The sequence below is a fragment of the Bombina bombina genome, unplaced genomic scaffold, assembly GCF_027579735.1.
Source record: "Bombina bombina isolate aBomBom1 unplaced genomic scaffold, aBomBom1.pri scaffold_953, whole genome shotgun sequence".
Lineage (NCBI taxonomy): Eukaryota > Metazoa > Chordata > Amphibia > Anura > Bombinatoridae > Bombina > Bombina bombina.
The window spans coordinates 25,037-97,125 of NW_026511773.1; the positions used below are offsets into that span (position 1 = coordinate 25,037).

General features: G+C 38.9%; 1 long non-coding RNA gene across 1 annotated transcript; it reads left to right on the forward strand.

Moving 5' to 3' along the window:
- The first annotated feature begins 16,337 nt into the window (after positions 1–16,337).
- LOC128643941 (uncharacterized) lies at positions 16,338–54,312 on the forward strand. Its single transcript, XR_008399894.1, has 2 exons — positions 16,338–16,511; positions 49,661–54,312. It is a non-coding gene; the product is annotated as an uncharacterized LOC128643941 (long non-coding RNA).
- Positions 54,313–72,089: the final 17,777 nt, after the last annotated feature.

The following is a 72,089-nucleotide window of genomic DNA, read 5'->3' on the forward strand; positions in this document are numbered from 1 at the left end:
ATATTATAATATATATATTATATATTATACACACACACACATATAGACACACACATAGAGAGAGAGAGATTATTTACCAAAATACCATCAGATATATTTTTATGTATAAATAGAACATATTCTGCTATGTGAAGAACATTGGAATGTGAAATAGTCATATTTTCATGTCAGGTTAGCACACTTGAGAATATGCAATCAATTTTACTTGAAAGTGAGGTGTTAGGGTTTCCCCCCCCCCCCCCTTTTTTTTCTCCTTTGACTTCTATGGTGGAATATGTTAACGTGCATGTGATGTAAGTTTGACTTTTTGCGCTCGTCGGTTTAGCATGCAAGTGAAAACGGTTTACTTTCAACTCCTAATACGAGTGCAACCTGACGATGCAAAAAGCTTACTTCTAGCGCAATTAAAGGGACACTGAACCCACATTTTTTATTTTGTGATTCAGATAGAGCATGCCATTTTAAGCAACTTTCTAATTGAATCCTATTATCAAATTGTCTTCATTCTCTTCGTATCTTTATTTGAAATGCAAGAATGTAAGTTTAGATGCCGGCCCATTTTTGGTGAACAAACTGTGTTCTTGCTGATTGGTGGATAAATTCACACACCAATAAACAAGTACTTTCCATGGTTCTGAACCCAAAAATAGCTTATATGCCTTGATTTTCAAATAAAGAAAGCAAGAGAACGAAGAAAAAATGATAATAGGTGTAAATTAGAAAGTTGCTTAAAATTGCATGCTCTATCTGAATCATGAAAGAAAAAATGTGGGTTCAGTGTCCCTTTAACATTCGAGCAGGTTAATTAGGTTTCCACATGGCCCTGTATATGTATGATCGATGTAGTTTGCACAGTACTATTTCTATTTACAAACTGGTTTTCTTTTTTATTTCTGTTTTATAACATGATAGCAGAAGATTTTCACAAGAGATTACATGTAGTTTACTATATAAAACTCTTGGAAATATTGTCCACTTAGTGCAATGTACAGTTATAAAAGTGGTGCAAAATTCAGAGAGACTCCGTATTGATGTTCCTTTTTAATTGTCTGGTGAAGGATATGCAGTTTTTCCTTTTACCAGTAATTATTGCAGTGCAGTTTCATTTTTTTTATTTTTTATTCCATTGTCTTATGATAAACGCTATTAAAAGTGACCTAGTTACTGCCTTCCTTGCTCATTACCTGTTTAAATGAATGACACTACTTAGAGATTAAGGGCGCGATCAAATATATGGCGGAAGTTTCGGTGCAAGCGTGGGAACCTGCGCCGCCCGTAATTTCACCTCGCACATCGGGGTATTACATAAAACCCGCCGGCAGTTCCTAAAGTGCCGTAAGTTGGATAAACTAGCGATGTCCAGAAATGAGTGTAAATACACATTTCTGGAGTCGCTAGTGACTTACGGCACTTAAGAAACTGCCGGCGCCTAAGAAAAGTACAGAAAATAACAAATCTCACGTAAAAGTCTTACACGCCTCCCAAAAATAAGCCTGACGCGTAAAACCCCTATATCCGCAACCCCCCCTCTCATTACTAATATTAAATGTATTAACCCCTAGACCGACAACCCCCGACAACGCAATATGCCTATTAAAACTATTAACCCCTATATCCGCCATCAAACTCACACCGCAAGTAATAACTAAATTATTAACCCCTAAATCTGCCAACCACAACTTCGCAAACTACCTGTTAAAACTATTAACCCTTAATCCGCCATTAACCCACAACGCAATAAACCTATTCAAGTATTAACCCCTAAACCGCCATAGCCCACATAGCCTATTACATGTATTAACCCCTAATCTGCCGCCGCCACTATAATAAAGTTATTAACCCCTAAACCTAAGTCTAACCCTAACACCCCCTAACTTAAATATTATTTAAATAAATCTAAATAAAATTACTATTATTAACTAAATTATTCCTATTTAAAACTAAATACTTACCTATAAAATAAACTCTAAGATAGCTACAATATAACTAATAATTACATTGTAGCTATTTTAGGATTTATTTTTATTTTACAGGCAACTTTGTATTTATTTTAACTAGGTACAATAGTTATTAAATAGTTTAACTATTTAATAGCTACCTAGCTAAAATAAATACAAAATTACCTGTAAAATAAATCCTAACCTAAGTTACAATTACACCTAACACTACACTATCATTAAATAAATTAAATTAAATAACTACAATTACCTAAAATTAAATACAATTAAATAAAATAAAGTACAAAAAACCCCCACTAAATTTCAGAAAATAAAAAAAATTACAAGAAATTTAAACTAATTACACCTGATCTAAGCCCCCTAATAAAAAAAGCCCCCCAAAATAATAAAATTCCCTACCCTATACTAAATTACAAATAGCCCTTAAAAGGGCTTTTTGCGGGGCATTGCCCCAAAGTAATCAGCTCTTTTACCTGTAAAAAAAGAAATACAACCCCCCCAACATTAAAACCCACCACCCATACACCCAACCTTACTCTAAAACCCACCCAATCCCCCCTTAAAAAACCTTACACTACCCCCTTGAAGATCACCCTACCTTGAGCCGTCTTCACCCAGCCGGGCAGAAGTCTTCATCCGATCCGGCCAGAAGTCTTCATCGTATCCGGGCAGAATAGGTCCACCAGACGGGCAGAAGTCTTCATCCAAGCAGCATCTTCTATCTTCCAAGATGACGTCCCTTCAATTCCGATTAGCTGATAGAATTCAGGAATCGGAATTAAGGTAGGAGAAATCAACCAATAGGATTAAGCTTGCATTCTTTTGGCTGATTGGAACAGCCAATAGAATGCGAGGTCAATCCTATTGGCTGATTGCATCAGCCAATAGGATTTCTCCTACCTTAATTCCGATTGGCTGATAGAATTCTATCAGCCAATCGGAATTGATGGGACGCCATCTTGGATGAGGTCATTTAAAGGAACCTTCATTCTTCAGTTGGACGTGGAACGAAGAGGATGCTCCGCGGGGGGATTGGGTGGGTTTTAGAGTAAGGTTGGGTGTGTGGGTGGTGGGTTTTAATGTTGGGGGGGTTGTATTTCTTTTTTCTTCTGTTAAGTGTGATCAGTCCACGGGTCATCATTACTTCTGGGATATTACTCCTCCCCAACAGGAAGTGCAAGAGGATTCACCCAGCAGAGCTGCATATAGCTCCTCCCCTCTACGTCACTCCCAGTCATTCTCTTGCACCCAACGACTAGATAGGATGTGTGAGAGGACTATGGTGATTTTATTTAGTTTTATTTCTTCAATCAAAAGTTTGTTATTTTTAATAGCACCGGAGTGTGTTATTCCTTCTCTGGTAGAGTTTGAAGAAGAATCTACCAGAGTTTTTTCTATGATTTTAGCCGGAGTAGTTAAGATCATATTGCTGTTTCTCGGCCATCTGAGGAGAGGTAAACTTCAGATCAGGGGACAGCGGGCAGATTAATATGCAAAGAGGTATGTAGCAGCTTTTATTTTCTGACAATGGAATTGATGAGAAAATCCTGCCATACCAATATAATATCATGTATGTATATTTTACATTTGAGTATTCTGGGGAATGGTACTTCACTGGAATTACACTGTGTATATAAGACTTTAGCCTATTTGCAAGCAACAGGCTTTTTAATAACTCTTAATTTATGTTAAACGTTTTTGCTGGAATGTAAAATCTTTTTCATTTTCTGAGGTACTGGGTGAATAAAATGTTTGGGCACTATTTTTCCACTTGGCAGTTGCTTGATCTAATTCTGACAGTTTACTGATCTCTCTCACTGTTGTGTGTGAGGGGGAGGGGCCTTTTTTTGGCGCTTCTGCTACGCATCAAAAATTTCAGTCAGAAGCTCATTGTTTTTTCCTGCATGTTCCGGTTCATCTTACAGAACTCAGGGGTCTTCAAAGCTTGTTTGAGGGAAGTAATCTTCACAACAGAGCTGTGAGATTGTAGTTGACTGTGATAAAAAAAACGTTTATTCTTTAACTTTTTTATGCCATCAGGGTTAGTTATTCTTTGCTAATGGGAACAAGCCTTTGCTAAAATTGTGTTTTGTTTTTTACAAAGTTTGATGCTGTAACCTTTTCAGTTTATTGATTTCAACTGTCATATATCTTTCTGTGCTTCTTAGGCACAGTACGTTTTTCATTGTATTTTACTTGAATAATATTTCCAAGTTGCAAGTTTAGTTGCTAGTGTGTTAAACATGTCTGATTCAGAGGATGAGACCTGTACTATTTGTGCTAACGCCAAAGTGGAGCCCAATAGAAATTTATGTACTAACTGTATTGATGCTACTTTAAATAAAAGTCAATCTGTACAAATTGAACAAATTTCACCAAACAACGAGGGGAGAGTTATGCCGACTAACTCGCCTCACGTGACAGTACCTGCATCTCCCGCTCGGGAGGTGCGCGATATTGTGGCGCCCAGTACATCTGGGCGGCCATTACAAATAACATTACAAGATATGGCTACTGTTATGACTGAGGTTTTGGCTAAATTACCAGAGCTAAGAGGCAAGCGTGATCACTCTGGGGTGAGAACAGAGTGCGCTGATAATGCTAGGGCCATGTCAGATACTGCGTCACAACTTGCAGAACATGAGGACGGAGAGCTTCATTCTGCGGCTGACGGTTCTGATCCAAACAGATTGGATTCAGATATTTCAAATTTTAAATTTAAGCTGGAAAACCTCCGTGTATTACTAGGGGAGGTGTTAGCGGCTCTGAATGATTGTAACACAGTTGCAATACCAGAGAAAATGTGTAGGTTGGATAAATATTTTGCTGTACCAACAAGTACTGACGTTTTTCCTATACCTAAGAGACTAACTGAAATTATTACTAAGGAGTGGGATAGACCCGGTGTGCCGTTCTCACCCCCTCCGATATTTAGAAAGATGTTTCCAATAGACACCACCACACGGGACTTATGGCAAACGGTCCCTAAGGTGGAGGGAGCAGTTTCTACTTTAGCTAAGCGTACCACTATCCCGGTGGAGGATAGCTGTGCCTTTTCAGATCCAATGGATAAAAAGTTAGAGGGTTACCTTAAGAAAATGTTTGTTCAACAAGGTTTTATATTGCAACCCCTTGCATGCATTGCGCCGGTCACGGCTGCAGCGGCATTCTGGATTGAGTCTCTGGAAGACAACCTTAGTTCAGCTACTCTGGACGACATTACGGACAGGCTTAGAATCCTTAAGCTAGCTAATTCATTCATTTCGGAAGCCGTAGTACATTTAACTAAACTTACGGCTAAGAATTCCGGATTCGCCATTCAGGCGCGCAGAGCACTGTGGCTAAAATCCTGGTCAGCTGATGTAACTTCTAAGTCCAAATTACTTAATATACCTTTCAAAGGGCAGACCTTATTTGGGCCCGGTTTGAAAGAAATTATCGCTAACATTACAGGAGGTAAGGGCCACGCCCTGCCTCAAGACAGAGCCAAACCTAAGGCTAGACAGTCTAATTTTCGTTCCTTTCGGAATTTCAAAGCAGGAGCAGCATCAACTTCCACTGCTCCAAAACAAGAAGGATCTGTTGCTCGCTACAGACAAAGCTGGAGACCTAACCAGTCTTGGAACAAGGGCAAGCAGGCCAGGAAACCTGCTGCTGCCCCTAAAACAGCATGAATTGAGGGCCCCCGATCCGGGATCGGATCTAGTGGGGGGCAGACTTTCTCTCTTCGACCAGGCTTGGGCAAGAGATGTCCAGGACCCCTGGGCGCTAGAGATAATATCTCAGGGATACCTTCTGGACTTCAAATTCTCTCCTCCAAGAGAGAGATTTCATCTGTCAAGGTTGTCAACAAACCAAACAAAGAAAGAGGCGTTTCTACGCTGCGTACAAGAACTTTTGTTAATGGGAGTAATCCATCCAGTTCCACGGTCGGAACAGGGACAAGGGTTTTACTCAAATCTGTTTGTGGTTCCCAAAAAAGAGGGAACTTTCAGACCAATCCTGGATTTAAAGATCCTAAACAAATTCCTAAGAGTTCCATCGTTCAAAATGGAGACTATTCGGACAATTTTACCCATGATCCAAAAGGGTCAGTACATGACCACAGTGGATTTAAAGGATGCTTACCTTCACATACCGATTCACAAAGATCATTACCGGTATCTAAGGTTTGCCTTCCTAGACAGGCATTACCAGTTTGTAGCTCTTCCATTCGGATTGGCTACAGCTCCAAGAATCTTCACAAAGGTTCTGGGTGCTCTTCTGGCGGTACTAAGACCGCGGGGAATCTCGGTAGCTCCGTACCTAGACGACATTCTGATACAAGCTTCATGCTTTCAAACTGCCAAGTCTCATACAGAGTTAGTACTGGCTTTTCTAAGGTCACATGGATGGAAGGTGAACGAAAAGAAAAGTTCACTCGTTCCACTCACAAGAGTTCCCTTCCTGGGGACTCTTATAGATTCTGTAGAAATGAAGATTTACCTGACAGAGGACAGGTTAACAAGACTTCAAAGTGCTTGCCGCACCCTTCATTCCATTCAACACCCGTCAGTGGCTCAATGCATGGAGGTAATCGGCTTAATGGTAGCGGCAATGGACATAGTTCCCTTTGCTCGCTTACACCTCAGACCACTGCAACTGTGCATGCTAAGTCAGTGGAATGGGGATTACTCAGATTTGTCCCCTTCTCTGAATCTGGATCAAGAGACCAGAAATTCTCTTCTATGGTGGCTTTCTCGGCCACATCTGTCCAGGGGGATGCCATTCAGCAGACCAGACTGGACAATTGTAACAACAGACGCCAGCCTTCTAGGTTGGGGTGCTGTCTGGAATTCTCTGAAAGCTCAGGGACAATGGAGTCAGGAGGAGAGTCTCCTGCCAATAAACATTCTGGAATTGAGAGCAGTTCTCAATGCCCTCCTGGCTTGGCCCCAGTTGACAACTCGGGGGTTCATCAGGTTTCAGTCGGACAACATCACGACGGTAGCTTACATCAACCATCAGGGAGGGACAAGAAGCTCCCTAGCAATGATGGAAGTATCAAAGATAATTCGCTGGGCAGAGTCTCACTCTTGCCACCTGTCAGCAATCCACATTCCGGGAGTGGAGAACTGGGAGGCGGATTTCTTAAGTCGTCAGACTTTTCATCCGGGGGAGTGGGAGCTTCATCCGGAGGTCTTTGCCCAAATACTTCGACGTTGGGGCAAACCAGAGATAGATCTCATGGCGTCTCGACAGAACGCCAAGCTTCCTCGTTACGGGTCCAGATCCAGGGATCCAGGAGCAGTCCTGATAGATGCCCTGACAGCACCTTGGGACTTCAGGATGGCTTACGTGTTTCCACCCTTCCCGATGCTTCCTCGATTGATTGCCAGAATCAAACAGGAGAGAGCATCAGTGATTCTAATAGCACCTGCATGGCCACGCAGGACTTGGTATGCAGACCTGGTGGACATGTCATCCTGTCCACCTTGGTCTCTACCTCTGAAACAGGATCTCCTGATACAGGGTCCTTTCAAACATCAAAATCTAACTTCTCTGAAGCTGACTGCTTGGAAATTGAACGCTTGATTTTATCAAGACGTGGGTTTTCTGAGTCAGTTATTGATACCTTAATACAGGCTAGGAAGCCTGTTACCAGAAGGATTTACCATAAGATATGGCGTAAATACCTATATTGGTGTGAATCCAAAGGTTACTCTTGGAGTAAGGTTAGGATTCCTAGGATATTGTCTTTTCTACAAGAAGGTTTAGAAAAGGGTTTATCTGCTAGTTCATTAAAGGGACAGATCTCAGCTCTGTCCATTCTGTTACACAAACGTCTGTCAGAAGTTCCAGACGTTCAGGCTTTTTTTCAGGCTTTGGCCAGGATTAAGCCTGTGTTTAAAACTGTTGCTCCGCCATGGAGCTTAAACCTTGTTCTTAACGTTTTACAGGGTGTTCCGTTTGAACCCCTTCATTCCATTGATATAAAGTTGTTATCTTGGAAAGTTCTATTTTTAATGGATATTTCCTCGGCTCGAAGAGTCTCTGAGTTATCAGCCTTACATTGTGATTCTCCTTATTTGATTTTTCATTCGGATAAGGTAGTTCTGCGTACTAAACCTGGGTTCTTACCTAAGGTAGTCACTAACAGGAATATCAATCAAGAGATTGTTGTTCCTTCTTTGTGTCCAAATCCTTCTTCAAAGATGGAACGTCTACTGCACAATCTGGACGTAGTTCGTGCCCTAAAATTTTACTTACAGGCAACTAAGGAATTTCGACAAACGTCTTCTCTGTTTGTCGTTTACTCTGGTCAGAGGAGAGGTCAAAAGGCTTCTGCTACCTCTCTTTCCTTTTGGCTTCGTAGCATAATACGTTTAGCTTATGAGACTGCTGGACAGCAGCCTCCTGAAAGAATTACAGCTCATTCTACTAGAGCTGTGGCTTCCACTTGGGCCTTCAAGAATGAGGCCTCTGTTGAACAGATTTGCAAGGCTGCAACTTGGTCTTCGCTTCATACTTTTTCCAAATTTTACAAATTTGACACTTTTGCTTCCTCGGAGGCTATTTTTGGGAGAAAGGTTCTTCAGGCAGTGGTTCCTTCTGTATAAAGAGCCTGCCTATCCCTCCCGTCATCCGTGTACTTTTGCTTTGGTATTGGTATCCCAGAAGTAATGATGACCCGTGGACTGATCACACTTAACAGAAGAAAACATAATTTATGCTTACCTGATAAATTCCTTTCTTCTGTAGTGTGATCAGTCCACGGCCCGCCCTGTTTTTTTTTTAAGGCAGGTAAATATTTTTTAAATTATACTCCAGTCACCACTACACCCTTGGCTTCTCCTTTCTCGTTGGTCCTTGGTCGAATGACTGGGAGTGACGTAGAGGGGAGGAGCTATATGCAGCTCTGCTGGGTGAATCCTCTTGCACTTCCTGTTGGGGAGGAGTAATATCCCAGAAGTAATGATGACCCGTGGACTGATCACACTACAGAAGAAAGGAATTTATCAGGTAAGCATAAATTATGTTTTTACAGGTAAAAGAGCTGATTACTTTGGGGCAATGCCCCGCAAAAAGCCCTTTTAAGGGCTATTTGTAATTTAGTATAGGGTAGGGAATTGTATTATTTTGGGGGGCTTTTTTTATTAGGGGGCTTAGATTAGGTGTAATTAGTTTAAACTTCTTGTAATTTTTTTTTATTTTCTGAAATGTAGTGTTTGCTTTTTTTTATACTTTATTTTATTTTATTTAATTGTATTTAGTTTTAGGTAATTGTAGTTAATTAATTTAATTTATTTAATGATAGGGTAGTGTTAGGTGTAATTGTAACTTAGGTTAGGATTTATTTTACAGGTAATTTTTGTATTTATTTTAGCTAGGTAGCTATTAAATAGTTAAACTACAGTATTTAGTAACTATTCTACCTAGTTAAAATAAATACAAAGTTGCCTATAAAATAAAAATAAATCCTAAAATAGCTACAATGTAATTATTAGTTATATTGTAGCTATCTTAGGGTTTATTTTATAGGTAAGTATTTAGTTTTAAATAGGAATAATTTAGTTAATAATAGTAATTTTATTTAAATAATATTTAAGTTAGGGGGTGTTAGGGTTAGGGTTAGACTTAGGTTTAGGGGTTAATAACTTTATTATAGTGGCGGCGGCAGATTAGGGGTTAATACATTTAATAGGTTATGTGGGCTATGGCGGTTTAGGGGTTAATAGACTATTAGTTATTGTGTTTGACAGGTAGATAGATATTGCGCATGCGTTAGGTGTTAGTTTATTTTTGCAGGCATTTTCGGGAGTTACGGTGCTCCCATACTCAGTGCAAGGCCTGCTACGGCTGCCTTTTTATGGCAAGGTTTTATCATTTTTTTTCTTCCTTCTCTTGCTATCTTTATTTGAAAAGCAAGTATGTAAGTTTAAAATTGCATGCTCTATCTGTATCATAAAATAAACTATTTGGGTTCAGTGTCCCTTTAATGATACCACACACTTTCACAAACCCTATTTCTTCTGTTAAGTGTGATCAGTCCACGGGTCATCATTACTTCTGGGATATTAACTGCTCCCCTACAGGAAGTGCAAGAGGATTTACCCAGCAGAGCTGCATATAGCTCCTCCCCTCTACGTCACTCCCAGTCATTCTCTTGCACCCAGCAACTAGATAGGTCGTGTGAGAGGACTATGGTGATTATACTTAGTTTTATATCTTCAATCAAAAGTTTGTTATTTTAAAATAGCACCGGAGTGTGTTATTACCTCTCTGGCAGAGTTTGAGGAAGAATCTACCAGAGTTTTGCTATGATTTTAGCCGGAGTAGTTAAGATCATATTGCTGTTCTCGGCCATCTGAGGAGTGAGGTAAACTTCAGATCAGGGGACAGCGGGCAGATGAATCTGCATAGAGGTATGTAGCAGTTTTTATTTTCTGACAATGGAATTGATGAGAAAATCCTGCCATACCGATATAATGTCATGTATGTATACTTTACACTTCAGTATTCTGGGAGAATGGTACTTCACTAGAATTACACTGTAAGAAAGACATAAAGCTGTTTAATAACTAGAGATTATGTTTAACGTTTTTGCTGGAATGTAAAATCGTTTTCATTTGCTGAGGTACTGAGTGAATAAATGTTTGGGCACCATTTTTCCACTTGGCAGTTGCTTAAATCTGTTTTTTTCTGTCAGTTTCTGTTCTCCCTCACTGCTGTGTGTGTGGGGGAGGGGCGCTTTTACTATGCATCAAATATTTCAGTCAGCAACTCATTGTATTCCCTGCATGATCTGGTTCATCTCTACAGAGCTCAGGGGTCTTCAAAACTTATTTTGAGGGAGGTAATTTCTCTCAGCAGAGCTGTGTGAATTATAGTTTGACTGAAATAAAAACTTTTATTCTGTAATTTGTTTCCTGCTTTCAGAAATTGTTATCTTTGCTAATGGGATTAAACCTTTGCTAAAGTTGTGTTGTTTACAAGGATTGAGGCTATAACTGTTTCAATTTATTAATTTTTAACTGTCATAGATCTTCTGTGCTTCTTAAAGGCACAGTACGTTTTAATATTATTCTATTTGAATTGTATTTCCAAGTTGCAAGTTTATTTGCTAGTGTGTTAAACATGTCTGATTCAGAAGATGATACCTGTGTCATTTGTTGCAATGCCAAAGTGGAGCCCAATAGAAATTTATGTACTAACTGTATTGATGCTACTTTAAATAAAAATCAATCTGTACAAATTGAACAAATTTCACCAAACAACGAGGGGAGAGTTATGCCGACTAACTCGCCTCACGTGTCAGTACCTACATCTCCCGCTCAGAGGGAGGTGCGTGATATTGTGGCGCCGAGTACAGCTGGGCGGCCATTACAAATCACATTACAGGATATGGCTACTGTTATGACTGAAGTTTTGGCTAAATTACCAGAACTAAAAGGTAAGCGTGATCACTCTGGGGTGAGAACAGAGTGCGCTGATAATATTAGGGCCATGTCAGACACTGAGTCACAGGTGGCAGAACATGAGGACGGAGAACTTCATTCTGTGGGTGACGGTTCTGATCCAAACAGACTGGATTCAGATATTTCAAATTTTAAATTTAAACTGGAAAACCTCCGTGTATTACTAGGGGAGGTGTTAGCGGCTCTGAATGATTGTAACACAGTTGCAATACCAGAGAAAATGTGTAGGTTGGATAAATATTTTGCGGTACCAACGAGTACTGAGGTTTTTCCTATACCTAAGAGACTTACTGAAATTGTTACTAAGGAGTGGGATAGACCCGGTGTGCCGTTCTCACCCCCTCCGATATTTAGAAAAATGTTTCCAATAGACGCCACCACAAGGGACTTATGGCAAACGGTCCCTAAGGTGGAGGGAGCAGTTTCTACTTTAGCTAAGCGTACCACTATCCCGGTGGAGGATAGCTGTGCTTTTTCAGATCCAATGGATAAAAAGTTAGAGGGTTACCTTAAGAAAATGTTTGTTCAACAAGGTTTTATATTGCAACCCCTTGCATGCATTGCGCCGATCACGGCTGCAGCGGCATTCTGGATTGAGTCTCTGGAAGAGAACATTGGTTCAGCTACTCTGGACGACATTACGGACAGGCTTAGAGTCCTTAAACTAGCTAATTCATTCATTTCGGAGGCCGTAGTACATCTTACTAAACTTACGGCGAAGAATTCAGGATTCGCCATTCAGGCACGCAGGGCGCTGTGGCTAAAATCCTGGTCAGCTGATGTTACTTCTAAGTCTAAATTGCTTAATATACCTTTCAAAGGGCAGACCTTATTCGGGCCCGGGTTGAAAGAGATTATCGCTGACATTACAGGAGGTAAAGGCCATGCCCTGCCTCAGGACAAAGCCAAAGCCAAGACTAGACAGTCTAGTTTTCATTCCTTTCGTAATTTCAAAGCAGGAGCAGCATCAACTTCCTCTGCACCAAAACAGGAAGGAGCTGTTGCTCGCTACAGACAAGGCTGGAAACCTAACCAGTCCTGGAACAAGGGCAAGCAGACTAGGAAACCTGCTGCTGCCCCCAAAACAGCATGAATTGAGGGCCCCCGATCCGGGATCGGATCTAGTGGGGGGCAGACTTTCTCTCTTCGCCCAGGCTTGGGCAAGAGATGTTCAGGATCCCTGGGCGCTAGAGATAATATCTCAGGGATACCTTCTGGACTTCAAATACTCTCCTCCAAGAGAGAGATTTCATCTGTCAAGATTGTCAACAATCCAGACAAAGAAAGAGGCTTTTCTACGCTGCGTACAAGAGCTCTTGTTAATGGGAGTAATCCATCCAGTTCCACGATCGGAACAGGGACAGGGGTTTTACTCAAATCTGTTTGTGGTTCCCAAAAAAGAGGGAACTTTCAGACCAATCCTGGACTTAAAGATCCTAAACAAATTCCTAAGAGTTCCATCGTTCAAGATGGAGACTATTCGGACAATTTTACCTATGATCCAAGAGGGTCAGTACATGACCACTGTAGATTTAAAAGATGCTTACCTGCACATACCGATTCACAAAGATCATTACCGGTACCTAAGGTTTGCCTTCCTAGACAGGCATTACCAGTTTGTGGCTCTTCCATTCGGATTGGCTACAGCGCCAAGAATCTTCACAAAGGTTCTGGGTGCTCTTCTGGCGGTACTAAGACCGCGGGGAATCTCGGTAGCTCCATACCTAGACGACATTCTGATACAAGCTTCAAGCTTTCAAACTGCCAAATCTCATACAGAGTTAGTGCTGGCATTTCTAAGGTCACATGGATGGAAGGTGAACGAAAAGAAAAGTTCACTCGTTCCACTCACAAGAGTTCCCTTCCTGGGGACTCTTATAGATTCTGTAGAAATGAAGATTTACCTGACAGAGGACAGGCTATCAAGACTTCAAAGTGCTTGCCGCACTCTTCATTCCATTCAACACCCGTCAGTGGCTCAATGTATGGAGGTAATCGGCTTAATGGTAGCGGCAATGGACATAGTACCCTTTGCACGCTTACACCTCAGACCACTGCAACTGTGCATGCTAGGTCAGTGGAATGGGGATTACTCATACTTATCCCCTTCTCTGAATCTGGATCAAGAGACCAGAAATTCTCTTCTATGGTGGCTTTCTCGGCCACACCTGTCCAGGGGGATGCCATTCAGCAGACCAGACTGGACAATTGTAACAACAGACGCCAGCCTTCTAGGTTGGGGTGCCGTCTGGAATTCCCTGAAGGCTCAGGGACTATGGAGTCAGGAGGAGAGTCTCCTGCCAATAAACATTCTGGAATTGAGAGCAGTTCTCAATGCCCTCCTGGCTTGGCCCCAGTTGACAACTCGGGGGTTCATCAGGTTTCAGTCGGACAACATCACGACTGTAGCTTACATCAACCATCAGGGAGGGACAAGAAGCTCCCTAGCTATGATGGAAGTATCAAAGATAATTCGCTGGGCAGAGTCTCACTCTTGCCACCTGTCAGCTATCCACATCCCGGGAGTGGAGAACTGGGAGGCGGATTTCTTAAGTCGTCAGACTTTTCATCCGGGGGAGTGGGAACTTCATCCGGAGGTCTTTGCCCAAATACTTCAACGTTGGGGCAAACCAGAGATAGATCTCATGGCGTCTCGACAGAACGCCAAGCTTCCTCATTACGGGTCCAGATCCAGGGATCCAGGAGCAGTCCTGATAGATGCTCTGACAGCACCTTGGGACTTCAGGATGGCTTACGTGTTTCCACCCTTCCCGTTGCTTCCTCGATTGATAGCCAGAATCAAACAAGAGAGAGCATCAGTGATTCTAATAGCACCTGCGTGGCCACGCAGGACTTGGTATGCAGACCTGGTGGACATGTCATCCTGTCCGCCTTGGTCTCTACCTCTGAAACAGGACCTTCTGATACAGGGTCCCTTCAAACATCAAAATCTAACTTCTCTGAAGCTGACTGCTTGGAAATTGAACGCTTAATTTTATCAAGACGTGGGTTTTCTGAGTCAGTTATTAGTACCTTAATACAGACTAGGAAACCTGTTACCAGAAAGATTTACCATAAGATATGGCGTAAATACCTACATTGGTGTGAATCCAAAGGTTACTCTTGGAGTAAGGTTAGGATTCCTAGGATATTGTCTTTTCTACAAGAAGGTTTAGAAAAGGGTTTTTCTGCTAGTTCATTAAAGGGACAGATCTCAGCTCTGTCCATTCTGTTACACAAACGTCTGTCAGAAGTTCCTGACGTCCAGGCTTTTTGTCAGGCTTTGGCCAGGATTAAGCCTGTGTTTAAAACTGTTGCTCCACCATGGAGTTTAAACCTTGTTCTTAATGTTTTACAGGGCGTTCCGTTTGAACCCCTTCATTCCATTGATATAAAGTTGTTATCTTGGAAAGTTCTATTTTTAATGGCTATTTCCTCGGCTCGAAGAGTCTCTGAATTATCAGCCTTACATTGTGATTCTCCTTATTTGATTTTTCATTCGGATAAGGTAGTCCTGCGTACTAAACCTGGGTTCTTACCTAAGGTAGTTACTAACAGGAATATCAATCAAGAGATTGTTGTTCCTTCTTTATGCCCAAATCCTTCTTCAAAGAAGGAACGTCTACTGCACAACCTGGATGTAGTCCGGGCTCTAAAATTTTACTTGCAGGCAACTAAGGAATTCCGACAAACGTCTTCTCTGTTTGTCATTTACTCTGGGCAGAGGAGAGGTCAAAAAGCTTCCGCTACCTCTCTTTCTTTTTGGCTTCGTAGCATAATTCGTTTAGCTTATGAGACTGCTGGACAGCAGCCCCCTGAAAGAATTACAGCTCATTCTACTAGAGCTGTGGCTTCCACTTGGGCCTTCAAGAATGAGGCCTCTGTTGAACAGATTTGCAAGGCTGCAACTTGGTCTTCGCTTCATACTTTTTCCAAATTTTACAAATTTGACACTTTTGCTTCATCGGAGGCTATTTTTGGGAGAAAGGTTCTTCAGGCAGTGGTTCCTTCTGTATAAAGAGTCTGCCTATCCCTCCCGTCATCCGTGTACTTTTGCTTTGGTATTGGTATCCCAGAAGTAATGATGACCCGTGGACTGATCACACTTAACAGAAGAAAACATAATTTATGCTTACCTGATAAATTCCTTTCTTCTGTAGTGTGATCAGTCCACGGCCCGCCCTGTTTTTAAGGCAGGTAAATATTTTTTAATTTATACTCCAGTCACCACTTCACCCTTGGCTTTTCCTTTCTCGTTGGTCCTTGGTCGAATGACTGGGAGTGACGTAGAGGGGAGGAGCTATATGCAGCTCTGCTGGGTGAATCCTCTTGCACTTCCTGTAGGGGAGCAGTTAATATCCCAGAAGTAATGATGACCCGTGGACTGATCACACTACAGAAGAAAGGAATTTATCAGGTAAGCATAAATTATGTTTTTTATGCTCAGTCTGAAAATTTCTGAAATAATATACAAGATAGCTGCAAGTTTTGGCAAAATTAGTAAAATGTGTGCGTTCTTTATTGTAGTCAAACTTGAAAGTATTGTAAAAGGGAAAAACATACACACTCTCATATTACACATACATAACTATAATATAACACATACACACACTCTAATATTACACATACACACACTCTAATATTACACATAGACACGCTCTCATATTACACATAGACACGCTCTCATATAACATGCACACACTCTCATACAACGCACACGGCACATACACACGTGACCCAGTAAACATGTTGTTGAGACCCAGTAATGGGTCTTGACCCATGGTTTGAAGAACCCTGTATTAGACTGTCATTTTTTTCACTGTAATAAACCTTCAAATAGAATAAATCTTTGTGAAATTATATATTTGTTTTTTCCATATGTCCTCGTAATGATATTTTATTCTTTTTTGTTTCAGGTAAGATTGAAAAGATACGCACCCCTTCTTCACCCAGAGCAGAATCTTTCCCCACTGAACCTGATGATCTGCTAGAAGAAGCTACTGGATCTCAGCGCCCTAAAAATCTCATGCAAACACTTTTGGATGATTACGAGACCCATAAAAGCAAGAGGCGGGAGAAAATGGATGATTCAAGTGTAAGTTTACTGCTCACTAGACTTATTTCACAAACACAGGCTCTTGTGTAGCAAATATTACTTGTATTTTAAATATCATTTCATCATTGTAATTATGTGGGTAAACAATTACACTTTCACACACAGATACTTTACATACACACTCATGTGGGTATAAACTTACATATTACATGTGTGTATGTATATATATATATATATATATATATATATATATATATATATATATATATATATATATATATATATATATATATATATATATATATATATATATACACACAGACACACATACATACATATTACATACACACTTGTGTAGGTACACACATATTGCACATACATATTACATACACACTCATGTAGGTACATGCTTACATATTACATGCATACACACATATGCACATACTTATTATATACACACTCATGTAGGTACACGCTTACATATTACATGCACACACAAACATATTACACATATATGCACATACATATTATATACACACTCATGTAGGTACATGCATACACACATACGCACACACAAGCATATTACATACACACATATACATATTACATACACACTTAAATATTAAAAGGGGAAGTGCCACTGATTTTAGTTCATCCCCCATGTTCAATTCACATGTTGATAAACACAATTTTTGGGTTTAACAAAAAGTAAAAAATATAGCTCATCACACTTAAAATCTGAAGGTTGTACTCAAAAACAATCTTCAGAATATTCATTTTAGTGATGAAATTACATAAAATGTTCTCAATATAGTTTTTTAGTTGCGTCATAAATCAGTTTAATAATTGCTTACGTTAAAAAAACATGCATTCTTTTTAAGCAGTTATTGTCTATATACAATCTCTGATGTTTTTCTTTGGCTGCATATTTTTGCCTCTGTGCAGTTCTGTGATAGTCCCTTTTAAAAATCTGTGATCTCGTATACACAACTCAGGTGGGTTCACTAATCTGACAGCTTTGATTCTAAAGTTTTGGAATTGCTTAGAAAAATGAAGCCAGAAATGACCTGTTTATGCATTCACGCAATTGTCTTTATAGACTGGAAATAGGGCCAGTATCAGTCTCTGTAGAGAATAAATGCTGGGCTTTTGTCATATGTTTTTATTTCATTTGGTATTTATCACTATGTTTCTATAAAGATTTTAGAAGTTTATATATGTAATATGGAATCTGTAAATGTTAAAGGGACATGAAACACTTTGTAATTACAAGATTTTTTTGTAGACTTGTAGTAAATTGGTACATTAGTTGATTGCAAAATCCTTCAAAATATATATACACAATATTGTTGCTATGTTTTTCAATAGCCAATAATCGCTACTATTTACCTTATTTGGACTTGTTACTGGAGTAGACAGAAAAGTTTGTCATTTTGCAGCCTCATTTAGGGCGCAAACTCCACTACAAGTACGTTTTTTGCGCTTGTATTACAAGTTTAAAGGGAACTTTTTACACTTGCACGCTAACCCGTTGCGGGTAAAAACTTAGAATATTACGCTTGCGATAACGTATTCCCCCCATAGAAGTCAAATACTCTCAAATTACATATAAACACACTCTAATATAACATATACACATACACTCTAATATAACATATGCACACACTCTAATATAACACATACTCTCATATTACACATACCCACACTCTAATATAACATACACACACACTTATATTACATATACACACACTCTAATATAACACATACTCTCATATACACACACTCTATCGGGCTTTACCCACAGCCGCTTGGGTAATCCTAGCATTACCCGGGTAATGCTAGGATTACCCAATATCTGACTTTACCGGCAACATATATATAATAATACTATTGCTATGTGCAGAACTTTGGAATGTGAAATATGTACTGTAAATACACAGTATAACACTAAATATGCCTTAACATGTTTTCATCTACTTGACTGCAAAGGGCTCCAATGCACTAATATATATGTCTATATATGTGTTTACAGACATATATACACATATAAATATATATGTACACACAAATAATGATTCAGATAGAGCATGCAGTTTTAAGTGACTTTCTAAATTACTTCCATTATCAAATTGTGCTGTATATGTGATTTTATTATGGCTGTCACATGATATGGAGGGGTGGCAAATCGAAGTATATTTTGAAATTTGTCAGAAATCTGTTCACAGTAATTGCTTTTGCATTGCCTTTTTATTATTCACTTGTTGATTATGCAAGTCCACTGTATTTAATGGTCCTTTAACTTACATATAATTACACATTTGTATTACCATCTCAACATCTCAAAGTGTTTCATGGTCTTTAAATGTCAAAATAATGGAGATTTTAAGTTTTAGGTGTGTTTAATCCCCTGTGGAATTCAGTCTTACAATAAGACCACTGTTTAACAAACAGCCTTCTGAGCTGCTGTCTCTGTTTACTCACAGTGTAGCCTTCATCACAGAATTCTCTGCAGATCTGGTACACAGCAAAAGCTATCACTATAACAGTGATGTTATATTGTTGGTAAAACAACTAAGAAGCTAATTTGCCTGTAATTGAAATTGAAGTGCACTGTTATACATTTCAGATTCATCTAGAATATCACTTTAATCACATATGTTAAGAAAATGAACGCTTCTAAAAAAAAAAAAAAAAAAAGGGCCGCTGTTAAAGGGCTGACTAGAGATAGAAGTTTGTCAACAACTTCAGTATTGCTAAAATTGCCGCCATCTGTATGCTTGTGTTTAAAGGAACATGAAACCTAAAATTTGATTTCATTATTCAGATAGAGAATGCAATTTAAAAAAAAAAATCCAATTTACTTCTATTATCAAATTTGCTTTGTTGTCATGTTATTCTTTGTTGAAGAGCTATCTAAATAGGTAGCGTGCACATGCTCTTGGTAAGTATAACATTGTTGCAAAACTGCTACCAAATAGTGCTGCAAACATGTGTACACTCCCAAGCTTACCACTCTGCTTTTGAACAAAGGATAACATGAAAACAAAGAAATTTTGATAATTGAACAAATTGGAAAGTCGTTTAAAATTGTATGTTCTATCTGAATCATTAAATAATTTTTTGGGGGTTTTATGTCCCTTTAAAATTAGATTTATATTTATACTTTAACTAATTTGCATATCCTTACCCAGCAACATATATATAATAATACTATTGCTATGTGCAGAACTTTGGAATGTGAAATATGTACTGTAAATACACAGTATAACACTAAATATGCCTTAACATGTTTTCATCTACTTGACTGCAAAGGGCTCCAATGCACTAATATATATGTCTATATATGTGTTTACAGACATATATACACACATAAATATATATGTACACACAAATAATGATTCAGATAGAGCATGCAGTTTTAAGTGACTTTCTAAATTACTTCCATTATCAAAATGATCAAATTGTGCTGTATATGTGATTTCTCCAACATTGGTGTGTCCGGTCCACGGCGTCATCCATAACTTGTGGGAATATTCTCTTCCCCAACAGGAAATGGCAAAGAGCACAGCAAAAGCTGTCCATATATTCCCTCCCAGGCTCCGCCCCCCCAGTCATTCTCTTTGCCGCTCTGAACAAGTAGCATCTCCACGGAGATGGTGAAGAGTATGTGGGGAAGTCATGGACAGAATTCACGCACTTAAGTTAGCTAATTCCTTTATTTTAGACGCCGCTTTGCAGTTAGCGAGGTTAGCGGCGAAAAATTCAGGGTTTGCAATTGTGGCGCGCAGAGCGCTCTGGCTAAAGTCTTGGTCGGCGGATGTATCTTCCAAGACAAAATTGCTTAATATCCCTTTCAAAGGTAAGACCCTTTTTGGCCCAGAATTGAAAGAGATTATTTCAGACATCACTGGGGGAAAGGGCCATGCCCTCCCACAAGATAGACCTTTCAAGGCTAAGAATAAGTCCAATTTTCGTTCCTTTCGCAATTTCAGGAACGGACCGGCTTCCAACTCTGCAGCCTCTAGACAAGAGGGTAACGCTTCCCAGACTAAACCAGCTTGGAAACCAATGCAAGGCTGGAACAAGGGTAAACAGGCCAAGAAGCCTGCTGCTGCTACCAAAACAGCATGAAGGGGTAGCCCCCGATCCGGGACCCGATCTAGTAGGGGGCAGACTCTCTGTCTTTGCTCAGGCTTGGGCAAGAGATGTTCAGGATCCCTGGGCACTAGAAATAGTCTCTCAAGGTTATCTTCTAGAATTCAAGGAACTACCCCCAAAGGGAAGGTTCCACATGTCTCACTTATCTTCAAACCAAATAAAGAGACAGGCATTCTTACATTGTGTAGAAGACCTGTTAAAGATGGGAGTGATACACCCAGTTCCAACTGTGGAACAAGGTCAGGGGTTTTACTCAAATCTGTTTGTAGTTCCCAAAAAAGAGGGAACTTTCAGACCAATTCTGGATTTAAAAATTCTAAACAAATTTCTCAGAGTTCCATCGTTCAAAATGGAAACCATTCGAACAATTTTACCTACAATCCAGGAGGGTCAATTTATGACTACCGTGGATTTAAAGGATGCGTATCTACATATTCCTATCCACAAAGATCATCATCAGTTCCTAAGGTTCGCCTTTCTGGACAAACATTACCAGTTCGTGGCTCTCCCATTCGGGCTAGCCACTGCTCCAAGGATTTTCACAAAGGTGCTCGGGTCCCTTCTAGTGGTCCTAAGACCAAGGGGTATTGCAGTGGCACCTTATCTGGACGACATTCTAATCCAAGCGTCGTCTCCTTCCAAAGCAAAGGCTCATACAGACATTGTTCTAGCCTTTCTCAGATCTCACGGGTGGAAGGTGAACGTAGAAAAGAGTTCCCTGTCTCCGTTGACAAGAGTTCCCTTTTTGGGAACAATAATAGATTCTTTAGAAATGAAGATCTTCCTGACAGAAGTCAGAAAGTCAAAGCTTCTAAACGCTTGTCAAGTTCTTCACTCTATTCTGCAGCCTTCCATAGCTCAGTGCATGGATGTAGTAGGGTTGATGGTTGCAGCAATGGACATAGTTCCTTTTGCTCGAATTCATTGGTGGTTGACCCAGGATCACCTGACCCAGGGAATGAGTTTCCGCAGACCAGAGTGGGTCATTGTCACGACCGACGCCAATCTATTAGGCTGGGGCGCGGTCTGGGATTCCCTGAAAGCTCAGGGTCTATGGTCTCGGGAAGAGTCTATGGTCTCGCGAAGGCCGGATTCATAAGATTCCAGTCAGACAACATGACGACTGTAGCTTACATCAACCATCAGGGGGGAACAAGGAGTTCCTTGGCAATGAGAGAGGTGTCCAAAATCATCAAATGGGCGGAGGATCACTCCTGCCACCTATCTGCAATTCACATCCCAGGAGTAGACAACTGGGAGGCGGATTATCTGAGTCGTCAGACTTTCCGGGGGAGTGGGAACTTCACCCGGAGGTGTTTGCCCAGTTGACTCAATTATGGGGCATTCCAGACATGGATCTGATGGCGTCTCGTCAGAACTTCAAGGTTCCTTGCTACGGGTCCAGATCCAGGGATCCCAAGGCGACTAGTGGATGCATTAGTGGCGCCTTGGTCGTTCAACCTAGCTTATGCGTTTCCACCGTTCCCTCTCCTTCCCAGGCTTGTAGCCAGGATCAAACAGGAGAAGGCCTCGGTGATTCTGATAGCTCCTGCGTGGCCGCGCAGGACTTGGTATGCAGACCTGGTGAATATGTCATCGGCTCCACCATGGAAGCTACCTTTGAGACAGGATCTTCTAGTACAAGGTCCATTCGAACATCCAAATCTAGTTTCTCTGCAGCTGACTGCTTAGAAATTGAACGTTTGATTTTATCCAAGCTTGGGTTTTCAGATTCAGTGATAGATACTCTGGTCCAAGCCAGAAAACCTGTGACTAGAAAGATTTACCATAAAATATGGAAAAGATATATCTGTTGGTGTGAATCCAAGGGATTCTCCTGGAGTAAGATTAAAATTCCTAAGATCCTCTCCTTTCTCCAAGAAGGTTTGGATAAGGGATTGTCAGCGAGTTCTCTAAAAGGACAGATTTCTGCTTTATCTGTCTTGTTACACAAACGACTGGCAGCTGTGCCAGATGTACAAGCTTTTGTACAGGCTTTGGTTAGAATCAAGCCTGTTTACAGACCCTTGACTCCTCCCTGGAGTCTAAATTTAGTTCTTTCAGTTCTTCAAGGGGTCAAGTTACTATCTTGGAAAGTTTTGTTTTTGGTTGCTATTTCTTCTGCTAGAAGAGTTTCTGAATTATCTGCTTTGCAGTGTGACCCACCCTATCTGGTGTTCCATTCAGATAAGGTTGTTTTGCGTACCAATCCTGGTTTTCTTCCAAAAGTTGTTTCCAACAAGAACATTAACCAGGAAATAGTTGTTCCTTCTTTGTGTCCGAATCCAGTTTCAAAGAAGGAACGTTTGTTACACAATTTAGATGTAGTCTGTGCTTTAAAGTTCTATTTAGAAGCAGCAAAGGATTTCAGACAAACTTCTTCTTTGTTTGTCGTTTATTCTGGTAAGAGGAGAGGACAAAAAGCTAATGCTACCTCTCTTTCTTTCTGGCTGAAAAGCATCATCCGATTGGCTTATGAGACTGCCGGACGGCAGCCTCCTGAACGAATCACAGCTCACTCTACTAGGGCTGTGGCTTCCACATGGGCCTTCAAGAACGAGGCTTCTGTTGATCAGATATGTAAGGCAGCGACTTGGTCTTCTCTGCACACTTTTGCCAAATTCTACAAATTTGATACTTTTGCTTCTTCGGAGGCTATTTTTGGGAGAAAGGTTTTGCAAGCCGTGGTGCCTTCTGTTTAGGTAACCTGATTTGCTCCCTCCCTTCATCCGTGTCCTAAAGCTTTGGTATTGGTTCCCACAAGTTATAGATGACGCCGTGGACCGGACACACCAATGTTGGAGAAAACAGAATTTATGCTTACCTGATAAATTACTTTCTCTTGTTAAGTGTATCCAGTCCACGGATCATCCATTACTTATGGGATATTAACTCCTCCCCAACAGGAAGTGCAAGAGGATTCACCCAGCAGAGCTGCTATATAGCTCCTCCCCTAACTGCCATTCCCAGTCATTCTCTTGCACCCAACGAATAGATAGGATGTGTGAGAGGACTGTGGTGATTATACTTAGTTTCATACCTTCAATTAAAAGTTTGTTATTTTATAATAGCACCGGAGTGTGTTATTCCTTCTCTGGTAGAATTTGAAGAAGAATCTACCTGAGTTTTTCTATGATTTTAGCCGGAGTAGTTAAGATCATATTGCTGTTTCTCGGCCATCTGAGGAGAGGTAAACTTCAGATCAGGGGACAGCGGGCAGATTAATCTGCAAAGAGGTATGTAGCAGCTTATTATTTTCTGACAATGGAATTGATGAGAAAACTCTGCCATACCGATATAATGTAAACTCAGCCTTAAATGCAGTAGCAGCAACTGGTATCAGGCTGTCATGTATGTATATTTTACACTTCAGTATTCTGGGGAATGGCACTTCACTGGAATTATACTGTATGCATAAAACTTTAGCCTAATTTGCAGGGACTAGCAACAGGCTTTTTAATAACACTCAATTTATTAATGTTAAACGTTTTTTGCTGGCATGTAAAATCGTTTAATTTTCTGAGGTACTGGGTGAAAAAATGTTTTGGGCACTATTTGTTTCCACTTGGCAGTCGTTTTATTTAATTTATGACAGTTTACTGATCTCTCTCACTGTTATGTGTGAGGGGGAGGGTGCTTTTGCTACGCATCAAAAAATTCAGTCAGAAGTTTATTGTCTTCCCTGCATGATCCGGTTCATCTCTACAGAACTCAGGGGTCTTCAAAACTTGTTTTGAGGGAGGTAATCACTCACAGCAGAGCTGTGAGATTGTAGTTGACTGTGATAAAAAAACGTTTATTTCTGTATTATTTTTTTTCTGCTATAACTTTTCAGTTTATTAATTTTCAACTGTCATAACTTTTTCTGTGCTTCTTATAGGCACAGTACGTTTTCATATTATAGTAAATTACTTGAAAAGTATTTCCAAGTTGCTAGTTTATTTGCTAGTGTGTTAAACATGTCTGATTCAGAGGAAGATATCTGTGCTATATGTGCTAAAGCCAAAGTGGAGCCCAATAGAAATTTATGTACTAACTGTATTGATGCTACTTTAAATAAAAGTCAATCTGTACAAATTGAACATATTTCACCAAACAACGAGGGGAGAGTTATGCCGACTAACTCGCCTCACGTGTCAGTACCTGCATCTCCCACTCGGGAGGTGCGTGATATTGTAGCGCCGAGTACATCTGGGCGGCCATTACAAATCACATTACAGGATATGGCTACTGTTATGACTGAAGTTTTGGCTAAATTACCAGAACTAAGAGGTAAGCGTGATCACTCTGGGGTGAGAACAGAGTGCGCTGATAATATTAGGGCCATGTCAGACACTGTGTCACAATTTGCAGAACATGAGGACGGAGAGCTTCATTCTGCGGGTGACGGTTCTGATCCAAACAAACTGGATTCAGATATTTCAAATTTTAAATTTAAGCTGGAAAACCTCCGTGTATTACTAGGGGAGGTGTTAGCGGCTCTGAATGATTGTAACACAGTTGCAATACCAGAGAAAATGTGTAGGTTGGATAAATATTTTGCGGTACCGGCGAGTACTGACGTTTTTCCTATACCTAAGAGACTTACTGAAATTGTTACTAAGGAGTGGGATAGACCCGGTTTGCCGTTCTCACCCCCTCCGATATTTAGAAAGATGTTTCCAATAGACGCCACCACACGGGACTTATGGCAAACGGTCCCTAAGGTGGAGGGAGCAGTTTCTACTTTAGCTAAGCGTACCACTATCCCGGTGGAGGATAGCTGTGCCTTTTCAGATCCAATGGATAAAAAGTTAGAGGGTTACCTTAAGAAAATGTTTGTTCAACAAGGTTTTATATTGCAACCTCTTGCATGCATTGCGCCTGTCACGGCTGCAGCAGCATTTTGGTTTGAGTCTCTGGAAGAGACACTTGAATCAGCTCCATTAGATGAGATTACACACAAGCTTAAAGCCCTTAAGTTAGCTAACTCATTTATTTCAGATGCCGTAGTACATTTAACTAAACTTACGGCTAAGAATTCCGGATTCGCCATTCAGGCACGCAGAGCACTGTGGCTAAAATCCTGGTCAGCTGACGTTACTTCTAAATCTAAATTGCTTAATATACCTTTCAAAGGGCAGACCTTATTCGGGCCCGGGTTGAAAGAAATTATCGCTGACATTACAGGAGGTAAAGGCCATGCCCTGCCTCAAGACAGAGCCAAACCTAAGGCTAGACAGTCTAATTTTCATTCCTTTCGTAATTTCAAAGCAGGAGCAGCATCAACTTCCTCTGCACCAAAACAGGAAGGAGCTGTTGCTCGCTACAGACAAGGCTGGAGACCTAACCAGTCCTGGAACAAGGGCAAGCAGGCCAGGAAACCTGCTGCTGCCCCTAAGACAGCATGAATCGAGGGCCCCCGATCCGGGAACGGATCTAGTGGGGGGCAGACTTTCTCTCTTCGCCCAGGCTTGGGCAAGAGATGTCCAGGATCCCTGGGCGTTAGAGATCATATCTCAGGGATACCTTCTAGACTTCAAATTCTCTCCCCCAAGAGGGAGATTTCATCTGTCAAGGTTGTCAACAAACCAAATAAAGAAAGAGGCGTTTCTACCCTGCGTACAAGATCTTTTATTAATGGGAGTGATCCATCCGGTTCCGCGGTCGGAACAAGGACAAGGGTTTTACTCAAATCTGTTTGTGGTTCCCAAAAAAGAGGGAACTTTCAGGCCAATCTTGGATTTAAAGATCCTAAACAAATTCCTAAGAGTTCCATCGTTCAAAATGGAAACTATTCGGACAATTTTACCCATGATCCAAAAGGGTCAGTACATGACCACAGTGGATTTAAAGGATGCTTACCTTCACATACCGATTCACAAAGATCATTACCGGTATCTAAGGTTTGCCTTTCTAGACAGGCATTACCAGTTTGTAGCTCTTCCATTCGGATTGGCTACGGCTCCGAGAATCTTCACAAAGGTTCTGGGTGCTCTTCTGGCGGTACTAAGACCGCGAGGAATTGCGGTAGCTCCGTACCTAGACGACATTCTGATACAAGCTTCAAGCTTTCAAACTGCCAAGTCTCATACAGAGTTAGTACTGGCATTTCTAAGGTCGCATGGATGGAAGGTGAACGAAAAGAAGAGTTCTCTCTTTCCACTCACAAGAGTTCCCTTCTTGGGGACTCTTATAGATTCTGTAGAAATGAAGATTTACCTGACAGAAGACAGGTTAACAAAGCTTCAAAATGCATGCCGTGTCCTTCATTCCATTCAACACCCGTCAGTAGCTCAATGCATGGAGGTGATCGGCTTAATGGTAGCAGCAATGGACATAGTACCCTTTGCACGTCTACATCTCAGACCGCTGCAATTGTGCATGCTAAGTCAGTGGAATGGGGATTACTCAGACTTGTCCCCTACTCTGAATCTGGATCAAGAGACCAGAAATTCTCTTCTATGGTGGCTTTCTCGGCCACATCTGTCCAGGGGGATGCCATTCAGCAGGCCGGACTGGACAATTGTAACAACAGACGCCAGCCTACTAGGTTGGGACGCTGTCTGGAATTCTCTGAAGGCTCAGGGACAATGGAATCAGGAGGAGAGTCTCCTACCAATAAACATTCTGGAATTGAGAGCAGTTCTCAATGCCCTTCTGGCTTGGCCCCAGTTAACAACTCGGGGGTTCATCAGGTTTCAGTCGGACAACATCACGACTGTGTAGCTTACATCAACCATCAGGGAGGGACAAGAAGCTCCCTAGCAATGATGGAAGTATCAAAGATAATTCGCTGGGCAGAGTCTCACTCTTGCCACCTGTCAGCAATCCACATCCCGGGAGTGGAGAACTGGGAGGCGGATTTCTTAAGTCGTCAGACTTTTCATCTGGGGGAGTGGGAACTTCATCCGGAGGTCTTTGCCCAAATACTTCGAGGTTGGGGCAAACCAGAGATAGATCTCATGGCGTCTCAACAGAACGCCAAGCTTCCTCGTTACGGGTCCAGATCCAGGGATCCGGGAGCGGTTCTGATAGATGCTTTGACAGCACCTTGGACCTTCGGGATGGCTTATGTGTTTCCACCCTTCCCGATGCTTCCTCGATTGATTGCCAGAATCAAACAGGAGAGAGCATCAGTGATTCTAATAGCGCCTGCATGGCCACGCAGGACTTGGTATGCAGATCTAGTGGACATGTCATCCTGTCCACCTTGGTCGCTACCTCTGAAACAGGACCTTCTGATCCAGGGTCCCTTCAAACATCAAAATCTAATTTCTCTGAAGCTGACTGCTTGGAAATTGAACGCTTGATTTTATCAAAACGTGGTTTTTCTGAGTCAGTTATTGATACCTTAATACAGGCTAGGAAGCCTGTTACCAGAAAGATTTACCATAAGATATGGCGCAAATACTTATATTGGTGCGAATCCAAGAGTTACTCATGGAGTAAGGTTAGGATTCCGAGGATATTGTCTTTCCTACAAGAAGGTTTAGAAAAGGGTTTATCCGCTAGTTCCTTAAAGGGACAGATTTCAGCTCTGTCCATTCTTTTACACAAACGTCTGTCAGAAGTTCCGGACGTTCAAGCATTTTGTCAGGCTTTAGCTAGGATCAAGCCTGTGTTTAAAACTGTTGCTACACCATGGAGTTTGAACTTAGTTCTTAATGTTTTACAGGGGGTTCCGTTTGAACCCCTTCATTCCATTGATATCAAGTTGTTATCTTGGAAAGTTCTGTTTTTAATGGCGATTTCCTCGGCTCGAAGAGTCTGAGTTATCTGCCTTACATTGTGATTCTCCTTATCTGATTTTTTATTCAGACAAGGTAGTTCTGCGTACTAAACCTGGGTTCCTACCTAAGGTGGTCACTAACAGGAATATCAATCAAGAGATTGTGGTTCCATCTTTGTGTCCTAATCCTTCTTCGAAAAAGGAACTTCTGCTACACAATCTAGATGTAGTCCGTGCCCTGAAATTTTATCTACAGGCAACTAAGGATTTTCGACAAACGTCTTCCCTGTTTGTCGTTTATTCTGGTCAGAGGAGAGGTTAAAAAGCTTCGGCTACCTCTCTCTCCTTTTGGCTTCGTGGCATAATACGGTTAGCCTATGAGACTGCTGGACAGCAGCCTCCTGAAAGAATTACAGCACATTCTACTAGAGCTGTGGCTTCCACTTGAGCCTTTAAGAATGAGGCTTCTGTTGAACAGATTTGCAAGGCTGCAACTTGGTCTTCTCTTCATACTTTTTCCAAATTTTCCAAATTTGACACTTTTGCTTCTTCGGAGGCTGTTTTTGGGAGAAAGGTTCTTCAGGCAGTGGTTCCTTCCGTATAAAGAGCCTGCCTGTCCCTCCCGTCATCCGTGTACTTTAGCTTTGGTATTGGTATCCCATAAGTAATGGATGATCCGTGGACTGGATACACTTAACAAGAGAAAACATAATTTATGCTTACCTGATAAATTTATTTCTCTTGTAGTGTATCCAGTCCACGGCCCGCCCTGTCACTTTAAGGCAGGTAATTTTTCCATTAAACTACAGTCACCACTGTACCCTATGGTTTTCCTTTCTCTGCATGTTTTCGGTCGAATGACTGGTAATGGCAGTTAGGGGAGGAGCTATATAGCAGCTCTGCTGGGTGAATCCTCTTGCACTTCCTGTTGGGGAGGAGTTAATATCCCATAAGTAATGGATGATCCGTGGACTGGATACACTACAAGAGAAATAAATTTATCAGGTAAGCATAAATTATGTTTTCTCCAACGGTGTGTCCGGTCCACAGCCCGCCCTGGTTTTTTAATCAGGTTTGAAAAATTTCTTTCTCTATACACTACAGTCACCACGGCACCCTATAGTTTCTCCTTTTTTTTCTCCTAACCGTCGGTCGAATGACTGGGGGGGGCGGAGCCTGGGAGGGACTATATGGACAGCTTTTGCTGTGCTCTTTGCCATTTCCTGTTGGGGAAGAGAATTTTCCCACAAGTTATGGATGACGCCGTGGACCGGACACACCGTTGGAGAAAGTAATTTATCAGGTAAGCATAAATTCTGCTTTTATTATGATGTATGTCTCCTTAAAGGGGCATGAAACCCTGAAAAAATTATTTTGTCATTCAAGTAGAGCAAAAATTGTAAAACAAATTTCCAATTTACTCGTTTTATCAAATTTGCTACATTCCTTTGGAATCCTTTGTTGAAGGAGCAGCAATGTATTACTGGGCGCTAGCTGAGCATATCAGTTGAGCCAATGAAAGAGGCATATGTGTGCAGCTACCATTCAGCAGCTACTTTAAAAGTAGTGCATTGCTGCTCCTGAGCCTACCTTGGTAGGATACCAAGAGAACAAAACACATTGGATTATAAAAGTAATTTGGAAAGTTGTTTTTAACTGTATGCTCTCTAAATCATGAAAATGGAAAAAGTATGAAACGTGTGCCATATGATTCTTATTTTCAAATGCCACCGGTATTTGCTCCTAACAATATTTATTGCAGACTGCAGCAAAATAATACCAGCCATTAGGAATTACTTAAATGGACATGAAACCCCCCCAAAAAAATTCTTTCATGATTCAGATAGAGAATATAATTTTAAAGAACTTTCTAATTTACTTCTATTACTGAATTTGATTCATTCTCTTGGTAGCCTTTGTTGAAGAAACATGGGTGAACCAATAACATGATGCATATGTGAGCAGCCACAAATCAGCAGCTCTTAAGCCTACCTAGGTATCCTATTGAACAAAGGATACTAAGAGAACAAAACGAATTATATAATAGAAGTACATTATAAAGTTGTTTAAAAATGCACGTTTCTTTCATGTAATTGGCAATAGTCCATGAGCTAGTGACATATGGGATATACAATCCTACCAGGAGGAACAAAGTTTCCCAAACCTCAAAATGCCTATAAATACACCCCTCACCACACCCACAATTCAGTTTTACAAATTTTGCCTCTTATGGAGGTAGTGAAGTAAGTTTGTGATTGATTTTCTTCTGTGATATGCGCTTCTCAGCATTTTGAAGCCCGATTCCTCTCAGAGTACAGTGAATGTCAGAGGGACGTGAAGGGAGTATCACCTATTGAATTCTATGGTTTTCCTCGTGGGAAATCCTTTTTATAGGTTCTCTGTTATTGGTCGTAGAGATTAATCTCCTACCTCCCTTTTCAGATCGACGATATACTCTCATATTCCATTATCTCTACTGATAACTGTTTCAGTACTGGTTTGGTTATCTGCTATATGTAGATGGGTGTCTTTCGGTAAGTATGTTTTTATTTCTTAAAGACACTCTCAGCTATGGTTTGACACTTTATGTATTAATGTAAAGTTCTAAATATATGTATTGCACTTATATTTGCCATGAGTCAGGTTTATGGGGTTATGTATATTTCCTTTTGCAGACTTTCAGTTTCAAAATTGGGAAAAACATATTTAGGAAGTTATTTTTTCTTACCTGGGGTATAGTCTTTTCTTCAAAATTGACTGTTTTCATAAATTTTCGCGGGCAAAATTTAGGCTTGCGAGGCCACAAAATGCTGATATTTATTGCGTCATTTTTGGCGCGAGAATTTTTTGACACGAAGGTACGTTCGGTGACGCAAATTCAGCATTTCTGGCATCTTAGTTGACGCTAGGTTTCCTTGCACAAGGTTGTGTCTGCTATGACGCGAGTTGCGTCATTTCCGGATGTTGTTAGCGCCAAAGAATTTTGTTTTGCGTTGCGCATCATACTTGTCGCCAAATAAATTTATTATTTAAACCCCACTTCCTATATGCCTCTTGCCTTTTTCTATGCTCAGAGGGCTATGCTGTTTGCATTTATTTCCCATTCCTGAAACTGCCATATAAGGCAATTGATAATTTTGCTTTATATGTTGTTTTTTTCTCTTACATTTGCAAGATGTCTCAATCTGATCCTGTCTCAGAAACCACTGTTTGATTCCTGCTGCCAGATAACAGTTCTACCAAAGATATTTGTATCTGTTGTAAGTTAGCGGAGATTATATATCCAGCTGTAGTATGTAACAGTTGTCATGATAGGCAATTACATGCAGATAATGTATCCATCAGTACTAGTACTATGCCTGTTGTTCCTTCAACATCTAATGTACATGATATTCCTGTGAATATAAAATATTTTATTGCTGATTCGATTCAGAAGGCTTTGTCTGCCATTCCGCCTTCTAATAAACGTAAAAGGTCTTTTAAAACTTCTCATAAAGATGATGAATTTTCAAATGACCGAAAACATACTGAATTATCCTCCTCTGATGAGGATCTATCTGATTTAGGAGATCCTACCTCAGATATTGACACTGACAAATCTGCTTATCTCTTTAAGATGGAGTATATTCGTTCCTTGTTGAAAGAAGTGTTAATTACTTTGGATATTGAGGAAACTAGTCCTCTTGATATAAAAACAAGTAAACATTTAAATTCTGTTTATAAACCTCCTGTGGTTACTCCAGAGGTTTTTCCAGTTCCTGATGCTATTTCTGATATGATTTCAAAGGAATGGAATAGGCCTGGTACTTCTTTTATTCCTTCTTCTAGGTTTAAAAAGTTGTAACCTTTACCAGCAGCCAGATTGGAGTTTTGGGAGAAAATCCCCAAAGTTGATGGGGCTATTTCTACTCTTGCCAAACGTACTACTATCCCTATGGAAGATAGTACTTCCTTTAAGGATCCTTTAGATAGGAAACTTGAATCTTATCTAAGGAAAGCTTATTTATTTTCTGGCTATCTTCTTAGGCCTGCAATTTCTATAGCTGATGTTGCAGCTGCATCAACCTTCTGGTTGGAAAGCTTAGCGCAACAGGAAACAGATTCTGATTTTTCTAGCATTGTTCGCTTGCTTCAACATGCTATCATTTTATCTGTGGTGCTATTTTTGATATCATCAAAATTGATGTTAAATCTATGTCTTTAGCTATTTTAGCTAGAAGAGCTTTGTGGCTCAAATATTGGAATGCTGACATGGTATCTAAGTCTAGATTACTATCTCTTTCTTTCCAAGGTAACAATTTATTTGGTTCTCAGTTAGATTCCATTATTTCAACTGTCACTGGGGGGGGAGGGAGTTTTTTTACCTCAGGATAAAATATCTAAAGGTAAATCTAAAGCTTCTAATCGTTTTCGCTCCTTCGACAGAATAAGAAACAGAAACCAAATCCTTCCCCTAAGGAATCTGGTTCCAATTGGAAGCCTTTTTCATGTTGGAATAAAACCAAGCCTTTTAAGAAACCAAAGCCAACCCCCAAGTCTGCATGATGGTGCGGCCCTCATTCCAGTTCAGCTGATGGGGGGCAGATTAAAATTTTTCTAGAACATTTAGGCAGATTCTGTCCAAAATCATTGGATTCAGAGCATTGTCTCTCAAGGGTATCGAATAGGATTCAGAATGAGACCTCCTGTGAGAAGATTTTTTCTCTCACGCATTCCAGCAAATCCAGTGAAGGCTCAGGCTTTTCTGAAGTGTGTTTCAGATATAGAGCTTTCAGGGGTAATTATACCAGTTCCGTTTCAGGAACAGGGTCTGGGGATTTATTCAAATATATTCATTGTCCCAAAGAAAGAAAATCCATTCAGGCCAGTTCTGGATCTGAAAATTTTCAACCGTTTTATAAGAGTGCCAACTTTCGAAATGGTGACTATAAGGACTATTCTGCCTTTTGTTCAGCAAGGTCATTATATGTCCACGATAGACTTACAGGATGCATATCTTCACATTCCGATTTATCCAGATCACTATCGGTTTCTGAGATTCTCTTTTCTAGAGGAGCATTACAAATTTGTCGCTCTTCTATTTGGCCTAGCGACAGCTTCAAGAATTTTTTCAAAGGTTCTCGGTGCCCTACTCTGTAATCAGAGAACAGGGTATTGCGGTATTTCCTTATTTGGATGATATCTTGGTACTAGCTCAGTCTTTACATTCTGCAGAATCTCACACGAATCAATGAGTGTTGTTTCTTCAAAGACATGGTTGGAGGATCAATTTATAAAAAAAGTTCCTTGATTCCACAGACAAGGGTCACCTTTTTAGGTTTCCAGATAGATTCAGTGTCCATGACTCTGTCTCTAACAGACAAGAGACGAATAAAATTGGTTTCAGCTTGTCGGAACCTTCAGTCTCAGTCATTCCCTTCAGTGGCTTTGTGCATGGAAGTGTTAGGACTCATGACTGCAGCATCGGACGCAATCCCCTTTGCTCGTTTTCATATGAGACCTCTCCAGCTTTGTATGCTGAATCAATGATGCAGGGATTATACAAAGATATAACAATTAATATCCTTAAATCCCAATGTTCGACTCTCTCTGACCTGGTGTTTAGACCACCATCGTATAGTTCAAGGGACCTCCTTTGTTGGTCCAAACTGGACTGTAATCACAACATATGCAAGTCTTTCAGGTTGGGGAGCTGTCTGGGGATGTGACAGCACAAGGGGTTTGGAAATCTCAAGAGGCGAGGTTACCAATCAATATTTTACAACTCCGTGCTATTTTCAGGGCTCTTCAGGTTTGGTCTCTATTGAAGAGAGAACCATTCATTTGTTTTCAGACAAACAATGTCACAACTGTGACATATGTCAATCATCAGGGTGGGACTCGCAGTCCCCTAGCTATGAAAGAAGTATCTTAGATACTTGTTTGGGCGGAATCCAGCTCTTGTCTAATTTCTGCGGTACATATCCCAGGTGTAGACAATTGGGAAGCGGATTATCTCAGCCGTCAGACTTTACATCCGGGGAGTGGTCACTCCATCCAGATGTGTTCTTTCAGATTGTTCAGATGTGGGGTCTTTCATGATGGCTTCCCATCTGAACAACAAACTTCCCGGGTACCTGTCCAGGTCCAGGGATCCTCAGGCGGAGTTGGTGGATGCGTTAGCAGTTCCTTGGTTTTACCAACCTGCTTATATCTTCCCGCCTCTAGTTCTTCTTGTCAACCATGGCCACTTCCTTTAAGACCAGATCTTCTGTCTCAAGAGACATTTTTCCATCAGGATCTCAAATCATTAAATTTGAAGGTATGGAAATTGAATGCCTAGTGCTTAGTCATAAAGGTTTCTCTGACTCAGTGATTGATACTATGTTACAGGCTCGTAAATCTGTTTCTAGGTATATTTATTATCGAGTTTGGAAGACTTATATTTCATGGTGTTCTTTTCATAAATTCTCCTGGCATTCTTTTAGAATTTCTACAATTTTACAGTTTCTTCAGGATGGTTTGGATAAAGGTTTGTCTGCAAGTTCCTTGAAGGGACAAATCTCTGCTCTTTCTGTTTTATTTCACAGAAAGATTGCTAAGCTTCCTGATATTCACTGTTTTGTTCAGGCTTTGGTCCGTATCAAGCCTGTCATTAAATCAATTTCTCCTTCTTGAAGTCTTAATTTGGTCCTGAGAGCTTTACAGGCTTTTGAGCCTATACATTCTTTGGATATTAAACTACTTTCTTGGAAAGTGTTGTTCCTTTTTCTGCTCTTTCTTGTGAATCACCTTTTCTGATTTTTCATCAAGATAAGGCTGTTTTGCGGACTTCATTTAAATTTTTACCTAAAGTTGTGAATTCTAACAACATTAACATGTAAATTGTTGTCCCCTCTTTGTATCCTAATCCTAAGAATTCTTTGGAGAGATCCTTACATTCTCTGGATGTTGTAAGAGCTTTGGAATATTATGTTGAAGCTACTAAAGATTTCAGGAAGACTTCTAGTCTATTTGTTGTCTTTTCTGGTTCTAGGAAAGGTCAGAAAGCTTCTGCCATTTCCTTGGCATCTTGGTTAAAACTTTTGATTCATAAGGCTTATATGGAGTCGGGTCAGGCCCCGCCTCAGAGAATCACAGCTCATTCTACTAGATCAGTCTCCACTTTGTGGGCTTTTAAGAATGAAGCTTCAGTTGATCAGATTTGCAGCGACTTGGTCTTCTTTGCATACATTTACTAAATTCTACCGTTTTAATGTATTTGCCTCTTCGGAAGCAGTTTTTGGTAGAAAAGTTCTTCAAGCAGCTGTTTCAGTTTGATTCCTCTGCTTATGTTTTGTTTTTTTCTTTTCAATTATAAGAAAAACTTGGTTGTTGATTTAATTTTTCAGCGGTAAATGGCTGTTTTTATTTTATCCCTCCCTCTCTAGTGACTCTTCTGTGGAGTTCCACATCTTGGGTATTACTATCCCATACGTCACTAGCTCTTGGACTCTTGCCAATTACATGAAAGAAAACATAATTAAGTAAAAACTTACCTGATAAATTAATTTCTTTCATATTGACAAGAGTGCATGAGACCCACCCTTTTTATGGTGGTTATATTTTTTTGTATAAAGCACAATTATATTTCCAGTTCCTTTTTTGATGCTTTTTACTCTTTTTTACTCCTTTTTCTATCACCCCACTACTTGGCTATTCGTTAAACTGAATTGTGGGTGTGGTGAGGGGTGTAGTTATAGGCATTTTGAGGTTTGGGAAACTTTGTCCCTCCTGGTAGGATTGTATATCCTATAAGTCACTAGCTCATGGACTCTTGCCAATATGAAAGAAATTAATTTATCAGGTTTAAGTTCTTACATAAATTATGTTTCTATCTGAATCATTGGGGAAAAAATGGGTTTAATATCCCTTTGAAATGAGTGCTGTATCTTGCTTCTTATCATATTGATACAAAAGTGCATCAGATACGATTAATGAACCTAGAGATCAAGCTGCTTACAATCAGGACTCATTATTTTACAGCAATTAGATAAATCAAATAGTGTAAGAAGGTGAAAAGTAACATAGTGTGTTTGAACTAAAAAAAAAATTAAACAAATTCCCAAAATGTCCAAAAACAGGAAGCATAGAAATGATTTAAAGCCTTTTAATCATCACCTATACAAACACATTAATGGCAGCAATCCCAGAAGTCATTGCTGAATCATTTCCCTTCTAAAAGACATAACAAACAAATGTAATTTCATATAGGGCAGTGAGATCACATGATAAAACAATCTATCGCTCTGCACAGAGAATATACAATAGCAAAACTACCTTACCCTGGTGAAAAGAAAGGGGTATACAAGACAAAACACTTCATCCTGAGAATTAGGGTTGCACCGATACCGATACTAGTATCGGTATCGGTACCGATACCAAGTATTTGCATGAGTACTTGTACTAGTGCAAATGCACCGATACTTAAACCGATACCTCCACTTCCTACCCATATGCTATCTTGTGGCGTTTTTTCAAACTGCATGTTCCCATTTCATTTTAAACTGGAGTGGAGACTCAACTAAAAATTGTTTACTACTGTTCTGCCAATACAAATTGCTGTTATTTGTATTATTGTAAGAGAGATCACTGTACCTCGTTCAGACAAATCCCTGAAGTACTGGGCAGTTAATAAACAGATTCCAGCTCTGGCTAAAATGGCCCAAAAATATATTTCTGCCCCATGCAGTAGTGTGGAAAGTGAAAGTGTTCAAATTAGAGTTGAACCTCCATACAAATGTCAGATTGATGTTATATAACAGCCCTACAACACAATTGTATCACCCCTTTAAATGTTATATTTTATTGTAACATTTTATATTTATAAACATATTCAGTGAACTTTGTGACAAATAAAACTGTTTTATTATTTCATAATGTCTTTTGAATTACAGCCCTTTATAATTATATAGAAGGAATCTTAAATAATTAGCCTGTATTGTGCTTGGTAAACTGTCACATGATATTAAAAAAAAGTATCGGTAATTGGTATCTGCGAGTATTTGAAAACAAGTATCAGTACTTGTACTCGGTCATAAAAAAATGGTATCGGTGCAACCCTACTGAGAATGTTATAGTTTACAAACTTAACATCAACAGAATATACTGGTTCCAATGTACACATGGGTAATACTTAGGACAGGATTTAAAGAGACATACAAGTGCAAAAAAAATGCTTGAATGTGCTACAGCATTTGTTGTTTGCATATAACTGTGTTTAACCCCTGCAGAACAGTTAAACACATGGTTAAAGTCAGAGCAACTACGTTCTACTGGGAGTTAGCTGAACATATATGCATAAGCAGTAAATACATAGTTAAAGTCAGCACCACAGCAGAAATGCATTACTGGGAGCTAGCTGAATGTAGCCACCAATCACCAGCTAGCTACCAGTAATGCATTCCTGTACTTGAGTCTACCTGGGTAGCTTTTTAGCAAAGGATACCAAGAGAACAAAGTCATTTTGCTAATACAAGTAAACCTAAATGTTTCTTAAAATAGAATTCTTTGTCTCAACCATGAAAGTTTAATTCTGACTTTCATGTCCCTTTAAATCCTATGATGTAGGTGTAGGGTGGGCCTTGACAAAAAGCTTCAACTTAAGTATAAGCATTGGGGTGAAGTTCCAATTTCTGCTGAAAGCAATGGAATGAACTAAGATTTGAACCATTAAAACAGTCATTCTCAATCCCAGAATTTAAAGGGGCATGAAACCCACATTTGTATTTCATGATTCAGAGCATATGATCATAAACATGTTCCCAGTTTACTTCTATTATCAGATCTAGAGAATGGAAGGGAATTCTGTTAGAATCTGTATTCTGTTAACTAATTGTATAGTTACTGGATTAGATGTATAGATAATGATTAAGAGAATGAGAAGTGGGTAAGAGATAGATATATAGACAAGTAGCCATTCTCTCCTGTTACTGAAACATGTTCTTTTTCAGTGTGATATGAGATGCTGTCACTGTCTGCTTTCTGTCTAGCACACTAACCTCTCTCTTCCTTTTTCCTTCTTCCTAGTACACATGTAAATTACTGTCTTACAGAATTACTTCTGAGGTACATGTGCACTGCTTGCAATCTCTGGGCTGCAAGCATATTACCCAGTGCATGGAATTAATCTCAGGGCTGCATGCATATTATCCAGTGCATGGAATTAATCTCTGGGCTGCAAGCATATTATCCAGTTCATGGAATTATTCTCTGGTCTGCAAGCATATTATCCAGTGCATGGAATTATTCTCCGGGCTGCAAGCATATTATCCAGTGCATGCAATTACTGCCCTCATGTCTGTGCTTGTGTTGTGTAATGCTGGATTTAAACACACTGAGATGATGTATCAGGAAAAAAACCTCTGTGGTATTATCTCCTGGATTCTTCCAGACTTATTAAATTAAAATGTACTTCTCTCGTACACGCAATGCAAGTTCTTTCAGCTATGCCTATATTCTGTTAATATCCAATAATATTAATAACGATATAACCATTAAATAGCTAAATATAAACATTACTTATTAAACAACCAGATAGCTTGTTATGCTGAGACTTGCAAGCAGATGTCTGACATTGGCTTTTTGCTTTGATACATCTCCTCTGCTGTGTCACTTACCCTTTTTCTCAATTCACTATAAGAATTAATAAAAAATATATACAAGATTAAAGCAGTACTCTCCATTTATTATTTTGAGACATATTTCTATTTATTGAGTTGATATTAAAGGGACATGAAACCACATTTTTTTATTTAGGATTCAGACAAAGCACATGGTTTTAATCAACTTTCAAATTTACTTCTATTATCAAATTTGTTTTATTATCTCTGTACTCTTTGTTGAAAAGGATACCTAGGTAGGCTCAGGATCTGCTGAATGGTGGCTGCACATATATGCCTCATGTTATTGGCTCTTCTAATGCGTTCAGCTAGCTCCCAATAGTGCATTGCCGCTTCTTGAACAAAGGATACCAAGAGAACGAAGTACATTTGATAATAGAAGTAAATTGGAATGTTGTTTAAAACTGTATGTTCTATCCGAATCATGAAAAAAACATGAGGTTTCATGTCCCTTTAAATACAGTTGCCAAGCATAAGTAGAGCTTTCACTTTAGTGTGCCACATTCAATTTAGTGAATACAAAAATGAAATTGATAATTACATGATTAGTTTACTTTATATATCTATTTAGATTTATCACTGGGAGAACAATATATATGTATATTGCCACCCGGGTGGCATTATAAAGTAGCCGGGTGGGGTCAGTGTGATACTTTTTATATTAAAATATAAAATTTTCATCTATCCAATGCACAAATTAATTGCATAATTTAACATAAATGTTTTTAATGATAATTTGTGCAATTAAAAATAAATATTTTTGATACTAGCTAATTTTAGCTTAATATTGGCTAAAATTTTAGCCGGGTGGTCAGTAAAATCAGTCAGTGGTTCACCCGCTAAAAGAGAACACTGCATATATATTTATGTGTTTATATGTGTGTGTATATATGTATGAATATACATATATACACTTATAAATACATATGTATAGATTCATATACATATATATTTAGAGATTTCTATGCTAATAAATGTGTCATATAGGATCCTTATGTAAAAGCACTTTTTAGCTAAATGCCCGTTTAAAGTGTCAAATGCAAATAGCTAAACCTTTGGTTTATTGTCCTTGTCTTTGAGAAAGAATATACAAAATAGTCAATTACAGGATCGAACAAACACACTTTAGAATATTAAACAAAACGTAAACTGCATTAGATTCGCAAATAAGTTCCTTGTGTCATTTCTGATAATATAGTAGATTCTTGAGACAGCTCAATCAGTCTCATCTCCTGGGCATGACAAAATGGATTTGCAAATTATGGCCCCGATCCGATATGCAGCGTCGCCCGCAAAAGCCGGTGACGCCAAATTTTGCGCTGGCTTGGTATCACATATACGGCGTAACATAGATGTTACGCTCGTATATTTCTGCCTTCGGCCGTAGTTTTTTGGCACATAGACAGGTATACCAAACCAGCGCAGTTTGGTATCCAATATACAGCGTAAGGACTTACGTGGCGAATATGGAGAAATCTTACTCCATTTTCACCTTGCCACAAATTGCAGGCGTAGTAAGCCTTGCGCTGTGTATTGGAACCCCGTAACTCCCTAACGCATGCGCAATGTCTATCTACCTGTCAACCGCGATCCCCTGCCACCATCCCTAATAAAGTGTTTAACTCCTAAACCGCCGCTCCCCGCCGCCACCTACATTAAATGTCTAACCCCCTAATGTAATCCCCCCTACACCGCCGCCATCTATATTAAAATTATTACCCCCTAATGTGAGCCCCCTACACCGCCGCCACCTATATTAAAATTATTAACCCCTAATCTAATCCCCCTATACCGCCGCCACCTATATTAAATTAACCCCTAATCTAATCCCCCTATACCGCCGCCACCTATATTAAAATAATTAACCCCTAAAATACTAAAAAAATTCCCTACCACTAAACCTAAGTCTAACCCTACAAATAGCCCTGAAAAGGGCTTTTTGCGTGGCATTGCCCCAAAGTAACACCGGCTCTTTTACCAGCCCTTAAAAGGGCTTTTTGCGTGGCATTGCCCCAAAGTAATCGGCTCTTTTACCAGCCCTTAAAAGGGCTTTTTTGAGGGGCATTGTCACAAAGTAATCAGCTCTTTTGCCTGTAATCTAATCCCCCTACACCGCCGCCACCTATATTAAATATATTAACCCCTAATCTAATCCCCCTATACCGCCGCCACCTATATTAAATATATTAACCCCTAATCTAATCCCCCTATACCGCCGCCACCTATATTAAATATATTAACCCCTAATCTAATCCCCCTACACCGCCGCCACCACCTATATTAAATATATTAACCCTTAATCTAATCCCCCTACACCGCCGCCACCTATATTAAATATATTAACCCCAATCTGACCCCCCTACACCGCCGCCACCTATATTAACTATATTAACCCTAATTATATTAGGGTTAATATATTTATTATATTATATATATTAACTATATTAACCCTATCTAACTCTAACACCCCTAACTTAATTATTATTAAAATAAATCTAAATAATATTAATAATATTAACTAAATTATTCCTATTTAAAACTAAATACCTATAAAATAAACCCTAAGATAGCTACAATATAATTAATAATTACATTGTAGCTATTTTAGGGTTTATATTTATTTTACAGGTAACTTGGTATTTATTTTAACTAGGTACAATAGCTATTAAATAGTTAATAACTATTTAATAGCTACCTAGTTAAAATAATTACCAATTTACCTGTAAAATAAATCCTAACCTAAGTTACAAATATACCTACACTATCAATAAATTAAACTACAAATATCTAAACTAAAATACAATTAAATACACTAAACTAAATTACAAAAAAAAAAACCCACTAAATTACAAAAAATAAAAAAGATTACAAGATTTTTAAGCTAATTACACCTATTCTAAGCCCCCTAATAAAATAACAAAGCCCCCCAAAATAAAAAAAATTCCCTACCCTAATCTAAATTACAAAAGTAAACAGCTCTATTACCAGCCCTTAAAAGGGCCTTTTGTGGGGCATTGCCCCAAAGTAATCAGCTCTTTTGCCTGTAAAAACAACAACAACCCCCCCCCACTACAACCCACCACCCACATACCCCTACTGTAACCCACCCAATCCCCCCTTAAAAAACCTAAGTCTAACCTTCCAAGTGCTCCTTACCTGTCCTGAAGACCGGCGGAGAAGGTCCTGTTCCAGGCGGAGAACGAGTGATTTTATAACTTAGTCAGGTTTTTTATGCGGCGGCAGTTTCTAAAGTGCCGTAAGTCACTGGCGACTCCAGAAATTTGTACTTACGCAGATTTCTGGACATCGCTGGTTTGTCAGACTTACGCACTTTAGCATCTGACGGCGCCGTATATGAGATAGCTCGAGTTGCGAGCTGAAACTACGGGTGGTACAGGTTTCTACAAATCTGTAGAAAAACAAAGCGCAAACAGACTCAAGTGTGGATTGGTAAGACAAAAAACACCACGCTATTAGATTGCACTTACAGTGTTGAATATTTAATCAGGCGTTTGTTTAAAACATCAGGATTCCGGATGAATCATGCATAGACAGTAAAATCAATATCAGTCCGTAAAACAAACTATGCAAGTCCCTCAGGATAGTCTTCACAGAACTGAAAAGTTCAAACCCTTGCTGACTTCCGTAGTTGCGGCTCTGGTTGCAATAGCCGTGTTAGAGTTCCAGATACCAATGACTTCTCCACAGAGCGCTACGGGTCCTCGGGTAGTCCAAACTGAGCATCAACGCGTTTCAACCGCCAGCGTGCGGTCTTTATCAAGAGGTAAGCTTCACCTTACCTCTTGATAAAGACCGCACGCTGGCGGTTGAAACGCGTTGAGGCTCAGTGTAACAGTTAACCAGAGATCTAAAGTTGCTGCTATCCTGATGCGTGTTAAATTCAATTGCACTCATGCGAATGCGTTTACTTTCAATCGGTAATTTGCACGCCACATACGACGCATGCAAAGAGCAGTGATAAACCCATTATCTTTTGCCCACAACTGTTAGTGCCCTACTCATAATCTAGCCCTATATTGGTAGAAGGCAATATGAATGGTAAAGTATTTGTAATATGAAAAAAAATTCTAAGCAAGTACATATGTTTAAAATAACTAAGCACTTTAACTCTTTAATGATCAGTTACAGTGTATGTGTATCTAAGTAACCGGCATTATCTTTATGATGCATGCCAACCAACTAGTATTTGTTATTCTAGTTTATTAATACATTGTATATAAGTGCCAGGGAATTTCCCAACTGGCATTATCTTTCTGATGCACACCAACCAACTAGTATTTGTTATTCTAGCTCATTTCTACATTGTATATAAGTGCCAGGGAATTTCCCACTGGTTCACCTTTTATACCTTTAATGCCAATAACCTGTAATGCAAAGATAAGTTCCAAGGCATTTCATACTATGAGCTCATCTGTGAAAAGCATAGCGTTCGGTTACACCTCTGTGCTTATTTATTTTTCCCATTAAAATTAAATCTTGTGCTTTTAAACTATTTTACTAGATCTAAAATTTGCAACACAAAATGGGTAAAAATGACAGTTTTTAATCACAGGAGTAACTAAAAACATTCATGTAAGCAATTTTATTATGAGGGGCTAAACTATTTTTCTTTATTGTATTTTTCAAATCATGGTCAAAACACCATTTGAATTTTATTATTTTAGTGAGCCCTGCATTTTACAAAGTCTTGGCACCTTTGCATGTGATGGGATGGATTCAAGTAGATGTTGTTGATAAAATGAAAATGTTTCCTTAAATAAAAATATGCTATAAATATATTACCCAGAGTTCTCTGGTGCATTGGTAACAATGGATAGAGAGTACTTCTGGGAAATGGCAAGCTGGGATACTTGCCTAGATTTGCTATTTTTCTATGCAATAATTCTTTTATATATTAGGTCACAGTGTTAAATCAAAGTAAACCTATAAAGAAAGAGATTGTGTTAAAAAAAAAGTCAACTTATTTTCTCCAACATTGGTGTGTCCGGTCCACGGCGTCATCCATAACTTGTGGGAATATCTCTTCCCCAACAGGAAATGGCAAAGAGTACAGCAAAAGCTGTCCATATAGTCCCTCCTAGGCTCCGCCCACCCCAGTCATTCTCTTTGCCGTTGCACAGGCAACATCTCCACGGAGATGGTGAAAAGTATGTGGTGTTTAGTTGTAGTTTTTTATTCTACTATCAAGAGTTTGTTATTTTAAAATAGTGCTGGTATGTACTATTTACTCTGAAACAGAAAAAGATGAAGAGTTCTGTTTGTGAGAGGAATATGATTTTAGCAGCAGTAACTAAAATAGTTTGCTGTTTCCACATAGGACTGTTGAGATGAAATAACTTCAGTTGGGGGAAACAGTTAGCAGACTTTTCTTCTTAAGGTATGACTAGCCATTTTTCTAACAAGACTGTGTAATGCTGGAAGGCTGTTATTTCCCCTGATGGGGACCGGTAAGCCATTTTCTTAGTCTCAAACAGAATAAAGGGCTTAATATGGGCTATAAAACTGGTAGACACTTTTATGGGCAAGATCGATTGCTTTATTTGGGCATTTTATAAAGCTTGATGTTGATATTCACACTTATAAACTTTGGGGAACGTTTTTTTTTAACGTCAGGCACTGGTTTAGACACCTTTTCAGTCAGGCAGGGCCTTCCCTGTAGTAGGCTGAGCCTCATTTTTGCGCCATTACTGCGCAGTTACTTTTGAGAGCAGGACATGCAGCTGCATGTGTGTGGGTCTGAAAGTTGTTGAAAAGGTTCCTAGAAGGCTTCATTTGGTATCGTATACCCCCTGGGTTTGGTAAAGTCGCAGCAAAGGCTGTAGCTGGGACTGTAGAGGGGTTAAAACTGTAACCGGCTCCGGTTTCTTCATACACCCAGTTCCAACCGTGGAACAAGGAATGGGGTTTTACTCAAATCTGTTTGTGGTTCCCAAAAAAGAGGGAACCTTCAGACCAATTCTGGATTTAAAGATCCTAAACAAATTTCTCAGAGTGCCATAGTTCAAAATGGAAACCATTCGAACGATTTTACCTACAATCCAGGAGGGTCAATTTATGACTACCGTGGATCTAAAGGATGCGTATCTACATATTCCTATCCACAAAGATCATCATCAGTTCCTAAGGTTCGCCTTTCTGGACAAACATTATCAGTTTGTGGCTCTCCCATTCGGGCTAGCCACTGCTCCAAGGATTTTCACAAAGGTACTCGGGTCCCTTCTAGCGGTTCTAAGACCAAGGGGCATTGCAGTGGCACCTTACTTGGACGACATTCTGATACAAGCGTTGTCTCTTTCAAAGGCAAAGGCTCACACAGACATCGTTCTGGCCTTTCTCAGATCTCACGGATGGAAAGTGAACATAGAAAAAAGTTCCCTGTCTCCGTCGACAAGAGTTCCTTTCTTGGGGACAATAATAGATTCTTTAGAAATGAAGATTTTCCTGACAGATGTCAGAAAGTCAAAACTTCTAAGCGCTTGTCAAGTTCTTCATTCTGTTCCACGTCCTTCCATAGCTCAGTCCATGGAAGTAGTAGGGTTGATGGTTGCAGCAATGGACATAGTTCCTTTTGCGCGAATTTATCTAAGACCATTACAACTGTGCATGCTGAAACAGTGGAATGGGGACTATACAGACTTGTCTCCAGTTGGTGGCTAACCCAGGACCACCTGTCCCAGGGAATGAGTTTCCGCAGACCAGAGTGGGTCATCGTCACGACCGACGCCATTCTAGTGGGCTGGGGCGCGGTCTGGAACTCCCTGAAAGCTCAGGGGCTATGGTCTCGGGAAGAGTCTCTTCTCCTGATAAACATTCTGGAACTGAGAGCGATATTCAATGCTCTCAAGGCTTGGCCTCAACTAGCAAAGGCCAGATTCATAAGAATCCAATCAGACAACATGACGACTGTTGCTTACATCAATCATCAGGGGGGAACAAGGAGTTCCCTGGCGATGAGAGAAGTGACCAAAATCATAAAATGGGCGGAGGATCACTCCTGCCACCTATCTGCGATCCACATCCCAGGAGTGGAAAACTGGGAGGCAGATTATCTGAGTCGTCAGACATTCCATCCGGGGGAGTGGGAACTCCACCCGGAGATCTTTGCCCAGTTGACTCAATTATGGGGCATTCCAGACATGGATCTAATGGCGTCTCGTCAGAACTTCAAGGTTCCTTGCTACGGGTCCAGATCCAGGGATCCCAAGGCGACTCTAGTGGATGCATTAGTAGAGCCTTGCACCTTCAACCTAGCTTATGTGTTTCCACCGTTTCCTCTCATTCCCAGGCTGGTAGCCAGGATCAAGCAGGAGAGGGCCTCGGTGATCTTGATAGCTCCTGCGTGGCCACGCAGGACTTGGTATGCAGACCTGGTGAATATGTCATCGGCTCCACCATGGAAGCTACCTTTGAGACAGGATCTTCTAGTACAAGGTCCATTCGAACATCCAAATCTAGTTTCCCTTCAGCTAACGGCTTGGAAATTGAACGCTTGATTTTATCTAAGCGTGGGTTTTCGGATTCTGTAGTAGATACTCTGATACAAGCCAGAAAACCTGTAACTAGGAAGATTTACCATAAAATATGGAAAAGATATATCTGTTGGTGTGAATCCAAGGGATTCTCATGGAGTAAGATCAAAATTCCTAGGATCCTTTCTTTTCTCCAAGAAGGTTTGGATAAGGGATTATCAGCAAGTTCTCTAAAGGGACAAATTTCTGCTTTATCTGTCTTATTACACAAACGACTGGCAGCTGTGCCTGATGTTCAAGCTTTTGTTCAGGCTTTGGTCAGGATCAAGCCTGTTTACAGACCTTTGACTCCTCCCTGGAGTCTGAATTTAGTTCTTTCAGTTCTTCAAGGGGTTCCGTTTGAACCTCTACATTCCATAGATATCAAGATGTTATCTTGGAAAGTTCTGTTTTTGGTTGCTATTTCTTCTGCTAGAAGAGTTTCTGAGTTATCTGCTCTGCAGTGTAATCCGCCCTATCTGGTGTTCCATTCAGATAAGGTTGTTTTGCGTACTAAACCTGGTTTCCTTCCAAAGGTTGTTTCCAACAAGAATATTAACCAGGAAATAGTTGTGCCTTCTTTGTGTCCGAATCCAGTTTCAACGAAGGAACGTTTGTTACACAATCTAGATGTAGTTCGTGCTTTAAAGTTCTATTTAGAAGCAACAAAGGATTTCAGACAAACGTCTTCTCTGTTTGTCGTTTATTCTGACAAGAGGAGAGGTCAAAAAGCTACTGCTACCTCTCTTTCCTTTTGGCTGAAAAGCATCATCCGATTGGCATACGAGACTGCCGGACGGCAGCCTCCTGAACGCATCACAGCTCACTCTACTAGGGCTGTGGCTTCCACATGGGCCTTCAAGAACGAGGCTTCTGTTGATCAGATATGTAAGGCAGCGACTTGGTCTTCCCTGCACACTTTTGCCAAATTCTACAAATTTGATACTTTTGCTTCTTCGGAGGCTATTTTTGGGAGAAAGGTTTTGCAAGCCGTGGTGCCTTCCGTTTAGGTAACCTGATTGGCTCCCTCCCTTCATCTGTGTGCTAAAGCTTTGGTATTGGTTCCCACAAGTTATGGATGACGCCGTGGACCGGACACACCAATGTTGGAGAAAACAGAATTTATGCTTACCTGATAAATTACTTTCTCCAACGGTGTGTCCGGTCCACGGCCCGCCCTGGTTTTTTAATCAGGTTTGATGAATTTATTTCTTTAACTACAGTCACCACGGCACCCTATAGTTTCTCCTGTTTTTCTCCTGTCCGTCGGTCGAATGACTGGGGTGGGCGTAGCCTAGGAGGGACTATATGGACAGCTTTTGCTGTACTCTTTGCCATTTCCTGTTGGGGAAGAGATATTCCCACAAGTTATGGATGACGCCGTGGACCGGACACACCGTTGGAGAAAGTAATTTATCAGGTAAGCATAAATTCTGTTTTCTTGTAAAATTAGCATTTAGAAATTCTCAGTGTAGCCCCTACCTACAGCTTAAAAAAGGAGCATGGACAGAACCTGACTTCTTGTCTCTCTAGTAAACCAGCTTATGTTACTCTAAAAGATTTATGACATTGAGCTAGTTTAAACTGCCTGTAAGGACCCCAGGCCCCTCTAGGGCTGTGACAGAAAGTGGGGGACACTTCACAAATGAAGTAAAAAAAAAGATCATACATTTAGCTGCCTATCATTAAAAAAAGACAACAAAAAAATACTCCCCCTCCGTATCTGCTTTTCCTATATATTCACAATTTGATTGTAATGTATCAACTTTCTTTGATTCAGTTATTTATTTGAAAAGCTTCCTTCCCTTGAGATGGAAGGACTATACACAGAATTACGGTTCTTTATAATGACTAATCTTGGACCTGTCCATATACTTTTGATTTGTGTCTACTAGAACAGGGGTCCTGTGCATCCCCAATTATCATTATAATTCATCCAGCGATGTGTGTGAATTTATTTGATCTTTGAATCTTAAAAAAACCCTTAAGGACCAGCGACGTACCCTGTATGTCACTGGCCTTTTTTTGGGACTTGATTGTTTTAAAGCACGGTCTTGCCACCAGCGTTGAGACTGCTCTATTCCACAAAGCCTGCTGGAGGGAGGGCATTAATAGTGTGTTCTTGCTAGACTTGTGCTATTATGGCCTGAAAAAACCCTTAATGACCAGTGAGATACAGGGTACATTGTGGTCATTAAGGGGTTAATAAAATCTTATAAAAATAAAAAAATAAAAGACAAAAAGCGCTTATTTAGACACATTGGCTATAACCGTGCCTCAGGACCCAGGTGCATGGTTGACACAATTTAAGGTTAATTTTTTTCTGCAAGATTGCCTGACCTCTGGATCCCTCTTCCTGCCTCTTTGCTCTCTTATCACTTACAGCTAGTTGCCTCTAGACACACTGTATGAAAAGAGGGACTAATCCTTCCAGTATTAAAGTCCTGGCATGGCAAATTAGTCTCTATTAATTGTGACTTACAGTACCTGAATATGAGTTCCTCTTTTCATTAAAGGGTCATTTAACTCTATTTTTTTATAAATGTGTAGAGCATATATTCAAATAAGTAGCACAACACACATCAGTGCAAAAGATCTGCTTACATTACACATTGTTTTTTTTCTTAGCTCAATTTGCAAGGTTTTGCAAATTATGAGTAATTCAGGAATACACCTCTTGAAAAGCCACAGAATGTTACAGGTACAGAGGACATTTCACCATACTTAAAGGGACAGTATACTTGATTTTTTTTTAAATTGTTTTAAAAAGATAGATAATGCCTTTACTAACCATTCCTCAGCTTTGCATAACCAACATTTTTATATTAAAATACTTTATAACCTATTACACAACAGCCAGACTTTGCTAGTTCATGAAACATTGTGCTCACTCCCATGGAGAATGATAATGGTTATACAATACTAGACTTCAGAACACTTATCTTGTTGCGTGAACTATAAAGCAATCAAAGTCCCTTTAACTTTCTACCCCCCCCCCCCTTTTATACAGATGATAGCTGTTGTTAGATGTATGTTGTGTTTAGTCGTGATCAGCCGCTTTGTGATGTACTGTTAGTTTACTTTAAAAAAATAAAAAAAACATGTTATCTTACTATGGATTAAGATTAAGCGACTGTTCCTCTGTTTCAGGTCCTTGAAGCAGTACGAGTGAACCGCAGGAAAAGTGCTCTTGCTTTGCGCTGGGAAGCAGGAATATACGCCAATCGAGAAGAAGATGAATAAAGACTTTTCAAATTCAATATCCAAAAAAAAACATAAAAAGGAATCATTTAATCCCATATTTATTGAACATTCAGCAGCCTCTGCAATTCATATAGAGATAATGCAGGCCGTATTTGTAAGACAGTGAATAACGCAAAACGACCACAGCCCAAGACCAGAAAAGCTTTGGACTCTCAGGAAATGAAAATGTTGTCTTTGGCATTGACAGATGATGTGGGCCCTAAACCCTGGGGCTATGCTTGACGATCCCCCAAAGCCAAACACTCAAAGTGCAAGTGCTTCCTGCTCCAGTACACAGCTTGTCCTGCTCTATAGAAACATTTTGCCTCTAACATGGATGTTATATCTGAAGTAGGAGCCTTCAAACAGATCTTGTGCACAGGTCTGCAGCTTTGTCTTCCTGTACAGCACAATATAAAATTAGCCTAGTCCTTCATTTAGATAGCCATACTATAATATTTTGGGTTTGCTGATGAGGGCTGTGATTTTTTTTGGTAAATAAGAACCATATATATTTACATACAATCTTTTAACCCTTTGAGTGCCAGTGAGAATTGCACTGGTAACTGAGAGGTTAAACTGTTAATGCTTAGATATATGGATATTTGATACTACAAATTCTGGAACGATGCCTAGTCAATATGGCCGTCTCCAGAATGGGGTGGCATCTAACAGTTAACTGTACAGCCATATGCGACTGCAATCCTGTAACTTTAACTATTTAAAGCACAATTACATAAATATATAGATAGATATATATACCATTTGTGGCTCTCAGGGAGGAAAGGATAACGATGGTATTGCTTTTCCATTTTTAATTCAATCTATTCTTATCATAAAGCACATGGTGTTTCCCTGCAAATGGTTGCATATATAGGTTGTCTGTAAAAAGAAATATACAGTGAGGAAGGCAGTCAATATTTAGGGAACAGAACTGACTTTTTAAAGACACCGAACAATTGGTAGAAAACTGTTTAAATATGGACGTGATATTCCCAATTTATTCCTTAAATGTTTGGGAAAATATATTTTTTGAGGGAATCACCCTTTTTCTCTTATGTTATCCGAAATATTGTTAAATAGATTTTATCATTTTGTAATAGCAATACAAATGTTTAAATGGCAATAAAGTTGCAAGTGATTCATATGTTGAAGATGTACCTCAGCTTGGCATCTCTCAAATTTATAATTTTTACATTGGCCAAACTCTAGAAAATGTTAAAAAATGGCTAAAAGAAATATCTTATATTTTGGAATTGCATTTTATTGTTACAATTGAAGTAAAACATTATCGGTATTGTCACTTTTATGCCCTTTTTAGCTTACAGCAAATGAATGATTTACATACTAACTTTAATGATAAATTTGTGACAAAGAATCACATTTCTATGGTGGATAGTTTAGCTCACACCTATTTATTTTCCCATGCATTACATGTATTAAGACATAGTTTATTGTAAGCTGTGTATTTTGTGTTACTGAGGGCAATGCATTAAATTTCCTGTTATGTTTAAAAGGGAATTCCCATCCCAGTCACACTGTTGTGACTAGTTCATTACTTAGCAGAAAAGAATGAGTAGCCAAACGGTATTGCCAAGCTGATTTGGTCATCGAATGTTTCTAAACTGTGCGTGTTGTGAAACGGTTTTTAGACTGAAGTGAAGAAGGAACTGCATAGTGTAGATATACAAGGATTTTCCAACCACTTGCATATCTTACAGTTGAAAGAGAAAGTGCCACTTTTTTTTATGAAAAGAGATATTAAAGGTATTGATTTATTACAGTATTTCTAAGGACTGATCCCACAAAGTATTTTTATGAGCCACAAATGGAAAGGTGGGGAACAATTTTAGAAAATATTCTTGATTATTTATTCTTTTGCTTTTTATCACATGAATATGTAGTGTAGAGGTTGTTTTCATGCTTGTCACTTAAAGAAATAGATAACTATTTAGTAATGACAGTTTCTGGAGTAGAAAATGGCTGCTACTATAGCCCCTTTTTTTCTTTTAAGACTTCAAATTCTAAATGTTGTTCTCCATAAAATGATTAATTGCGAGTAATTAAATCATTTTGTGACCTGCTTCATTTTTTATTTTGCCTGCTTTTTCTGTAATAACTCCCGAAAATTGCAGTGTTTCCACTCCCCCTACAAAGGTTGGAATGCATTCTCATTTGCATATGTCCCTAATTGGCTACAGCAAGGGAAGGAAGATAAACAGCATTCAAAAGACTTTTCTAGGGGTGTGCCCAAGTCCAGAAAAACAGAGATAGATATAGCAACTGTAGATAGGTGTTTATTTCCCAGCCCTGTTAATGATTATAGTGAGTGGATACGTGCTTCCTTAAAGGGATATGAAACCCAAAAACTTTATTTTGTGATTCAGACACAGCATAACATTTTTAAAAAAAATCCACTTTAATTCTATTATCAAATTTGCTGCATTTCCATGATATTCAGTGTTGAAGAGATACCTAGCTAGACATCTGAAGCACTACATGTCAGGAAATAGTGTTTCCATCTAATGCTCTTGCAAAACTGCTGCCAGAAATGGGCAGACTCCTAAGCATACGTCCCAGCTTTTTAAAAAAAAGATACCAAGAAAAACCAGAAGAAAACTTAATAATAGTACATTAGAAAGTTGCTTAAAATTGCACGCTCTATTTGAATCAGGATAGAAAAAATGTGGGTTTCATATCCCTTTAATATAAGCCACATAATATCACGCTATTTTGCTAACATACAACCTGAAACTGTTAACCTAAACCAGAAACCCTACTCTGAAGCAGCAGTTACTGTATTTTGGCCTTTGTGTCTGGGGCTCGTGGCTTAAAAAGACATAAATATTGTGTGCAACTGGTACAAAACATGCAAGACTTGTGTATCACAGCACAAGTAATAAAGTGCTGCTGCTTAACACACTTGTATTTTAGTTACTTGCTATCACTCACTGAATGCACATGAAGTCATCATAATAATAGAACTTCTATTGGAAAGATTTGCATTGTGTTTAATATCTTTTTTTAATGAGATTGTCCCCTAGTGGCCAGAATTGAGTTGTGCTGCATTCATTGGATATATATGTACCCTGACAACATTAGGCAAAAATAAAGGCCAACGGTGACTAACAAGTTAGAGAGCCAATTGTCTAAAGGTCTCTGGTGAGATTATGTAACAAGTCTTATCAGTACTGTGAGGTCCTCACACAATTTTAGGAAGGCACATTTTTAACTTGAGAGCTGTTTATCTCACTGTGGGCCTGACCACCAGTAGGGAGAGAAAATACACAAAATCTGGTGGTTTTATGAGCATTGTATTGTAATATGTGCATCACTTCTTCACATCCAAATCTCTACATAGCAAGTTAAGCAGCTCTTGATTTAAAATTCAGAACATACATTTCAAAATAATGCTGAGAAAACAGCAATGATTTTTCATGATTTCTCTCCATGCCAGTGAGTTTATACAAATAACCAATTTACTTTTGTTGGCAAATTTGCTTCATTCTGTTGGTATCCTTTGTTGAAGGAGTAGAAGTGCACTAATTTGAGCTAACTGAACACATCAGGTGATCCAACGTCAAGAGGCATATTTGTGCAGCCACCAATCAGCAGCTAGCTTCCAGTATTTTATTGCTGATCCATAGCCTACCTAGATATGCTTTTTTCAACAATGGATAGCAAGATAACTAAGCAAAATAGATAAGTAAGTTAGAAAGTTATTTAAAATTGTATGCTGTATCTGAATTGAAATACAAATGCATTTTGGGTTTTATGTCTTCTTAATGTTTTCTCTAAGGTGCCTTTGTGAGAACAGAACACCAACAGCATTTCCCAGATTTGACATCTATCCCACCTGCTTACAACTGTTTTTTATTTTATTAATAAATATATATATATATATATATATATACACAAACATTTATTACATAATAAATAATTTACAGGCATCTTACATATCATGGGAGAGGGATCTGGATTTATTTTGAGAGCCACATGCACAATTTTTAAAGTGCAATATATAAAAGCTGTAGTTATACAGTACCAATTTCTACTCCAGAAATCATATACAACAATTTGATAAATAAAAAAAAGTGCAAATGTTGGATCAGTTTTTACACCAAATGTGTATATATAGAACAACAAAAAGAAACACTACTGCAAATAAATGCTTGTTTTTGTGACTATTTTGTGTAACTTTACTTGCAGGAAGACTGGCTTTAAGCAGTGTGTGTGATACCAAAAATAGACCCTTTTAATTTGTGAACTTTTTACTTTTTTTTGCAAAGGAGAATTATTCTGAAATAGTTTTGCAGCAAGCTGCCAATTCACCCCTTACCTATTTTCTCAGTGCAAAGAAAGTAATTTAATAGCTTATTACAAAAATAAAATGGTGGCTGTGTTTTAATGGCATATGAACCAATTATATTGTACTTGGCTTTATGTATATGTTAACCACTTATATGTTGTTCTGGCTTTTGTTTTATAGTGATTGTGAGGCATACAATGCAAGTTTATAATTATTTTCTCATTAAAACACAAACCAAAGTTGTATTGTTTTCATTGACTTGTGTGTGATTTTATTACCTAACTCCAAATGTTTCAAAAAGATGAATAGACTTTTATTACCTAACTCCAAATGTTTCAAAAAGATGAATAGACTTTTATTACCTAACTCCAAATGTTTCAAAAAGATGAATAACGTTTGTACTCTTAAAGGGACATTAGTCACCTAGTTTTGTGTAAAAGTTGTGCTTTTCCCAACACATCCTTGAAAAGCTATAAAACAATTTTCAGAATATATACAGAGAGAGGTGATCAAACGGGAACGAACAATGGCTCAGTAGCTTGTTCTTTGGTGGGTTTTTTATTTTACCCCAAGTTTGCCTTTCACATACGAGAGCTTTCTTGAAGTATATCAGTCTGATCCTGCACACTACATGCCTATAACACTTTTGCAAAAAGAATAATGTTTGATCTGGTATTATTAGTGGATGGTTTAATATTTTAACCGAAGTATAATAAAATGGCCAATTATATTTTTAGCACACTCTGTACTTTTAATGGATAGTACAAGGGGAAACATGCTCATTTTGCTTGTATTACAAGCGGCGAGTTAAGTGTTGCACAATCCAAAATATTGTTGCAAGTTTAACGCTTTTTATGACCTGAAGTAAACCATTAGTAGTAAAGCACAGAACTCCATGAAGAATTCCACTACTTGTGCACCCTCGGTTTTGCTCTTAAGCAATATTCAATATGAATTTTACTGTTCTACCCTATAGAAGTTTATTTCTTTTTCAAGACACAATGAGTTAAATAAGAAGAGAAACAAGATATCAGCGCTACTTAGATTATGAATAAATAATTAAAAGCAATATACTGAGGCTAGTAAACAATAAATATAAATATAAACTGAAAATATAAACTGCCTGAGAAATGAAATACACTGAGCTCCTAAATAAATTAATTAAATTAAAGAAGCACAAATAATCAACTGTAAAATTAATAAAACATGCCAATACACAGCTGAAAAAAAATGATGAAATGTACAATTAGTCCGAATAAAAAGTCTCAAAAGTGATATGCCTTACAGATTGAGGCTGTAGTGATGTTATGGGTCCTCACCATACAGACAGGTGTGTGCTGCTCTTCAAAAAGGGATGTATCATACGTGAATCCCTTGGGACAAGGCAAAACTGAAAAACAAAAACAGAAGAGCGCAGCCGGACTCAAGTGAAGAAAGTTTTATTAAAGCACACAATATAAAAGCACTGAAGGTATTCTGCGTACCAAATAAAAGTTGAATAAAAGCATTAAACCATAAGCTCTTGGTAAATCCAATTACCACTCCACAAAGGAGCAGATTTCAGAGCATAAATGGGGAACAGGAAAAACAAAGAAACCCAAAAAGACGCTTAGAATCAAACGAGGGGTCAGGGGAGGAAAGAGAATCAGAAGACAGGAACAGAAAAAGAGGGAGATAGAGAATTGTAAAAATGAAATTTTTAATTTGTCTAGTAAGACCTTTACTGAAAATGAATATAAACTTTTGAGTAAAGGTCTCAATTTTGCTCCAAAAACTTTTGCTAACAAGTTTGAAACATATATGGATGTGCAAAAACTTATTAGAAAATTAACTTTACAAAGATATTTCCTCATTAAAAATAATAATGAAAAAACTATTAATGATAATATCCAGGACACTAATATGGACAGTAAAATGGACCATAATGATATAGCTCTATTCCTCACATTGAGAGAATTAAATAATGAAAATCCAGATAATACACAGATAACTACTCAAGATATGGTGACTGAGGAAATATTGGAATTCAGTATACATGCAGAAAATGAAACAATTATACATAGTGGTTTAAAAAAACAGTCCACATTTTACCCTGTATACAACCAGGGTGAATATGTATCTTTGTTCAACAAGTTAGTTTGTGATGATTTGTCTAAAGTGTTAGATAAGAATAATAAGATGCATCCAAAACAAAACAATTTAACTATACAGGGAAAAAATATCCCTTAAAAAATTAACTGAGGACACCAGTCTAATTTTTAGGGCTGCGGACAAGGGAGGCGGTATAGTTGTGCAGGATCGTGAGGATTACTTGAAAGAAGCTTATAATCTATTGGGAGATACGAAAATTTATAAAAAAAAATAACTTTTGACCCCACTGTAAAATATAACAAACAATTAATAGAGATCCTCACTAAAGCTAGAGAATCAAGTATTATAAATAATGAAGAATACAACTATATTTATATACCAAACCCGAAGGTGGCAATATTCTACCACCTCCCGAAAGTCCATAAAGATAAATTCAACCCACCTGGTAGACGCATAGTTTCGGGTATAGGGTCATTGTGTAGTAATCTTTCAAAGTACATAGATCATTATCTACAACCAGTAGTATTGAATACCAAAACATACTTAAAAGATACCACTGATGTCATCAAAAAATTTGAGGATCTGAAATGGGAAAATAATTATTTATGGATTACCTGTGACGCCACAGCACTGTATACTAACATACCACATAAAAAGGGCACAGATGCGGTTGTAAACCATCTTAAACAAAATAGCAACCTTTCCAACAAACATATTGACTTTATAGGGGAAAGTATTTAATTTATCCTAAATCATAATTATTTTTATTTTGATGGGATCTTTTATGAACAAATCAATGGCACTGCGATGGGGACAACCTTTGCCCCATCGTATGCCAATATCTATATGGCAGAATTTGAAAATATCAGTGTATGGAATAATAATCCATATACAAATAATATCATAAAATATCACAGATTTATTGATGATATTATTATTCTGTGGGAAGGAGATTACTGTGAAGCTGAAAACTTCATCAAACACTTAAATAATAATGGTATGAATCTCACTTTTACAGGGAAAATTTCGGACACACAAATAGAATTTTTAGACCTCATCCTCTTTTCTGAACATGAAAAAATCAAAGTAATAAACTATAGAAAGCCTACTGACACAAATAGCTTCCTAAAGGCAGATAGTGGACATCTAAAGTTATGGAAAAATAATATACCCTATGGACAATTTCAGAGGTTGAGGAGAAATTGTTCCAATTTAACAGACTATAATAAGGAAGCTAAAATTATGTCTGATAAATTTATACAGAAGGGTTATTCTGAGAAATTAATAAATAGCACCAATGAGAAGGTACAAAAGTTGGATAGAAAGGTTTTAATGGAAAACAAAAATAAAAATAACAGTAATGATCATGTAGATTTCCAAGATAAACCAAATATCAGATTCATAACCACATACAATGAAAACCATAGAGATATTCAAAAAATTCTGGAAAAACATTGGAACATTTTAGCAAGAGACCCCGTATTAGGTACACATGTAGGCCAAAAACCTCAATTTGTTTATAAAAGAAATAATAATCTGAAAAATATATTAGCCCCGAGCAAGCTAAAAGAACATCGCCCTATGAACATTAAAAAGAATATGTGGCTAACACCAAAAAAAGGGTTGATAAAATGTAAAAAGAAAGATTGTAGCACTTGCCCATATGTTAACAGTGAAGGCCTATTTTATAATTTTAATAAATCTAAATCTTTCAAATGTAAAACTAGTTGCACTTGTAACAGCACATATGTTGTATATCAGATGACATGCAAATGTGAAAAAATTTACATCGGAAGGACCAAGAGAAAATTAAAATATAGAATATCTGAACATATTAGGAACATTGAAAATTCTTTCGAAAATCATAGTGTTTCAGAACATTTTAGAATAGCCCATAATAGTAACCCAGAAGGACTTACTGTTAAAGTTGTTGAGTGGATAGCACCGAATAAATTAGATCACAACAGACTATTGAAACTTAGAAAAAGGGAGACCTTCTGGATTTATACCCTTAACAGCTTACATCCAGAAGGTCTCAACATTGACCTTGATATTCAGGCATTTCTGGTCTAAATAGATTAAAATAGAATATCTGATGATATAAAACAGTATGGTGTAATAAAAACTACGGTGTTTATATATGTTTTCACATTAATTCACACCTAGAGTTTCATATAATTTAGTAGATTGCACCTACATACCATACAATGTGGCTACACTCAGCAAATGATGTATTAATAATTCTCTTTATATATAATATAATAATCTATCCTACTATACAATTTTACTATTAATAATTTCCCCTATTTTTGTTCAAATTGGAGAAAGCTCTTTTTTATGTGATTTGTCTATGTATTTAAGAGTCAGAGTTCTTTAGCTTTTTTCTATTCCGGATCCCCTAGTTATTTGAGAATATCAATTACCCAACTAATCAGTTTGAAATATTGTGTATATACATTAACTTCCAATTTTTTATTAACATGATTTTAAACAGTGATTCAATTGATTTTATGAGAGTTCTTTTATACCTTTTTTTGAAATACCTAATTAAGTTTTAATTGTGTGTTATATGATGAAATCATGTTTTTAGCACTTTTTAACATATATTTTGTATTACATGTGTGAACATTTATTGTTAATATGACTAGCCATTAGGTATATTACAATCTCAAGTCCGGTTAACCAATTAAATGTGAGCAATAGGTATTTATGTTAGAGCTTGCTTGCAAACTACAGCAACCTCTTGAGAAAGTTCCCACGCTAGGGAACGAAACGGCCGTCGAGGATTCTTTTTGACGTTACACCGCATTGGTAGTGACGAATACAGACTTCCGGTAGCAACCGGAACCGGCTTCTTTCAGCAGTTTACAGCTGATCATCCGCACGCACCGCTTCACGAAAGGAGCAGCTAAGGACTTTGATCAAGATTTTGGCTTTCCTGAATGGGCGACTTGTGGAGTGGTAATTGGATTTACCAAGAGCTTATGGTTTAATGCTTTTATTCAACTTTTATTTGGTACGCAGAATACCTTCAGTGCTTTTATATTGTGTGCTTTAATAAAACTTTCTTCACTTGAGTCCGGCTGCGCTCTTCTCTGTTTTTGTTTTTCAGTTTTGCCAAGACACAATGAGTCCACGGATTTCATCCTTACTTGTGGGATAATGCCTCCTGGTCAGCAGGAGGAGGCAAAGAGCACCACAGCAGAGCTGTATATATAGCTCTTCCCTCTCACTCCAGTCATTCTCTTTGCCTGTGTTAGTGATGTGTTAGTTTAGATTCTTCAATCAAGAGTTTGTTATTTTTAAAATGGTACCAGTGAGTGCTATTTTATTATAGGGTGTAGCCGTATTCCTTGTCAGCCTCTAGAGTAGAGCTTTAAAGCAATGGGAACTGGTGGGACAAAACTCTCACTGCGCCTGATGATGGTCTTAGCAGATATTAACTAAGGCCCTATCTGTGTCCACAGGGCTATTGGAGGGAGAAGACCTCTGGATCCTGTGGGAACTATCATGCTGTCGAACAGCAACGAGGTAAGTGCAGTCTTTATTTTCTGGGCCATATAATTTCTCAGAATAGACTATGCACTTCTTGAGTATATGTGGGGAACATGGGCTCTCTGGGAAGGGCTCCCCTATTGAACAGATCGTATGGTATTGGATGGATATGATAAACTACACTGTTATAGCATGCATACTGGGACTGGGGAAACATAAAAACAGGCTCTTTGAATAAGAGGGTTCTCCTGTCAGTCGCCGGTTACAGGTGCTGTGGGCAAGACGCTGGGGACAAACATTTTCAGTTTGGCTATATTTGACCGGAGAGAGTTCCGGTACAGGGCTATGTTTTATTTTGCATTTTGTTTTGGAAGACGGACTTGTCCGACGATTAGGTGTTTTTTAAAACTTTTATCTGCGTTGGATGAGTTTGAGCGATGCCCACGAAGGGCGGGGTTAACTTGCCGCGCTTTAGTCAGTGAAGCCGTGCAGTGATTTCCGCTCCGGAGTTCCACCGTTCAGGCCTCCTAATCGCATGTCGAGTGCTCTGCTAAGACCGCATGGTTAGATAAGCAGGCGGTCTGTAGCGTTCTGTGGCTCGATCAGGACTGTTGCTAAGAGTGGTTGGTGTACCGTGGGGGCAGGTAGGCGCCTCAGCAGGTCTGTTGAGCAGGTGTTATTTATTTCTCTTGTAAGATGTATCGAGTCCACGGATTCATCCATACTTGTGGGATATTCTCCTTCCTAACAGGAAGAGGCAAAGAGAGCACCCACAGCAGAGCTGTCTATATAGCTCCTCCCTTAGCTCCACCCCCAGTCATTCTCTTTGCCTGCTTAACTGCTAGGGTAAAGTGAGTGTGGTGACAAAAATGTTAGTTTTTATTTTCTGAAGCAAAAGTTTGTTATTTTAAATGGTACCTTTGTGTACTATTTACTCTCTGGCAGAAAAGGGATGAAGATTTCTGCAAGGAGGATGATGATCTTAGCACTTTGTAACTAAGATCCACTGCTGTTCTCCCAAAGGCTGAAGAATACAGGAAAACTTCAGTTGGGGGAACGGTTTGCAGGCTAAACTGCATTAAGGTATGTTCAGTCTATTTTTTTCTAGACAGACTGTGATAATTCTAGAAAAGGCTGGCAATATCCCCATGAGGGAAGGGTAAGCTGTATTCAGAAATTTAGTAGGAATCCCAGCTTGCATAAAGGGCTCATTAGTTACTGGTGACACTGATAGGAAAAAAACGTTTTTGTTTATATTGCAAACATAACGTTTTTTGAGGGACTTTAAGGGGTCATTGTGGCTTATTTAAGGGTTATTAACCCACATGGCTAGTTTAAGAAACACTCTGTTGTGTTTCTTTTAGGCCCCATAACATCGAGTGAGGTGGGAGGGGCCTATTTTCGCACCTCAGTTGCGCAGTTTCTTTTCCTCAGAGACATCCAGCTGCTTCTCCAGAGGTTCCTACTGTGTTTGAGAGCTGTAAAGAAAATCGTTCCTAAAGGGCAGGTAGGTGCCACAGCAGAGCTGTGGCAGGGTGCTGAACGTTTTTTTTACTGGTTTTGACGTTTTGTCAATCCGGTTTTTACATTAAGGGGTTAATTGTTTATTTGCATAGTTGTGCAAAGTTACTAAGGCTTTATGATGCTACTGTAAAAATTTCGTTGAGTTTACTGCTTTTTTACACTGTTTTGCAGACTTTGTGCAGCTTTTTTTCTCTTAAAGGCACAGTACCGTTGTTATTTGCTTTGATTAAAGTGTTTTCCAAGCTTGCTTGTTACATTACTAGGCTGTTTAACATGTCTGACACCAAGGAAAATCCTTGTTCAATGTGTTTAGAAGCCATTGTGGAACCCCCTCTTAGAATGTGTCCCAATTGCACTGATATGTCTATAAATTATAAAGAGCATATTTTAGTACTTAAAAATATTGCAATAGATGATTCTCAGACAGAAGGAAATGAGGGTTTAACATCTAGTTCTCCCCAAGTGTCACAACCAGTAACGCCCGCACAAGTGACGCCTAGTACCTCTAGTGCATCGAATTCATTTACTTTACAAGACATGGCCACAGTTATGAATACAACCCTCACAGAGGTTTTATCCAAACTGCCTGGTTTACAAGGAAAGCGTGACAGCTCTGGGTTAAGAACAAATGCTGAGCCGTCTGACGCTTTAGTAGCTGTATCCGATATACCCTCACAATGTTCTGAAGTAGGGGTAAGGAATTTGTTATCTGAGGGAGAAATTTCTGATTCAGGAAAGACGCTCCCTCAGACAGATTCTGATATGACGGCCTTTAAATTTAAGCTTGTACACCTCCGCTTATTGCTCAGGGAGTTATTAGCGATTCTAGACGATTGTGACCCTATAGTGGTCCCAGAGAAATTATGTAAAATGGACAAATACTTAGAGGTTCTTGTTTACACTGATGTTTTTCCAGTCCCTAAGAGGATTGTGAATATTGTTACTAAGGAGTGGGATAGACCAGGTATTCCGTTCGCTCCCCCTCCTGTTTTTAAGAAAATGTTTCCCATATCTGACACCATGCAGGACTCGTGGCAGACAGTTCCTAAGGTGGAGGGAGCTATTTCTACTCTGGCTAAGCGTACAACTATACCCATCGAAGACAGTTGTGCTTTCAAAGATCCTATGGATAAAAAATTAGAGGGTCTCCTGAAGAAAATTTTTGTTCATCAAGGTTTTCTTCTCCAACCTATTGCATGCATTGTTCCTGTAACTACTGCAGCTGCTTTCTGGTTCGAGGCTCTAGAAGAGGCTCTTCAGATGGAGACTCCATTAGAGGATATTATGGACAGAATTAAGGCCCTTAAAGGGCCATAATACCCAAATGTTTAAGCACTTGAAAGTGATGCAGTATAGCTGTAAAATGCTGACTAGAAAATATCTCCTGATCATCTCTATGTAAAAAAGAAAGATATTTTACCTCAAAAGTTCCTCAGTAGCCACATCCCATTGTAAAGGATTTCTAAGCAGCATTTTAGTGTGTCTGTCCTGGGACAGCTTAGGGGATGAGCCTCGTGAACTCTCATATTATTTCACCAATCAGGTAAAGGAAGCTTACTATGAAATCTCATGAGAGTTAAGTGAAATCTCATGGGATCACAGTATGAGTTCATGACCTCAGCACTGCTGATGCTTATTGGCTGCTGTTCATTTCTTAATTTTTTTTTTATTTTTACCTGCAGCTGGGAGCAGGTGAAGTATAACTTTTTACACAGAACTTACTCTGCTGAGCTGAGGAAATTGTGAGGTAAAATATCTTCCTTTTTTACATAGATATGCTCAGGTGATATTTTCCTGTCAGCTTTTTACAGTTATACTGCATACGTTTCAAGTGATTTAGCATTTGAGTATTATGTCCCTTTAAGTTGGCTAATTCTTTCATTACAGATGCCGCTTTCCAACTGGCTAAATTAGCGGCAAGGAATTCAGGTTTTGCCATTTTAGCACGCAGGGCGTTATGGCTTAAGTCCTGGTCTGCTGATGTGTCATCAAAATCTAAACTTTTGAACATCCCTTTCAAAGGAAAGACCCTATTCGGGCCTGAACTGAAAGAGATTATTTCAGACATCACTGGAGGGAAAGGCCATACCCTCCCTCAGGATAGAACAAATAAAATGAGGACCAAACAAAATAATTTTCGTTCCTTTAGGAACTTCAAGCGTGGTCCCGAATTTTGCCCAATCCAAGTCAGTCTGGAGACCTAACCAGGCTTGGAACAAGGGTAAACAGGCCAAGAAGCCTGCAGCTGCCTCTAAGACAGCATGAAGGGGTAGCCCCCGATCCGGGACCGGATCTAGTAGGGGGCAGACTCTCTCTCTTCGCTCAGGCTTGGGCAATAGATGTTCACGATTCCTGGGCCTTAGAAATTGTGTCCCAGGGATATCTTCTGGACTTCAAAGACTCTCCCCCATTTCTCAATTGTCTGCAAACCAGACAAAGAGAGAGGCGTTCTTACGCTGTGTAGAAGACCTACATACCATGGGAGTAATCCACCCAGTTCCAAAAGCGGAACAAGGGCTAGGGTTTTACTCAAACCTGTTTGTGGTCACTCAGGTAGCAAAAAAGAATACATTTTATTAACCCTATTTTCCATAAGGGTGGACCTTCGTTACTTAAAAAAAATGATTTAAATAGCGGCCAGCAATTCCTGCGCTTCTTGGACATTATTTAGTATGTTAATTTTTCCCTTAACATCCACCCATAGTTTGGCTGGATATAACATTCTAACTTTACAGCCTTTTTCGGTGAATTGAGAAAAATAGGGGTACATACCTTTCCTTTTTTTTCGAGTTTCGTTAGAGAAATCTTGGAACATCAGTATTTTATGATTATTTATAGTTAATGTACCAAGTTCCCTATAGAGTTTAAACATTTCTATCTTGTCTTGATAATTCAGCACTCTAAATATGAGTGTTCTGTTAAACCCTGTATCCTCCGGTTTAGATCTAGTAGTACTTACCCTATGAGCTTTCTATTTTTAACGGAAGATTTTCCTCAGGTATTCCAAGAGCTTGTGGTAGTAGTATTAGTGAGGTAAATTTGATTAAGTTTGAGTAATTCGTATTTTCTGGAAGGCCTACAATACGTACATTGTTACGTCGAGACCTATCCTCAAGGTCTTCGAGTCTAGTATTAATCGACTGAATATATCTTCCCTGTTCCTGGATTAAATTATTCTGGGTACTAACCTGATCCTCCAGTTCTGAAATTCTGCTCTCTGCTTCTGTCACCCCTATCGCAAATTGCCTAATTTCATTGGATAATATGGATACTTCAGAGGTGATAGAACCCAGCTCTTTCTTAATTGCATCCAACTGGGGAGTGAAAAAAGCAGAGAGCTGAAACATAAGATGGGAGGAGTCAGTGATCTGAGGCTGAATCTCAGAGGAGGATTCAATACTAAGATCGGCACTCTTGGGTTTCTGATTCTTACCTTTAGCCGGCATTATGGGTGAATGTGTTTTCACTTGTGACATAAATGTATCCATACGCTTATACTTGTGTGGTAGCTTCTGAGTATCAGTTACCAGTTACATTTTTTTTTAAAGTTTAATAAGTGATAAATCCACTAAATAAAATAAATTAGAGGCTTAATCAGCCATGACCACACAAAATTGTGTACAAATCAAAAAAGAGGGAGGAAAAAAAAAATTGTAGTAGTGATTTAGTGCTTTAAGAGCCCTAGCTAGATTTGCAACCTAGGAATTAACCCTTATAGATTAATAACCTTCCTCTCCTACTATTTACTTAGTTACTGGCCCTTTAAAGGGAAAAATCAGCAAAAAGACCAGGATAATCCCCTGGGATCCACTACCTTCAGACTATTATAACAATTATATATATAATTTCAATAAATCTTAGGGTGAATTCCTTTACAATAGAGGGACCCAAGACCCCAATGCAATTTACATGTTTTTCTTAAGAAAATGTGCAGAAAGTCATGTAATTACCTTAACCCACAAAGTTTCAAATTTCTATACAGCTCAGGTTGTCATATCTGTAGTTTATACGAACAGTAATAGCTATTTAGAAAGATAAACCAACATGCAACATGACATTTTTCAGATCAATACATAGAGAGAGAGCAATTGACAATTATCATTTTATTACTTAACTATCCTGCATCCCCCTGAGAGTGTAACTTATTCTGCTGGCCGTGTTTATTTAGGCTTGTCAATAGCCTATAATCCAGTATCAAAACTTTCAGTATAGGTGGCTATACTACAGGCTAAATCATCTATTTCAAATGCTGAAATAGGAGTAAAGGAGCTACTTGTAACCAATTTAATACACTCTAGCAGGTAAAAAGAATCATTGGGAATAATTTAAAGGGGAGAAATTTTTTGGGTGAACTGTCCCTTAAAGGATATATATACCCTCCTTAGGGGGTATAAGAAATGTTCAACATAAACAATCTTTCAATAAAGAAATAAATATTGAAATTGGGCTAATTTCAACATCTCAATATATACTGTATATGAGATATTAATGATTATATTTCTCAAAGGAATAAAGGTTGAAAAAGAAACCTTAAAACAAAATCTTAAAATATAAAATAACAGCCTTTTATTTTTTAATGTATTAAACTGCCACTAGATGGCATACAATACCAGGGAATCATATATTTCTGTATATTAATATCCCCCATGGCCCTGTATCAACAGAGAGAGGCCTATTTATCAAACTGTCAACCAAGAATACGCCGGAATTCTGCATTGTAATTGTTGCGAGATTGATGTGAATGTGAATCAGATTACATGTCTGCAAAAGGAGGTACCCTGTGCCCACAGTCTGTGAGATGGTCTGAACCCCTATTACTATAAATAGTGACACTGTTTAACCCACCAGTACTGTATATAGTGAGTTAGTGACACAGTCTGTAATCTGCCGGTGAGATGGCTGGCCTGACCCTACCCGCCCAGTACTTTATAAAGTGACCACAGTAGTCAGTGACATGGTCCACCCCCCATACTGTATATAGTGGTACTGTATAGTGACACTGTTTACCCCCTGCCCCCCCCCCCCCAATGCTGTAGTAACAAGGTCTGTAATTTGCTGGTTCTACAAACATACACACATACATGCATACATACACACACAGTCACATACACACACACACATAAACACCAATGTAAAACAGAAACACTAACCCCTGTAGTCATGTCAAACTCACGTGATATCAGTGCAGGCAGTGGTAGGTTAACTTTTTTATTAAAAAAAAATAAAAAAAATTTATGCTGGGCCCCCACTCTCAGGGGCCCAGTCGTACCTGCAACCTCTGCATCCCCTGTAGTTTTGCCCCTGTTAACCCCTAAACCTAACAACCCCTTCACTTTAAATTAAAATTACAACATCCCTATCTTAATATAAATTAAAACTACCTGTAGAATTAAAAGAAACTATTTTTAAACTATTAATTAATCTACCCTAACTATTATACTACAATTAAATTAAACTACCATCTGCTGTCTGGATGGAGACTTCTTGCCGCCTGGATGAGGACTTCGCCGGCTGGATGAAGATAGAAGATGCCGTCTGGATGAAGACTTCTTGCCGCCTGGCTGAGGACTTCACCTGCTGGATGGATCCTTCAAGCGGGACTTCAAGAACTGTAAGTGGATCGTCAGGGGTTAGTGTTAGGATTTTTTAAGGGGTTAATACGTTTATTTAGGTTGCAGTGATGTCGAGGAGCGGTGGGATAGGGGTTAAACATTTTAGTATAGTGACGGCGTTTAGTGACATGTTATAAATAAAGTTGGGAAAAATACAAAAAGCAGCGTAATCGATAACTATTAGTTAACCACAGTCCGATGCCCATCGCCCCATACTTGATGTGTGTGTTTTTAAAGGCTTTTTTTATAAATATGGCGATCGTATTGAGATCTACGGCCACGATGTTAGGCGAGCGTATTGATGCCGGCGAATCCAACATAGGTGACAGCTTGATAAATATCCCCCATAGACTGGATTTTCTTTAAATTATGTGCTCCTGCTATAAGGAGCGTGCCAAAGGATACAATTTTCCATCTGCAACTAGACTGCAGATAATAAAATGTCCCCAGACAACTATACTCTCCAAACATTAGAGAGAAGAAAGTTCTATCTGGCCTGCGGCGGGAAGTCCTTTAACCCACTCACAGCCAAAACAAAAATCCTAGTCTGATTATTAGACTCAATGGCATCCTTAGAATAAACAAATATCTCGATCAAACTGCAGTGGTGCGGAACACGCACTCCTCCCCTAGCATATACTTAAGGAACAGTTCCGTGACCAAATTATCATGTTACTTTGTGCAGAGAGTGCTTACAACAAATTTTTGGCGCCATAGTGAGTCCAACACAGACCCCACATTCCAAGAATGCCCCAGCAAGCTACTTGCGGCGGAAAATGAGAAAAACTTACCCGCACTCCGCCACAGGAGTAGAACAAATGGCTCAGCTGAGATCACAAAACAGTATAACAGGGGCCTTTTGCTCTCGCATAAAGAGAAAAAATATAGCAATGGCCAAAAGCAGATAATCAATAAGGGCAACACTGTCCACTCTACAAAGTGTGATATCACAGAAAATAGTAATACGCTATTACAATAAGAGCACAACATACTACTGCCTCACTGGGGAAGGGCCATCAACCCCGCAGAATCAGATAGGCGCCCAGTGTCAAAAGGACTGAGAGAACAGCCCTTCCTGAGTACACAACAAGTAGCCCAGAACACATCAGCCCATCAAATAGACAGAATAAATGTCCCTAATACTCCGCCATAATGTCTCACAGAAATTGCTTGTCTCCCTCAGAACACACAGGTTAAAATATATTGCAGGAACTGAAGCGGCTGACTGCTGCGATCCTACCTCTGAGGGAGCAGTAATCGCCACAGGAATAACGGTCTGAAAACGAATAGAGCATAAACTGCACCATGACTGCGAAGCGCACAAAGCTATACATGAGAGATCTTATCCCACTAAAATTAAGCCCCCTTGAGAATCTCTAGCAACCATAAAAACGGTCTGACCTGATAGCAGCTAGAGGGATACACAACGTATCCTAAGCCTGGGTCCCTACTATTAAAATTTACATAAGGCTGAAGGGTTAGAGGGAAAAACTACACACCATAAGCCTGGGTCCTACTATCACAACTGGACCTTCATAAGGTTGTAGAAGCGGCAAATCCCTTATTCACTGGATAGCCCAGATCGCTGCTCAGCCACAAAATATCCCCCAAAATGGCGGATATATATCAAATACAAACCCTACTTGAGGGTAGCAGTTCCAACTCGGTCCTTGATTATCTGAGTCCTCCTCTGTCACCTCTTGTCTATGAAAAATATAAGAAAGGACTTACCCTCCAGGGTCTTCTGCTGTAGAGCAGTCACAGGAGCTCCAGGTCTGTTAGCCTCATATGACCACTGACAGGGACTTGAAGATACAAGAAAAACAGAGTAACCAACCCTGGTTTTCTACCTAGGGGTTAGCATACATTGTTGGAGTTAAAGTAAGGGCTACCTCACCGACCTCCAACAGCTAAAAGCCACCATTACTCTTACTGAAGAGGATTACATGGACACAGCATTGCCCAAATCCTTGCTTGCAGGGAAAAGTACCCATTAAAGGATTAAAACTTAATTTTCTTCAGACACCATCTTCACACACCACCTACGATGTACACAGGCAAAGAATGACTGGGGATTGTGGGAAGTGGGAAGATACTTAAAGCTTTTCTGGGGTGTTCTTTTCCTCCACCTAGTGGCCAGGAGTTGAATTCCCACTAGTAATTAGAATGGATTTGTGGACTGTCCATGCCATTGAAAAGACAGCGATGACACTAATGTTTCCAGATAATCGTCAAATTATTCAGATAAGTTTAGGAGTTCCTAATTTTGCTTCCTTACATTTCCGCCGCCTAGACACACCCCCGCCCTTTTTTTTTTTTTAACCCTGGCACTATGTCCATACTCTGCTTAACTGAGGACTGTGCATTGTCAGGGTACCTGTGAAATAACATTGAATAAACTACAAATGTATAACAGAATCTAATATTTCATTTTGGCTAATATCTAATTTGATATGAATTGGTCTCACTATAGCCCCTGCCCCCTCACTGCTTAAGACAAGCTGAGAACAAAGGATTTAGACCTTTGTATAGATAAGACCAATGGGCCACTTCAATGTAAATATTAGCATTATGGAACCCTCAGATGTATATGTCCATATATGGGTTTCCTGGCCAACATGGATAATAGATTTACAGACCCCCTCACTACTCAATACATCTAAGAGAGAGAAAAAGGGAAACATTTGGTTCAATTAGTGAAGCTGACGAACCCCTGCAATGAGGTAGTCAGTCTACAATATTCAACTTTTTTTGAAGCTAGCTGAATCTCAAGGAATTGTAGCTCTCACCATCTACATGTTAAATTATCATCTGCGGAGCTACATACGCAGCTCCCAGACAAGCTGGCATTTTAAGTCTCTGTATGACATGGGAAACTAAATCTCAGATAAAGGAAATGTGCCTTATCGTCATAATAATTTAAAATACACAGATCATATTAAAAACATCTATATATGTGTATATATATATATATATATATATATATATAGAGAGAGAGAGAGAGACCTGAAAATTATACTATATTAAATAAATATCTGCTGTATTGAATAAATATCTGCTGTATTGAATGATTAGCTACATTAATAAATGTAAAATGTGTTCCAAAAATCTCAGAATAAAAACCCGGTTTCTTTTATTACAGGCATTGGATTAAACAGAGAATTCCCAATGTGAAGAGATATACTTACAATAAGTTCCTAAATGTATAGGAATTACTTCTAAAATATGATAAGTGGTATACTCATATTTGGTATCTATGAATGCATTCTAGATTATATTAGATGGGACAGATATGACCAGCCAGGTTTATTAATATCAAGAAATAGTGTATTTGATAAACATTTTTTTAGATATTTAAACTGCAGCAATATTTGATGGTAAAACTGCATTTTAGGTTATCTGCTGCCACCAATAGTTAATAAATGGTATGCCAGCCAAACTAATTGACTATTAGAACATATGCAAAACCAAATAAGCCAATCAGGGAGGCGTCTCCCAAATAAACAATCAGGGACAAGCTCCGTTAAGGGCCTATCAAAAAGAGAGCACTGGAGCGTATACAAAAAAATTCACCAACGATTAGAATATAAAGGGGTGGGGTGTATCACGTGATATAACCTCATGCATAGGAGAAAAAGGGGTCTTTTTGCTTTCTAAAATTTTGACTGATAACTTTTGGGACACAGTCACTATAAGAAGAATTGGGCTACCTTTTCATCCATATAGCAAAAATACCTCTCTTAATTTATGAGGTGAACTTTATCTGGTAACGTATAAAAGGTTATTTCATACTTTTATATTTAAATCAAAGATATTCTAAAGCTTTAGTTAGATTGTAGTAAGTATACTGGTATTAAATATAAATGTTTAGAAAGTATTTTGTATTTCAATATCATAAATTAATTACAGTTATTGCTATATATATATTTTAGAATTTGCCTTATTGTAACTAAATAAGAGATTATTTCAGCTCAGATAAATTGGCATGTAAATTGGCTGTTTGCATTAATAATATATACAATTTCTGATGTTTCTAATTGAAGTTATATAAAATCATTTGTGGGCTAATAACTTAATTATACTTGTCTGAAAGTTATCTTAAATCTATTGAGACCCAGTAAGATTTGTGTGAAGTATCTTGGTATATTGTTTATCTAAACACTGTGAAGTTAGCGGTCCATATTCTGGTATTTTATTGTGGTATTTTAATGCGATTCATTGTGAGTAAGGTTAATTTTAAAGGTATATTTTTAATGATTTGTTGTATAGAATATTGTAACAGAATAAATGTGCATAGTTGATAGTCTCTACTTAATATATTTCAATGTGTTTATAAATTTAACTAATCTCAAGAATTTAGGAACAAATATTAATTTCAATTGTTTCGTATATACATTTTAATTGGAGGTTGTCTTAAAGAAAATAACAAATATATTGTATTATAACCCTGGTATATACTGACAGCATACAGCATAACTACAAATTAGCACTCATGCATCCACTGCATGGTGCTCTGATTTAAAACAAAAAAGAACACCAACGTGATCTGTTATAGTTTGCTGCGGCTGTACAACCCAAGCATATATTTTTTCAATTCACTTTTCCCCCAAATACAACACATAAAACTTGTTAGAACCTAACAGAATTAGATAAATATAATGTATGAGCATATGCAGTCCACAAATAAATACATTTATGTTAAATATCTATTTACTAGTGTAAAACACATCAGCTATTTTAGCAGATGCACAGTAACTCCACTAACCATGTTACACCACCGCACAAAACATCAAGTACAACTCTTAACATTTTGTAACCAGTCAAATGTTTCTTCATCTCTCATATACCCAATCATATTAAAGCCATTCATAAACAGGGGTCAGGAAGATGTCCGTACACTGTTGCCCATGACCGGCCTTTGCAGTGTCCGCCGCACATTTTGCGGTGGGGCAGGAGTCCACTGCAGTAGGGATGCAGGGGAGTAACTCGGTAGGACTCAGAGTAGAAGTTAGGACAGACTCCTCCTTGACTCAAGCCAGCAGTGCCATGTTTGGCAGGGTTGGGGCCATGTCATCTTGAGGACGCTGCTTACAGAGTCAGTCAGTGCGAGCGGGAATGAGCAGAGTACTTCAAACCTCTCTCGCACAAACAGAAAGGGATAGTGGTGTGGCATGGGCGCAATAGTCTACCACTGCAGTGCTGGTCGATCGATTAAAAAAAAACACAAGGGAGGAGTCTGAGAGAGTGAGACTAAAAGATTTGTAAACCTTTTAAAAAACAATATCTGGTGAGTTTAGGATTGGAA